At 43.9% G+C, this 72089-nt stretch overlaps 1 pseudogene; it reads right to left on the reverse strand.

The window, feature by feature from the left end:
- Nucleotides 1-44418: 44418 nt before the first annotated feature.
- Nucleotides 44419-44538, reverse strand: LOC136650424 (5S ribosomal RNA; annotated as a pseudogene).
- Nucleotides 44539-72089: the final 27551 nt, after the last annotated feature.

The following is a 72089-nucleotide window of genomic DNA, read 5'->3' on the forward strand; positions in this document are numbered from 1 at the left end:
CAGGGCCACATGGCCTCTACTGTACCCAGTACTCATTAGGAACAGGCTGGAGGTCTCCTCAGGGTAAGGGAACATTTGTCCCCTTACCTAGACTAACTCCCCAGCCTGCTCACTGAGGCTACTTGGATCTGTGCCAGCTATTTAGATGGCCCAAGACTGAGTAGCCCCATGTAGGACATCCAGGTCCAGGAGGGAAGATAGTATATCGTGAAGGCACCTTCCTTATGAGGAAAGGCTGCGGTGTTTGGGCCTCTTCAGCCTAGAAAAGAGACGCCTGAGGGGGGACATGATTGAGACATACAAAATTATGCAGGGGATGGACAGAGTGGATAGGGAGATGCTCTTTACACTCTCACATAATACCAGAACCAGGGGACATCCACTAAAAATGAGTGTTGGGCGGGTTAGGACAGACAAAAGAAAATATTTCTTTACTCAGTGTGTGGTCAGTCTGTGGAACTCCTTGCCACAGGATGTGGTGATGGCGTCTAGCCTAGACGCCTTTAAAAGGGGATTGGACAAGTTTCTGGAGGAAAAATCCATTATGGGGTACAAGCCATGATGTGTATGCGCAACCTCCTGATTTTAGAAATGGGTTATGTCAGAATGCCAGATGCAAGGGAGGGCACCAGGATGAGGTCTCTTGTTATCTGGTGTGCTCCCTGGGGCATTTGGTGGGCCGCTGTGAGATACAGGAAGCTGGACTAGATGGGCCTATGGCCTGATCCAGTGGGGCTGTTCTTATGTTCTTATGTTCTTATGTAAGGCCTGTTCTGCCAATCACACCCCCTCCTGGGCTTGACCTGCCCCATTCCTCCCTCCTCCGTCCAGAAATGCACTCTCCCTGCTTCCATTCCACCTTCCCGCTGCCTCTCTGCCATCTGGCGCTTCATTTACCTTTGCTGGCAGCCATTCTTCTGGATGTTACATTAGTGGGATGGCACAGGACTTTCCGCCACCACTGCTTACTCTCTGCGTGCCGCAAACATGCTTTACAGAACATTTGTGGCACCCTTAGCTGGCACAGGGACCAGTGCACCAGCCTAATGGCAGATTTGGATTGAGTTGAGTGTGATGGATAGACTTTGAGGCACATGTAGGCAGGTTTGGTGTATCAATTTTTTCAAATGATCATCCAGGAAAAAACTCGTTGCTGAATAGGGGGTGGACATTAAGCATGAGAAACCTAGGTAGCTATAGTAGTTAGCATGTTGGACTAGGAGTGGGGCGAACAAGATTCAATCATTTACCAACCATGAAGCTCACTGAGTGACCTTGGGCCAATCACACTTTCTCTCAACCTAACCTCTCTCACAAGGTTGTTGTGGGGAAGAAAGGGAGGAAAGAACTGTGAATGCTACCCTGAGTGCCTTAGAACAGTGGTTCGTACACCTTTAGCACCGGGACCCACTTTTTAGAAAGTGATGTCATGACAGGGACCCGCCGGAAGTGATGTCATGACCGGAAGTGACATAATCAAGCAGGAACATTTTTAACAATCCTAGGCTACAATCCTACCCACACTTACCCAGGAGTAATTCCCATTGACTATCATTGTTAAAAGATTACACATAGTAGCCTGTTAAGTGCAGATCTGTAACATTTCCCCAAATGCAGTCACATACCATGGTAGCATCAAGTCTAATATAGTAAAAATAAAATATTGAAATGAATGGGGACCCACCTGAAATTGGCTCGCAACCCTCCTAGTGGGTCCCAACCCACAGTTTGAGAAACACTGCCTTAGAAGAAGAATGGGATCTATGTGTAAATAATAATCACATGCAGGTCCTGGACATTTGGCAAGTCATGGGTCTTCATATTCATTTTTTATCTTTCCAACATCAATAGCTTTCAGCTATTTTTTCTACTTTCCTCCATGTGCTTTTTTAAAATGTAAGTTGGAAAATAGCCCCAGTGTTGGGATGAGAGACCAGAGCTGTGGGGGAAACCGTGACTTTGATCATGAGCCCAGTTCAAGCAGAAGACCCATGCTAGTCATCTGGCCACTGATCAATAAGCAACAGCTTACTTCAGCTTGCAGAGTTAAAACATTCTCCTTCTATGAAAATTGAACACCCTGTAAAACACGTGCTGACTTGATACTACAAACACATTTGGAAAGTGGAAACAGACCTATAGTGCAGCCATTGTTAAATTAATTGTAATGAACCCAGAGACCCATGCTTGAACCCCATCCCTGGCTTCCCTGTTTACAGCAATTCCGTTTTCTCTTCTCCTCCTCCTCCTCCTCCTTTTCTTTTCTTTCTTCCTTTTGCAAAGCAGCAAGGTTCAATGAAATGTAAGAGGAATTAAAACAAGCATCCATTCATTAATCCGTCTTTAAGAGGGAACATTTGAAGATTGTATCTATTTCTGAAGAAAGCGCCTATTATGTATTCCTTCATCTTTGAGTACAAGAGAGAAGAAAGCTATAATAAAAGAGACAAAGTTGCAAACACAGACTAACGCCCGAAATTAGATTCATAAAAGTTTTGCTGTGTGTTGGGGGAAAAAATCTTTTCCATATGAGATGAAGTCGACAGAAATCAAAACTCTGTTCAGCACATTCCAAGCTGAAAGACAAGAAGAGTCTCAGGCTTTCAAAAGAAGACTTTCAAAATGCTAAGGCAATGAACAAATATTTATTCTTGGGCTTTTGTGGGAAGAAAAAGAAAATAAACCAAAATGCTGTCAAAAGAAATTATCTGAGGTTTCCACGGCATCTTCATATTGTCCTTGCAACACACTTGGCTGTGAGCTGTTTGCTAACTGTTGTGTGCAGAAAATTAGGTACTGTAATCCAACACACCACAGGCAGTTGAGAACACAACTTTCCAGTTGTTGCTGTCACATTGTCAACTAACAAGTGGTGATAGCCAATTCTCCAGCATGGAAGAATGACTGGAATCTGCAGTGTGCAGTCCGGAAACCTGTGCATCTCAAAGGGTTCTGGGAAAGTCCTGAATTTGTGTGGTGCTGAATAGTTCAATATTCACTTTCATTATTAACACATTGCACCCATCTGAACGAATTACCGAAAGAAAGAAAAAAGCATTTTACCCCATCAAATATGCTCTGCTTTTGATGCTGTTTGGTAGCCTTTTGTCCACTGGCTTCCTGGTACCATTTTTTTCATTTCCATTCTTTATCCTCACTCTTTTTGCATCACTTGTTCACACTGTCTCTTAATCCAGTTGGCTGTGGTAATCCATATGACTTTGTCAATGAGTAGCTGTAGCGTTATCAGGTCAGCAACAGCACTACAATGTCACAAGCAGTGTGGGTATATGAGGGCAAGGCTGAGGACAGTGAGGGAAAATAAGAAAAATAGCACTAAGGAAAAAGAGCATTGAAAGAATATGGACAGGTTTGTGGTGAGTACCAAATATTCCCAAGGCTAGGAGATGTTTTTTGACACTCATGAAAACGAATATGAGGCAGCACATTTCAGTTCAGTCTTACTTGGAATGCAGTAACTTCCTTTACTCTTGGCTAATAAACACCAACTTTGAGGGATCTTGTGCAGCAGAATGTTATGTCTATTCAAACTGTTTATCAGCTACAATTTCCACAAAAGAATCCTGGCAATAGTCCTTATCCAGAGAATATTACAGTCCAATCCTAACCTCCCCTCCCCGGTGCTGAAGAGCAATCTGTAAATCCCCTTATCCCTCTGTAAGCTTCCCTCTCAATAATTGGTCTTTTTGGACCAATTGGTCACATTGGACCAATGTACTAGCGATTTTGCTAGTGCAAGGTCAAGGAGAGAAAGGAGGGAAGCTGCCCATGGAGGGGATAGGATCCAGCGTGTGTCACTGCCACTGAATCTGCCCCCTTCCGCAGCTACCACACCCATTTTGCCCCTCACTACTCAGTTTTGCCTCATCCCTGCCCCTGTTCCGCCCTCCTCCACTCACTCCCTGCCTCTCCTGCTGGCTTACCTGCTCTATCAGGTGGCCAGCAGTCTGACAATGTGGGGAGGAGGGAGGCTGTAGCCTTCCTGCCAATGCTCTGGCAGCACACAGCTTACCGCATTGCCTCGGCATGCTTTAAGGCTATCACCGCCAGTGGAAATTGTGTTCTGCTTACAGCTTCAGCCCATAGGATTGGGCTGTTGGTCACACTTAAGTCGCATTGAAGTCAATGTGACAATCACAAATTAATCACAATCATGTAAATGCCATTGATTTCAATGGAAATGACATGTGCCTGTTTCTTTTGTTTTTTCTCGGGCTAAGACCATAGGTTTTGGCTGTCATTTCTCAGGGAAAACCAGAGCATGACATAAGGGGAGGTCAATAGGAAGAGTTGCTATTAATTTTGGAAAGTTGTTATATAATTTTCTGCTTTGGCCTCTGGCATCTTTCTGCTTAAATGTTAGTTATTCTATTGTCAGAAGACACAGAAAGTGCCAGTTTGGCTGTCTGTATACAATTCTTGGGTTTGGCTGTCATGAGTCCTCTTATGTGTTCCCCCATTTGATTGGTTTAAGAAAGACCCTTCTGTATACAGTTATGATTCTATTAATTTAGAACGCAGATTCATCTGGATAATAATTCTAATCTTCTGTTCAATGCATGTTGAACTAAATTTGCTCTTGAAAAAAACCAAAAGGACCCAAGTGAACTTTCAGAATCAATTAGCATGATACAACTTACCCTTTATCTTGGCCGCCAAGCACCTTGGGGCAAGTTGGGCTACTGAAGGGCCTAGTTCACCTGTTGGGGTAGAGTGATTTTTAACCTTTTTATGGCAAGGCACTAAAATGGTTAAGGTACACCATCAATTTTAAGACAAGACACACTGTGCTGCTGGTGAGGGGTTCACATCTCCCAATGGCCCCACCAATAAATGGCCCTCTCCCAAATTCTCGCTGCACACCTGGGGACCATTTGCAGCTCACCAATGTGCCGTGGTACAGTGGTTGAAAATGGCTGGGCTAGACAGATGCCTGCCCCCCCCCCCATGGGATTGATTTGTCTTCAGACATATGAAGGAAGGCCCTTGGATTTTCCTACCAGGCAAATGATCCTGCCCCACTTCACTCCCAGTAGTGTTGAGATCTGGCTCTGGCTGGGGACAGCAAGCCACTAGGCTTCTTTCAGGTATCATTCTGCCTCTCTTTGGCTGTGTGTCATGATGATCTGGTACACCTTCCCTCCCCAGGCCTTTCCCTTTCCTCCAAGTCTTTTCTGTCTTTCAACTTGAGAACCTTCTCTCCTCGTACACTTCCCATGCCATTTCCTTCCTCCTTGATCCTTTTTTTCACCATCTCCCCCACTTGCTTTTCCACCTCCTTTTCCTTCCTTCACCTTGCCTTCGCTTCCCTGCTTTCTCTTCCTTGTTTCCAGCCCTGTTTAAGGACTAATACTAGCTTCCAGCTGTCCTCAGTTCCTGCTGATGAGCAACTGGGGAACTGCAAATCATGGTTGAATTAATGGTACCTGGTGATGATGTTATCACCACATCTCCCAACAGCTGTTTGGGGTTGTGTTTTCTTGCACAAAGCTGGTGCTGTGGCATGGCAAACCTTTTACTTACTTACTTACTTACTTACTTACTTACTTACTTACTAACTAACTAACTAACTAACTAACTAAGACCTTTTACCCAGCACCCATTTGAGGTTCAGTTCTGTTTTCGCTTTCCAAAATGTTTGGTGCTGCCCTCTCATTTTTTAAAATTTATGGTATAGCCATACAGACAGCACAGAACAAAATCTAATGATGGTATCATTTTCTAGGAAATCCCCAAGCTGAAAATCTGACCATGAGATGTTTCTTTTGTGCTACAATGGCCAAACTACATGAGAAATACAGCTGACCTTGAGATGCAAAAAGAGCTAAGGAAAGATCTAATTTCCTACCAAATGTCAGGCCTATGTGCTTGGCTCATTAGAGAAAAGAAAATTCACCTGCAACTTGCATCAAGTTCCAGACATGTCCAAACCAGAGACATGTTGCTTTACATCCAAATTCATAAAGCTCTGGCCCAATCTCCTTCCACTAATCGAATAGTAATAATTATACAGCTGCATATCCAGTTTTCCAGACTCACAAAGAGAGTCTGGTCCAACAAGAAGCTGACGGAACATACCAAGATCCAGTTCTACAGAGCTTGCGTCCTGAGTACACTTCTGTACTGCAGCGAGTCATGGACTCTTCGCTCACAACAGGAGAGGAAACTGAACGCTTTCCACACGCGCTGCCTCTGACGCATTCTCGGCATCACCTGGCAGGACAAAGTTCCAAACAACACAGTCCTGGAACGTGCTGGAATCCCTAGCATGTATGCACTGCTGAAACAGAGACGCCTGCGTTGGCTCGGTCATGTCGTGAGAATGGATGATGGTCGGATCCCAAAGGATCTCCTCTATGGAGAACTCGTGCAAGGAAAGCGCCCTACAGTAGACCACAGCTGCGATACAAGGACATCTGCAAGAGGGATCTGAAGGCCTTAGGAGTGGACCTCAACAGGTGAGAAACCCTGGCCTCTGAGTGGCCTGCTTGGAGGCAGGCTGTGCAGCATGGCCTTTCCCAGTTTGAAGAGACACTTGGCCAACAGTCTGAGGCTAAGAAGCAAAGAAGGAAGGCCCATAGCCAGGGAGACAGACCAGGGACAGACTGCACTTGCTCCCAGTGTGGAAGGGATTGTCACTCCCGAATTGGCCTTTTCAGCCACATTAGACGCTGTTCCAGAACCACCATTCAGAGCGCGATACCATAGTCTTTTGAGACTGAAGGTTGCCAACATAACAATAACATAATATTTTTAAACTCCCCATGACATTCCTTTAGATATTTGGCCTAAGGGCCCTCCAAACTCATTATAAATTTCACTTGAGGTTAAATTTGTTGGCAAATCTAGTGGCATGGGACTGCTGCCACGTCCCATGTACTTTTAAAAAGTACTTTTAAAGACTTTTTAAACGGCCTCTTGAAATATTCACCTGCATTTTAGCTAAGGAGGATCTATTCAGTGGATCTTCAGATAGTGCCTCCCCACACATATAAAAAGATATATAATATCTTATATAATGCAAGTTGGATTTAGACCTGCAAGATCTAGGTTCAAATTCCTGCTCAGCCATGAAACTTCCTGGCTGACCTTGGGCCAGTCACTATCTCTCAGCCTCACCTATTTCACAGGGTTGTTCTGAGGACAAAAGGAGGGGAGGAACTATGTACACCATCCTGAGCTCCTTGGAGAAAGTGTGGTATAAAAATGTGATAGGTAGGTAAGTAAGTAAGTCACTTCTATGCATCTGTAGTATCTGTAACTTCTATACATATGTATCTGTAGAGAAATACACCCCACTTGAACGCAAGCCAATGGAGTTCGCTCCCGAGTAAGCATGCTTAGGATTGGAGCCCTAGTCGCATATATCTTTAAAATGACATCTGATCAGATGCAACCACAGGCCTATTCAAATGTAAGAGCTGGATTGCTGGGATTTATGTTTTTTAAGGCAATGGCTATTTCCTGCCTTGTACTACTTGTGCATACCTGTCCTTCACAACACATAGAGGAATTCATAACATCATTTTGAAGTCTGGTGAAGTGCAGATAGTTAAGTGAGGAACTGGCCCAAGAAATAGTCTGATATCGTACTGGTCTTACCTTTAGTGACCAATGGACCTCAGTGAAAGTGCTGTAACAAAGGGGACTCCACCAAAACACCAAAAGTGGCTGCAGTGAAAGGAAACAGAGGGGCAGCTGTGAACATGAATGTACCACAGAAAATGTATGACTGTAGTTGCATGGTCGAGGTCAAGGAAGCTGGAGCTCTCTCACATGTGCTCCCAATGTTCACTCCAATACGATATCATTCTAGGGCAGCAGGTCATTGGGGGAGTTAAAATGGTGTGTGCAAGCTCTAGTCTCCAAGCACTTGACACTGGGGGGGGAGGGATTTAAATGAGGGCAGGGAATGGGAACCAAGGGTTCAGCAGTGAATCCTCCTGCAGCATAGGCCCTTGCAATTCCCCAAGCGTACAATGTGCTGCTCCTTGGATAGCCCTTCTTTCAAACAGTTTCCTTCTTTAATAATAATGAAACAGGAACTCCATCTTAATTAGGAGTGTGGGTATGTTGTCCTTCATGGAAGATGCAGTTGTCACACTGAGCCATTACATATTCTCCATTCCAGAAGACTGAAGGAAACCAAGAAACAGAGCTTTGCAGATTGTCAACTCTGTGTGCATAAAACTGATAATCGGCATGGAACTTCCACACCATGGCAGTGGGAGGGGGAGAGAAAAAGAAGTGGGTGGAAACACAGAGTGAACTTCTCCATCCTCTACTTAATTCTCTGTTTTCCTGTTTACCTTATTACCGGGTTCCTCCCTCATTCTCTGTGTGTGTGCGCGCAAATGTGTGTGTGTATGTTTAATTAGTAATTGTGTTTGAAATACTTTAGCCCTGTACAGACCGTTGAAGTGCATGCAACAGAGGCTGGGAAGCCATATGGCAATGCAGGCTGGGAACTGTGCCCTAAACTTTCACACTTCATGCACATATATGATCTTTTGGCTCCTTGCTCTTTGCTCCCATCTGTTCTAATGGCAAGGAGCCAAATTCAGAGCTAATCACCAGACCCTTTGCCCCCTAGCCGGGATGCTGAACATGACTGTGTTTCAATGGGTTACATTTTTAAATAGTACAGGGTGGGGGGCAGGAACCTTCATTTTTGCCAGAAGTCTTTTTTCTGTCCTAATATTAAGAGCTGATTGTCTGATGGCACCTTGTACTTATTTTTATAGGGCTTTCACACACAGAAAAGTATGTGCAGAAAAATGCATACAATGAATATGTGGTATTCACAAGGCTTTCTACCCTTGGATGTCCTTGTATTATATGTTGTAGAGGGAATAAACCAATCAAGGGCTTTGGAGTGACAACACAGGCAAACTGCGTAGGGTTCTTAACACTGTGTCAGAAATCTGGCTTCATAAAGTACGCTAGAGAAAAAAAAAATGCCCCACCCTCCGAAAGAAAAAGACAACAGTCCTCAAGCCAGAGATGACATATTTTGAAAAATGCAACTTTTAAAAGATAAGCCTGCAGTTTTGTTCAAAGTCATTGCGCTCTGCCTTTCCATCAAGTGGCCGGCAAGGTGACTCTATCTCTAGATAAGAACAAACTCGTACAACAGTACAGGCACTGCTCAGAATAAGTTATAAAACATTAGCACCAGCGAGCAAAATGAAAACAGATCAATCCATGCATCTCCCCGTCTTCTTGCTGTGTGAAGGTGGGGTTTTTCTATGTCTGAGATGAAAAACTCTCCCCACCCCACTCATGTTGATTGCTTTATATTTATTTTTGTTTTAAACTCTGTAAGCTGCCTTAAGCTTCTTTTTCAGGATTTTTAAATAAATCAAGAATGAAAGAATGGTTACTTGGTCAATATTTTATTTTCCTGTATTTCCTTTTCATTCAAGGCCTGCACAAGACATGCACATGTGTACACGGAGAGAAACAGGCCAGACCAGTAGTGTGGCTATTTGCAGGACTGATGGTGAGATACAGTAGATCCGTAGGCCAGGAAGCCCGCACTTTTTTTTTCCCCATGAACCAAATCACATGTCCCCTTCTTAATGGATCCACAGTGTCCAAATTTGAACAGACTTATTTACGACTTAGATACCAATTGATTTTTCATGCCTCCAAAATTCAGATGACACATTCCAGCTCCAGAACAGAATTTTTGGTGTCTTGTGACCCCACTTCCTTCCCTTCTGTGCCCAGTTATGTCCTCAGTCTTCCCACTCCTTCCCCCTCCCTGTCCACAGCCTGTCTGTCCTGCTGACTTATGAGCACTGGGGGCTCCAGGCAGGCTGCTGCATGGCTGGCACCATTTCTTGCCATGGCCCGGTCACTTTCCTAGTCTAGCAGCACAGCCTGATCACAGGATTGGGCTGTTTGTCTTTAGCCTGGTCATTTTTATAGGGAGGGGCAGACATTTGGAGAACCGAATAATAGCTAGGTGGGAAACTGGGACCAGTGCTTTTTTTGTAAAAGAAAAGGTGCAGGAACTCACAACTTGCTAATCATTTATTTATTTATTTATTTATTTATTTATTTATTTATTTTTAAACCATTTTTTATTGGAGAAATAAAATATTTTTTATGTGCTTCCCCCCTAAAGATGAACTTACTTCTGAGTAGACATGCATAGGATTGGGCTGCCAATCTCCACATCCCCTTCCCCCTAGCTTCTTTTTCTATACATGGGGAAAAATACTGTACAGGTGCACTTGTAGCATGTAGTGTGGCACTACTCTGAGGAGAGGAAGCAGTGAATGGATTCCAAAAAATGGCTTACATGAGTTCCATGTAGTAAAATTACTCTAAGCAACTGTGGGAGTAAAAACAAAAAAGGAATTCTTACACGAGAGGGGTCCTTAGGTGCACACAGAAACAGCTACGTTTGCAAATAAGCGATTAAATATGGTTTAATTCAGGTATCAGAATACTCTGTGTCTTTGGGAAGGCACTTGGCATGCAATTGTATGTTCTCTGCTGCCCTGAGCAGCTGCTGTGCATTGCTGGAGAGGAGCTGCAAACGCTGGCTGTCGGAGGGCATGCTTGTGGGGGAAGGATGAGGAGGACCTCTGGCAAGGCTGGACAGCATGTTGTACACATGTAGAATCCCTTTTCACCTGCCCTTAGCATGTGAAAACGGGTGCAGATATATATCTCTGCCAGGATTAAGAGCCCAATCCTAGGTATGTCTACTCTGAAGTAAGTCTTGTTCTAGTCAATGGAGCTTACTCCCAGGAAAGTGCCTAGGATTGCAGCCTAAGAGCCCAATCCTATGCATGTCTACTCAGAAGTCCACTTTAGTGAATGGGGCTTACCGTGGATAGGATGGCAGCCTTAGAGTCCAATCCTGTGCATGTCTACTCAGAAGTAAGTTCCATTATAGTGAATGGGGCTTACTGTGGATAGGATGGCAGCCTTAGGGCCCAATCCTGTGCCTGTCTACTCAGAAGTCAGTCCCATTAGAGGCAGTGGGGCTTCCTCCCAGGAAAGTGTGGAGAGGACTGCAGCCTCAGAGCCCCTCCTCTGCCTGTCTCCTCAGAAGTCAGTCCCACTAGAGGCAGTGGGGCTTCCTCCCAGGAAGGTGTGGAGAGGACTGCAGCCTCAGAGCCCCTCCTCTGCCTGTCTACTCAGGCTGCAAGGCTATGCACTCTTTCCCAGGAGCAAGCCCCATTGAGCACAATGAGACTTACTTCTGAGTAGACATGTCTAGACTCATGCTGCAGATTGGCACGGGGGCTGCACCAGCCAGCTTCCTTCCCCTCCTCCTCCACCAAGCCAGTACCTGGGCATTCCGTGGGTGCCGCAGCCCGTCTCCCTGGCTGGCTGGCTGTCCGTCCTCCTCCTCGGTGTCAGCGCATGTCCCCCGCACCCTCCACCAGCTTGGGAGCTGCGCGGGGAAGCAGAGCGCGGGGGGGAAGGGAGGCGGGCTGGGCTCAGGCGAGAGCTTGGAGATGGAGGCAGGAGGGGGTCGTTGTGCGGTCAGGCAGGGGCAAGGCGCCCGCCCACCCTGCACCCCCCAGCACCCACCCAGCAAATGTCTCTGTTTTGCTCCCCCTCCTCCTGGAATGCCTCCAAAGGGGAGGGGCCACTGCAAAAAGGTGCCGGAACTCCATCCCCCCGCGTTCCATTAGAAAAAAAGCCCTGACTGGGACAGTATTAGGTTTTGTGCCCATGAGAGGTTTTGATCTGGCGGCCTCAGTATCATGATGCAGGGAATCGCCCTCTGTGTCACTACCCTTCTCTGGCCGAAAAAGAGACAATTGCATTGGGGCCATCCATCTTGTTCAGATTTGTATCCCGCTCTTCTTCCACGGAACCCAGAGCAGCACATATGGTTACACCTCCCCTTTATTCTAAAAACAATCCTGCTAGGTGGATAGTTGTTCACTCCAACACAGATTCTGGCAATGTTTGCACTAGTGCAAAGGGTACATAGCTACACTGAGTGAGCATGGAAAAGGACTGCATCTTTCGAAAACAATGAAAAGCCAACCTGTGCTCCCCCCAAATAAGTGCCATTCTATTCAGATGAATTGCTCTGAGTTTCGATAGGTGGTTTTTTTTTTTTTAGTTTCACCTATGTAATAGATGAAAAGTAGTCATTTCTTAAATTGGAAATCCCCTACATGTGACTGCCAAGCTATGTTTCTTTTGTCTGCCTCCCTGCCCATCTCCCATCCTCTCTAGCAAACTCCACACTTTTATTTCCAGCACTCAGGGAGATTAGAATACATGCCCTAATCTTTTCCTCTGTGCTCTCAAAAGGCCGGGGGGGGGGGGGTGAGGGGGAAGAGGAAAAGAGATCTACTTTCTCCATCTTCATCAATGTCTCTGAAGAGAGCATAGTTCCCATTGGTTGCCTACCCCATCCATGCTGCCTTTGTCTCCTGGTGGATTAACCCCCTCCCTTTTCTCACTATATAAGTGTCCACAATGCTAACCTAGTTTGATCTGACAAGCCACATCATGCAGTCCAGACTCACAGACTTGGACAGGGGTCAGATCCAATCCAGCTCAGAGACAGTTGAGCAGTACTGACTAGCTGCCAAAGGACACCCTTTCTTGCCAACACTGAGTTTGCTCCACATCGGGGAAGAGTCGGAGAGTTGGAGTGTGAACAATCCTAAAACCTTTTGTCCAGTCCTCTGTAGGTGTTCATAAACAGGCAAGGCATCCAATATTCTAGTCATGTCTCAGAGCTGTTTCTTCAAGCAGAAAGTGGGAAGAAATGTATTGAATGATTGATTTTTTAAAAATGTATGTGCCACCTTTCCAAAGCTCAAAGCAGCTAACAACTCAAAATAACAGAGCAAAACAGAGAAATATAGTGATAAAAGTCAAACAATTACTCCATAAATCCTTCTAAATCAGCACACAAACCCCACTGCAGATTTCAAATTAACAGCAGTTATAATTAGAACAGCAGTAATTTTCAACAACTAAAACCAAAAGAACAGGTATATGGGGCGAACTTAAGTCTACCACCTATTACTGTGAACAATTACTAATAAATTGTAGTGTTCAAGAGTTCACACCTGAGGTATTACATTATTATATATATTTATCATTATGATTATTACTGACTTTGGGACAGTCACTATCTCTCAGCCTCACCTACTTCACAAGATTGTTGTGAGGGCCAAAGGAGGGGGAGAACTATGTATGCTGGAGGGAGTGTCAAAGGGAGAGGCTACACTCACATGCTTCAGTTTCTCTGCCAGACATGCTGCTACTAGGAAGGAGTATGTGTGTTGGCTATGGTGAGCACTACTGGCTGTCCTGCCAAGGCTGGGCAGGAGTGATGCTGGCACCCTCTTAGAGCCCTCTTCTTGCTGGTACCCAGGTTGTCCACACCTATCACCCCCCGCATTCTTACATCACTGGGGTGTGGCAGGGCCTTAACATGCGAAGGTCTTATTAAGAGTGTCAGGAAAAGTCTAACGTCATATCTTTTGCACATAACTGGTCTGTCTTTGTTCTAATTAAGAAGCTGAATTGTGCTTTCATTTCCTAACTAAATTTCATTTCCTAGTCATATTTTTCCAAGACCCCTTCAGCATGTAAATACATTTGCTGGCTGTTGTACTGTTTTTCTTTATCTTATCTTATTCACATATTACTAGACATGGTTCATGTGGATATGAAGTGATTTTTGGAACCGTGAGATGTTGCTGAACAGATATTATCTACAGTGATGCTGAGGTAAATAAAGAGTGAATCTAGCTCTCACTCTGTGCCTAATAAGAGGACAACTCAATGCAAGGCCCTTCGCAGTAGAACCTGAATTTTATCCCCCAGACACCAATGAAAATCTGAAAACAATTGTGGCTTTTTTGGATTTCCAATTCTTGATTGAAATATTTCTTATCCCCTAGCAGACCCAGAGAGTGGGTTCAGAATGGCCATCATGGCAGGTCATGGACAGAGCTTGGACAAATCTGGTAATTCCAGTTGGGAGGAGGAAGGGGGAGAGTCCACAGTAAAATCTTGCTGTCATTTAATGGCTCTTCCAGACACAGTACCTGCTTGGATGCTATTCTACAAACCGAATCAATACAATATTGGTCAACTGACAATCCTTTGTAGGCAGAGCTCAAAACACTTAAATATTCACACCCAGTCCTAGGTCCCAATCCTGTCCAACTTTCCAGCACCGATGCAGCCTCAATGCAGTCCCAAGGTAAGAGAGCAAATGTTCCCATACTTTGAGGAGGCCTCTGTGACTGCCTCCCCACCACAGGATGCAGTGCATACCCCATGGGCACAGCTGCACTGGCACTGGAATATTGGATAGGATTGGGCCCCTAGTTATTAAGCTCTGAAGTTGTGCCTGATATTTACATGATTTTCCACCAGATATGAAGGTCTGTTTTTGAGGAGGAACAATGAATGCAATGCCTATATTACAACCACTTCCAACTCTTGGAGCAGCTGCAAAATTCTTGATTCAAATAACACCAAGGAGCTGCTCATAACCGTTATTATTATTATTTATTTAATTAATGCATGCAAAATTCTTTCTCAGAGAAGCCGTAGGAAAAGTGCACCTCCAGGCTTTTGAGAAGGATTGGATAGGGAAACATGAACTGACATAGAAGAGCGTAAGACAAGCTCCTGCACCACACTTTTCACTGGGGCATATGGTGATATATTGGTCCTCACAAATAGCTGAGACATTCACTTTTCCCTCTGCCTAATATCTTCCTACTTCCACTTCAAAACAAACTTCAGCATTTAATGGACCAAATCTTGCTAAGAATGCCTACTGGAAATGAGGCTTTGGGCCAAGCGATCAGTAGCGTTTTATTGCCGTTGATGGATTGGGTGTCCTGACAGCATTGCATGGTGGACACTGATGGTTGTTGCTAGTAGCTGAGCTCCACCCCTTGAAGATCTACAAAGAGTCAGGCGAAGGCAGGTTTCCATGGAAGCCCTCTCTCTGAAGCACACTGCAGCCAAGGATGAATCAATTGGCAGCACCAGACACTTCACCCTGGTCTTTCTCTGGTTTAATAGAGGAGGTGGGAGACAGATTATTTGCTTTGTAACCGTAGAAACTGAAAACATTTCGGGGAAAAAGCAAACATCTTCAGGAGTGTAATTCAAGATGAGTATTGGAGAGAGAACAATCCTTGTGCATTTGTCAAACCTCTCCTTCGTCTGCCTTCCTTTCTAACTAATTTCAGCATGTAGCCAGGAAAGCGGCCGGCCGTAGAGTCTTTAGAAAGGCGCAGAATAAATCCCATTTACCAAGTGGGTAATCGCTCAAGGTCATCTGTTCGTTGTCTTTGTCTCGATTGTTTGAATTAGTAGCTAATAATGGGGCCAAACTGTGAATGAATTGTTATCCATGGGGGCATATTTTGGGGAGTGTCAGGAAATATTACAGGGTAATTAAGGTTACCCAATAGCAAAGCAGAGTTGCCAGCAGATGTCGAGTAATTACAGTGTTTAAAAAGTGTGGGGGGTTAAACTAAGATTATAGCTTTTATATTGTCTGCCTTTAGAAGTCATATTTGGAATTTATTCAGATGTGGTTCTGTTGCCCTTTTTCCTTTTGTTCTGATTCTGTCACTTGAATTTTGACTTAAACAAAGGCTTTTACTGGCTTGGGGAAAAATAAACATCAGCAGATGGTATGCAGTGTCTGGATATCAAATAGAATTTGGCGTGTTGGAACTTCAAAGGTGATTGCATCTGATAAGTATCCATGGCTATATATTTGTTTGCATTTATCTTTGAAATATCTAGGTCACATTTCTGATACACGGTGCCCAAAGTAGTTTACAAATGATTGCAGGTTAAAAAAAACAACCTTGCAAAAACATTGAAATCAAATACTCCCATTACGAGTATACAGGGATGGGCACTTCAGCCATGAAAACGTTGATTTTTCAAGACTTTTTCAACTCAAGTCAGAGACGTCACTGACTCAGATGTGACTCATGACTTGGGGCCAGTGACGTGGAAATGAGTCATGAGTTGAATTGACTCGAGTGACAATTCGCCTTTAGTGTGTGCTTGCAACTCAGTTTCATGTATGCGGGTGCATGCTTGCTATTTTTTGCCATGCCTAACTCGTTCTACAACTTGTTTCGCTTGTAACCCTGTGTAACCCCTTCCTCTCCTGATTAAAATTTAGATTTAATTTAAGCAGGATATAAATTATTTTTCAAAGTAAATAAATAAATAAATAAAATTGTGCAACTAGTTAGCTATTTCACAGCGCAATCCAATCTTACACTGGAACAGGCAGGCCAGGTGGCCTGTGCTGTATTCATTGCAAGATTGGGGCCTGAAGTGGCTCAGCTGGAGGCAAGGGGATACTCTTCCTCTTGCCCCTGGGTAAGCCACAACAGCCCTAATGGGTGTCCTTGGACTTGTGCTTCCTCCAGAGGTGCCTGCCCACCCACAGGACCTCCTTCCCCCCACCCTCCCCACCCCAAAACGCCTCCTTCTCACCTCCTCCTCCCCACCCTCCCCAGACCCTTGTATCGGCCAAGCTCGGCCGACACAACCCTGGATTCAGCCTCCACGGGTTGTTGCACGTCCCTGCGCTGGTGGAACGGACTCTTGAGGAGGCACAAACATGGGACTGCACTGGCCCAAGGTCCAGTAAGGATTGCGCCCACATTCATATTGTCCTCTTTTATGATGTTTCATGCATTTGGGTTGTTGCACGTCCCTGCGCTGGTAGAACGGACTCTTGAGGAGGCACAAACAAGGGACTGCACCGGCCCAAGGTCCAGTAAGGATTGCGCCCTCATTCATATTGTCCTCTTTTATGATGTTTCATGCGTTTGTCCTTTTGTCTCTGATAGCAGCACCATTGTGGTGATCACATCGCTGCTTTTGCCATCGCCTGGCTCCTTAAGGGGGCAGAGACAGGGCTTCCCTGGTTAGGGCATTGTATTCTAATGGGATGTAGTGGAAGCTGTGAGGGTGCTGCTGCGTTACCATGCAGAATTTAGCTAGGATTGGGCTGTGAGCTAATTGCATTTAGTAAGAGATTGAAGAAGTTATTCATATAATATACAGTACTCTGTTTTGAAAGGAACAACTAGTCTGAGAATTCCATTGCTTTGATGCAAACCCTACTGGGCTCTTCTTTGTCATCTTTTCTTCTCCCTCTTCACAGGCCAGAACGAGGAAGAATCTGAGCAACTTATTTGTTTAGATCCTGAGCCAACAAAATTTGGTTTAGCAGATGGACCAAAAGGAAACAATGTAATGGATAATCATTTCTGGCACCTGGAATGTCTGGAATTCACACAGTTGACTGGTAGTGGGCGTAGCTATTACAAAGAGTGCTTGCAAGGAAGTGATATTGAGTGTTAATATGTAGGCTGTTGATAAAAAAATAGGCCTTGGGGGGAAGGTGACCAGGTGGTCCAAAGGGCAATAAGTAGATGAAGTCCAACAGCCATGAAATACATGTAAGGAGCAAGAAAAGTAAGATGCAGGTGCCTGAAATGGGAGAGCGGTGGGAAGGAACCAGAGTTGAGCCCACACAGAGAAGTCTGTGTGATCTACTGAATTTAGTTTCCGAGGCTTCAGCACTTCAGAGGTTCTGAAATCGATAATTTCAGTTTTGAATGTTAAATGCTTTAAATGTCAGCCGTGGAAAGCGCATTAAATGAGGTTAGTAAAATCTCTCTTCTTTCATGCTTCAAATAAATTTCTAGGCATAACACTCAGGCCTGTGCTTTTCAAGTGTTATAACACTCGGCTTTAATTCTAGTTGTTGAGATACGTTCTTAATCAGAATGTCAAACTCTGAAAAGTTTCACAAACGGCTCACCTGAACTGTTCAGCACAATCCCAGGCTTTTGTACTGTGAAGTAATACAATAGCTACCACTGTCTTCACTGGCGTTCACTCCCTAGCAAGCGTGTAAGACTTTTGACTGGCAAACGTTGGATTTGAAATGCGTTGTCAGACATGTATCTTGAATGGCACAGGAGGGGCAGGCAGTTCAGGCAAAAGTTGAGGGAGGGTGCTGGGTACGACATGCAGATGGGGTGATACAGTGAAGATGAAGGTGTGCATCGCTTGATGATGGGGATGTGAAAACACATCCCCATCGTCTAGTGACATCATCATTAAACGACATCACCTGTGCAAAGCCTCCAGAGCCAAGGGATGTTGTGCTCCCCTCATCTCCGGAGGCTCTTCAGAGCCCCACAGAGGCTTCAGGCATCCGGGGGGGGGCTCGGAATGGCCGAAAAGACGGCAAAATGGTTTCCGGAGGGACTGCCACTCTCCCACAGTATGCAGCAGTAACCATTTTGGCATTGCTGCATTGGCGAGGGGGAAACTATAGGAATGGGCTATTACAGTCTAATCCTAGTCTTTCCACCGCCACCACCATCCCTTCCCTCTGTTGATGCAGCAGTGCCAAAATGGCTTCCATGACTTTGGTTTTGAAAAGTTGGTTGGCAACCTTCAGTCTCGAAAGACTATGGTATAAGCCTACAACACCTGGTATTCCCAGGTGGTCTCCCATCCAAGTACTAACCAGGCCTGACCCTGCTTAGGTTGCAAGATCAGACAAGATCAGGCATGGGCAGGGTAACCGTTGCTAAAAGTGAACTTATCTAATTGTTACTAGTGGCAATGCTGATTGTAATTGTCAGAGCATGGAAACAAAAATCAGTACCAACAGTATGAAACTGGCTTGACAGTGGATGGGAAAACTTAATATAAGACAAACTCTCATCTTTAATTAAATCAATTTTGACAGTAAATGCAGACCTTATTTTTTGATGGATACCTTTATTATGGATTATATAGATTCTTTTAAAACTTTGTACTTGAGACCAGAAAGATTAAAGTCTGTTTTTGTTTTGTAACTGGCAATGCAAATACATTAAGTCATCAAATATACTACTTTGAAATTTTGCCATCTAAAGGTTAGAAAATCCTGGATTTAATCATTGTGTTTTTAATGTTAGTATATTTTAAAAATGTTTTGATCTTTGTCTTTTCTTCCAAATAATCGGTATTTGTTCTGCATTTGTTTGGTGATTCGTTCTGTATGTGAAAAACAAAAATAAAGATTTTTTCCTTCCTGAACACTTTTCTGTGATCCCAATCCTATGCAGGTCTACTCAGACGTAAGTCTCATTTTAATCAATGGAGAGTACTCCCAGAAGTGTGGATAGGATTGCAGCCTGAGTTATAGTAGCTCTTACCCCTGGGGTTTCCTTTCCATGAGCTGGGACTGACAAATAATTTGTGTTGGCCAATAAAGGACATAGCTTCATGGTGAAACTAGCAAACTGCTTTTCCCGGTTTATGTACCAGCACGGGCTCCTTGTTCAGATGTTGACCTCAGACAGACAAGATGCTTACAAAGAAAATGGAGCAAGTTTAGACAAACCACCAAACAGTCTGAGGATTTAGAAGTTGCATTAAAATACTGGAGTCATCAGAGTTTAAAAATAGCCACGTGGCCCTGCTCAGTGAAAATATAGAGCAATGTATCTATAAGCAGAAAGACAAACCCTCAATTGACTGGTTCCTTTGTGCTGTACACACCTCTTAAAGTTTAAGAAAAATACACAGTAGACTAAAAAAGAAAAGCCACACCACTTTGGCCCTAACTTTTTATTATGTGAGATGAAGGAGTATCCTCTTATTCATGAAATTCAGACTTGTATCTTTAAAAGAAGTGGTTTTAACCAAACACACATTTCATACCTCATCTACTCCCTCCCCCCCCCCCCAAATCATGAGAGTAACTACTATTGAGCAAATGATATATTCCAGATTCTTGGCATAGATCAGTTACTTCTCAGATACGATATTTATTACTCAACTACACTGATAGTACTATAATTATTTGTACTCGGGTGTTTGTCCATTCAAATGGGTGTGAAGGATTGTAGACTTTTTTCTTTTCAAGTTTTGGAATTAAGGGCAGTCGATTACCTTGACCAACTGAACTCTCTTGTCATGGTCTAGTAAAGGATGCCAGATCATGTAAAAACAATATGGTTTGTTAGGCCTGGCCAAAGGCTTTTCAGAGCGGAGGGAAGATGGGGGAGGATGGAACTTGGTGGAGGGAGGGTGGACTGAGGGGAGTATCAGCTCAGGTGTCTGCTGCTGAATCCTATGCCCACTCCTGAGCCTGAAAGGCTGACATGGGCTTCCTCGGTTCTGTACCCACTAAATGGTTTCGTACAGAACTATCATGTATGCTCCCTACATTATTTCTGAACGTTCCATTGAATTCCCTAAAATTTCATGGACAATGAAAAGTTCAGAAATTGTGAACCAATGGCACTCACAAATCACTTTGTCAACTTGTTCAACCAGATTGTCTGCCGCCACAGTTGCAGGGGAGTAGCAAGTATGTTGTAAGGAGCATACATGATGGTTCTGTATGAAACTGTGACTAAGAAACTAGGCTATCACAAATTTTTTGCAAGGTGGGTGCCCTGAAACCTCACAGACATTCACAGAAAGCAGTGAATGGGGTCCTCGTTAATGTTCTTTGATTAGGGCATGCAAAAAAGCTTGTGCCTGCTATGATAAGTGCCTCAATTCAATTGGTGATTACGTTGTGTTGTATGATTAAGTTGTGATTAAGGTGATTAAGTTGTGTTGTATGGCAAGTAACTTTTGTGCATAATGGAATTGTTTCCCTTCATTTTTTTTAACAGCCTACTGGAGGTTACTTTCTGAATATGCCTCATATCTGCATCAGCAGATAGCTGAATGAACCAGTCGCGCACAGTGCATTGCAGAATTACCTACACCCATTGAAAGCTGATTGAATGGAAGCCAGGCTAGAACAGTGGATTATCTAGAGATACAGCAGACAACCTCTTTGCGGGTGAATACTTTGGACTCTTAAGACCTCTCAACACTTGATTCATTTCTCATAACACAACCAGAGTTCTTTGACAGCTCAACTGTGTGCTTGAGTGTACATGATTTGGAAATTAATAAAATTCTTGATTTCCAAATTAATGGAATAGAAATGTCTTTCTTTGCCTTTCCCATATGCCATCCTGGTTTTGTTGCAAGTTCTGCTTTGCTAATCATTTTTTTGGGGGGGGATTGCTTCCTCAATCCCTAAAACCTCGTAATAGGATATCAGCCAAGAGTGATAACATCAAAGAGTCTTTATTGAGCATGATCAAGGAGCCCTCCAGTGTCAATACAAGGGGGCGGGCTCTCTGCTGTGGGTTGGCAGCAAGCCAGTTAGCTGAGAGCGAAGGGGAGCCTTTAATGCTGAAATGGCTTTTAAAAGGGATATGAAAAAGATTGATGGATACCCAGAGTGTAGAGAGAAGAGACCATTTTGAGATGAAAAGAATGCATTTTTTTTTTATCCTTCACTTCCTTTTTTGTGGGGGGAGGGGTTCCATGTCTATTCTGCTGCTTGTTTTTATAAGTTGTGTGTGCCAAGCTGGTGACTATTACAGTTGCCTGTTATGGTTAATAAAAAATGTACCAATGGACATGTAATGAGGAAATGGGTGAAGATATAGATCCGAACTGTGCATGCAAAAATTCCCCAACGGAGTCTGCAAACAGAGAAATCCAGTGCAATAGCAACAGGTGGTGATGGTATCCAGCCCTCTGGAATGGCCCCTGGTTTCAAAAATATCTCCGTCCTGCTTTAGAGTTATGAGCAGTGGCATAGTTAAGGGGGTGCAGGGAGTGGCAGATGTACCGGGCATCAAGCTTTAGGGGGGCAACAAGCTGAGCTTGACACCAGTGACCAAATTTATGAAAATCTTAGTATGTATGAATAATACCATCATGTTATATATCATTGGAAAGGTTATTTAATGCAGAGTGCAACAAAACAAACTGCACTGGAATAGCTGTATTCTATCAAAAGTTATGGCCAATTAACCAGAAAATGAAAACAACTGTCTTGTGGAACAAAAAGTGGATTTGCTTAACTCCAAACCGACCTGTGAGACTGTTTGGAGTGCCAATGAGATGTTATTATGATATAGCATAGAACCAATAAGTTTTTATTTATTTCCTTAATTAAATTTGATTTTATCATTCCGGGGGGGGGGGGGGGATGACGACAAAATCTTCTTTGACCGCAGGTAGCAGATAGGTGCCTTAGCTATGCCACTGACTGGGGGGAGGCAGCAGAGAAAGTGGGTGGTGAGCTGCTGGGGGGAGGAGGTGGGTTCCTCCCAATTTTTACTTTTTAAAAAGCCTGGGCGTAATGTCCCTTCCAGTTGTGACATCACATTTCGGTGCAACATTTTGAGCTTTGCACTGGGCTATATTAGATATGCCTCCGTTTATGAGTAGCCTTGTCTAATCTGTGCATAAAGCTGTGCTCTATCTTTTCAGTGCCTCTAGTTTACTGCAGATTCCATGACTGCAAGTGGGAGGGCCATCATCCCATGTAATTTATCCAACCTTCTAAAACTGCTTACACCTTGAATAGCTACAGATGTTTCAGCTGAGCAGCACTCTCTGCATTTGCCTCAAGTTTCGCTTGAGGTGAAATTTGGTGTCCCCCTGATGGAACAGTCTACTTGCCAAATGGGTCACTGTTGTGCTTTCCTGGATTGCAGTCTATAAGACTGGGGTTACAATCTTATCCACACTTACCTGAAAGGAAGACCCATTGACTATAATGGGACTTACTTCTTGAGTGCATAGTCTGGGCTCTTAAGTGTCCAGCCCACCTCAGTGGAATGGCTCTGTGTGCAGCTGATTTTCTTCCCTGTTGCCAGCACTTGCAGCTGTCTCCTATCACTCTCTAACAGCTCAGATTTAGAAGCTGTTGCTATGCATGTTGACACAAGTAGTCCTACCAAGGACCCTCCACATGGGGAGAGATCCTAGATGCGATAAAGCAGCTGCGCTGCATGCAGAACTTTCTATATGCCAATGAAAACTTCTCTTCTGGAGCTCTCCCTCCCTGCTTTGGGGAGGGAGCAGTCTGCTCAAGAACCAGGGCTGGCCCAAGACCTCCTGATGTCTGAGGTGGCATTATTAATGCTGCCCGCCATTACCCAATGATGCGTCAGCCTCTACTCCTCCCACTCTGCCAGTGTTCTCCCAATACCCCTCCCACTCTCCCAGTGTTCTAGCACAGCAGTCTCCTCCTCTGTACAACCACAGACATCTGGAATAGATCAGAGGTTCTCAAACTTTGAGGGAGCTTTAGGAAGTTCTTGCAGGGGAAGGGCTAGGGCAGTGATGCAATCCCCAGGATTGCATCGCTAAGGGGGGTGAGGAGGGGATGCTTTGCACTCATGCTATTTTGGCAGGGCTGCAGCAGGCTGCAGGAGGTGCGGTGAGCCCTGCGCAGCCCTGCACAGCGCTCCCTGAGGCTTGGAACGTTCACTAAAAGTGGGCGCAAAGCACCTCCTGCAGCCTGCTGCAGCCCTGCCTTCTTGAAGTAAGTGCAAAGCACCCCCAATTGCCCCCCTTGGCAACATGATCCCGGGGATCGCGTCGCTGCCTCCCTCCCCTTCCCCTGCTCCTTAAAGGGACGGGGGATGCGTTACACAAACTGGCGGGTCATGTCCCACCAGTTTGAGAACCACTGGAATAGATAGTATGATAATAAATGGACCAAACCACCTGACTGTAAAAGGTCAGCTTCCTATGTTGCTTCCAAGCATGCACAGGTATTCAGACTCAGTGTTATACATCTGATATTTTGAAGTTGTATCTATGGAAAAACAGTCTGATCAAGTCTGGGGCTTCAGATTACTGCTTAAGGATCTGACAAAAAGTACAGTGGCCACTTTTTTTTTTTCTATTATGCCTCCAAAAACTGCACAACAAGCAAAACCAAATAAGTGACACTTTTTCCAGCACAGTGTTGCTATACTATGACAAAGAAGCTTTGCCTGTTGAATTTCTGTACTAAGAGCACCAGCAGCCCATGACCAGAAAAATGATGGTAACCCTAGACAAAAGAAAGGTTTGAAGTATGTTTGCATTTGTTTTCAATATATGAGTTTTATCTATATATAAAATAAGTTTAAGAGAAACTCTGTGCTTTAATTTACAAATCCAGCCAAATTCGAATTTGTTCGTGTAATGGAAAAATTGAAGGTATTGGGCTAGAAATCACAAGAGTCTCTCTCTGTGGCCAGAAAAGGCTGCAATCCAGATTACTTATCGTTTCAGTGCAAAAGAAATGGGAATAGTTTCAAATAATCACCGGTGATGCTTTTTGTTAGTTTGATTTGGAGTTTGCCCCTCATAAATTTCTGTCTCAGATGTGCCATAAAGTCAGATATTAACTGAACATTTTAATACTTTTAACAAAAATGGCTGAATGCACTTCCTAAAATTCTTCTCTAATTTGTTCCACTTTCTGTTATATAAAGTTCCACTTATATATTATATTTTAAGCACTTTATATATTTTATATTCCACTATATAAAGTACTTTTATTTTAAGCTGGTGTGCTAGTTGTGGCCATCGACAGAGTCGATTGACTTGAGTCAATTGGATCTGACTTGAGTTGATTGGATCTGACCATGGTGGTCCATGCCCTAGTGACTTCAAGACTGGATTACTATAATGCACTCTATGTGAGGCTGCCCTTGAAGACAGTTTGGAAGCTGCAATTAGTACAGAATACGGCAGCCAGGTTGGTTACTGGAGCTACGTGGTTTGATTCCATTGGACCGCTGCTTCAGCGGCTGCACTGGCTGCCCATTCATTTCTGGGCCAAATTCAAGGTGCTGGTACTGATCTTTAAAGCTCGTCACTGTTTGGGGCCAGGTTATCTGAGGGACCATGTCTCCCATATACTCTGGCCCGCCCTTTAAGGTAATCTGAGGGGGCTTTCCTGCAAGTACCCCCTTTCACCCAAGTTCAGGGGGTAGCAACATGGGAATGAGCCTTCTCGGTATTGGTGCAACAATTATAGAACTCCCTACTGGGGGAGAAGATTTACCCCCTCCCTTATGGCATTTTGGCAAGGGTTCAAAATGTTTTTGTTCCGTCTGGCATTTGGGTGATGAGTTGTCTGCCCCCTGTCACTCTGTAACAGTACCTAGGTTGTAAATAGTTTGCCCTCCTCCAATTGTTTTGTTGTTATTTTATCTATTGTTTTTATATAATGTATTTTTAGCTGGTAATTGAAAGCTGCCTTGGGCTTCTGCTCTGGCAGAGGAAAGGTGGGGTAAAAATCTTATAAATAAATAAATAAATAAATAAATATTTTAGAGGGTCTTATTGATCTCCAAGTTTCATATTGTTCTCTTTGGTCAGGAGCAAAGAGCCAAAAAGAAAAAAAAAATGCAGTTGGGAAACCATCTGAAGGTGGAAACTTGACAGTTTTCTTTTTTTAAAAAGCAACTTTGCTTCAAGGGCCTCAGGTGCCACCTGTGTGTTATTACAAGACCCCGGGCAGTTAGACAAAACAACCCAATGTCCTGGAGATATAAATGTACATGGATTTACCAGAAGCACATACTTTGCCTGTGCTCAGACATCAACACCTTAATCCAAAACATTTGCCCTGGTGTTCTCTGTCAGGGATGCCGAACGACAATTTTGTGGTGATGATGTCCAGTGCAATTCGAAGCATTTCTAACTTCCTTGGAAGTCAGTTCCACAGCTGGTGAGCAACTGCCCCCTTTCAAGTGCTTTGGTCATGCAACCCTTAAGGCCGTACTTTCCACAGAAAATCTTTGCTCTCTGATTACTTGAAGGGGTTTCTTACTCTCCTCTGGAGAATGAAGCTAAGATTCAGATTGTCTGGATTCAGAGTGGATAGCTGAATCATGTCCTCAGTTTGTAACAATGCGCAAAAGGACTCTTTAGTGTCTGCATCCCATTTGATTCTTTTAATTGTGTCAAAGTGGCTTTCTTCCACCTGTGTGTAGGAATTATGATGGCGATCTGAGGAGTAGGCCACATCACATATTAAAGATAAGTGATCACTAGACTGTGGGTAACCCACTCTAAAATTCACTATCTGTGAGAGGAAATGAGTAGGAACCAGAATGTAATCTATAACGCTCATACCTCTAGTTGAAATATGGGTATATTCGCCTTTATCCCCCAATAAATTTAGGCCATTTAGCCAGGTAAGGCCATTGATAATACAAAATTTAGCCAGTAGAAGCCCGGCAGCATTAATTGTTCCATCTTTGGACTGCCTTTCAAAGAGACAGAACTCTGGTAAGGTCATATCAATAGGCAGATCTAAAAATTGATGGAAAATATCATTATTGTGTCCCACCCTAGAGTTAAAATCTGCAGAGATTATTGGTATAAGAGCAGGATATTTACCAGTCAGTTCATTAATTATGCCACTGAAATATTCCCATTGCTTTTCCTCTGGAGAATGAAGCTAAGAGTAATGTAGCATAAATTCTAGACTGACAGCCCAATCCTATTCAACTTTCCAGCGCCAGTACAGCCGCAGTGCAGCCATGTGGTAAGGGAGCAAACATTCCTTTGCTTTGAGGAGGCCTCCATGACTGCTCCCTCACCCCAGGATGCAGTGCACACCCCATCGGCACAGCTGCATCAGCGCTGCAAGGTTCCTCTTTTCGCGACAAAACCAGAAATGGTTGTTTCCCACTATTTTCAGCAGTTTGGAGGTGTAGGGAGCCCTGCAGAAGGGTTCACACTCTTCCCAGATCCTCCAGAGGGCTGGAGCTGCCACTGGTGTAAATGGAATGTGTGTTCTGCAGGCAGCAACTGCTGCTAAGGCCCATAAAGTGTGCTCTGGCAATGTGCTGAGTAGCTTGCCGCCTGAGCACCAGTGGGAAGGCTGGAGCCTTCCTGCACATTTTGGGAGATTGCTGGACAGCCGCCAGAGCAGGAGGCAGGCCGCCAGAGCAGTGGAGGAGACAGGAGGCATGAGGGAGGATGGAACGGGGCAGGGAGAGGGTAGAACAGGGGACAGGGGAGTCTGTGGGAAGGGTAGATTTGGCACACACTGGATCTCATCCCCTCTGTGGGCAGTCTCCCTGCCCCCTTTCTCACCTTGGACTTGCACCAGTGAAATTGCTGGTGCAGGTCTGGAGAGATCCATTGTGGAGTGGTAGGCTTATGGAGGAGTAAGGGGATTTAAATCTGGCTTCCCCTCTAAAGCCTCTCAATCTGCCTCCTCCTTCTCTGGATACAGAATGCCCAGTCTACAGTGAGTGCATCGGGGGGAGGGGGGAATAGGATTAGGCTGTCAGGCTTACGTTGCACTAGACATCTATTTGATTCTAATGAGAGAGTAGACTGTATCCTCACTGTGACTTAAAAGTGATTAATATAGTTGATTATGTCTAGAATGGAAGGTAGAATTGAAACTTTTTTTAAAGGCATTGATTATGTATTACGTTGATGTTCAAAATTTACTCCAGAAAACGTCCCCTGTAATTAAGAATATTGATCTGTGTGTATTTTGCACCTGTTAGTACAGAACAGGCAAAATACAACTCAATTAAACATAAGTAATTTTAAGTCCTTTTAATCTGAATGAGGGAATGAATAAAGTACTGCACATGTTTAACTTTTCTCTACAGGCTTCAGAGAACTTAACCGTGGTTGGATTATGCCCAGAATTTTAGATATTACCCTTTTCTAATTTGTGCTATTGCCAGTGAATGAAACATCCTTCATTATAGCAGCTGCATGGGTGGAAAAAGCAACAAAAAAACATGTTACACGAAACATTTTTTTTGGTCTCATCTTGCTGCCTGCACGTGTTTAAGATGTGTTTCGTAGATCTAAATTGAAAGTCCCTGGAGATGCTATCAACTGGCTCAACAGCCTAGAAACTAAATATTTGTAAACCTCCTTCCAAATTAAGCGTTGTTGAGTCAAGTGGAAGTGGTAAGAAGCCGTTAAATCAGTGGTTAGGAAGGTAGGTCTCTGTGGGTACTGATGGGAAAGAGTCGTTAGGGCAAGGCTACATCACCACACAGGAAGAAACATAAAATTCTTGAAAGCATTTTCTCCAGCTGTGGCGGAAGAAGAATTTGCATAGTAGAGCCTGAGAACCACACAGATCTTGTGCGCTGATCCTAACGGAGGGTATCATTCCAGACAAAGCAGCATCGTCATGTGCTTTCTGAAAGCTATAATTAATCATGTGAGCGTCGCTGTGAAAGCAGAGGTGTAAAACCAATGGAACAATATGTATAAGCATATCGCAAGGGGGAAAATGCTAATTATAGCTTATACAGCACTTTGTGCAGCGCTTTAGCAGGTTTACTCAGAAGTCTTACTATTCAGTAGGTCTTGTTTCCTGGTAAATGTGTTTGGGATAGCAGTTTGAATTTGCAGTCTTTACAGGCTTTTGTTGTATATGCTGCTTTACAAGCATATTAATTGCTTGTTAAATGCTAACAAAAATGACATGTCCCTGCCCCAAGAAGCATACAATTTAATTTTTGACAGTGGAGAAAATAGCCATAGAGAGAGGGCCAAGACAAGTTAGACCAGAGGTGTAGTGGGGAGGGGGTGGAATGTAGTGCAGGGACTTCTGCCACAGCTGGACTTCTCCCTTCTCAAAGTCATCAGCAGGAGTGCTCAGATGCTGTCTCTGAAACGTTTCTCAAAATATTCTAGTTGAAAATAAGCTTTCAACTGAGCAGGGGGCAAACTGAGAAACTTGCCAAGGGACATATGTTAACATCTAGGGCTACATCATTGCTTTCCCAAGGCCTTGGGAGACATTATGTAGCTCCTTTTAGATTAAGGACCCAATCCTATCCAACTTTCCAGCACCGGTGCAGCCGCAGTGCAGCCTCGAGGTATGGGAACAAATGTCCCCAGACCTTGAGGAGGCCTCTGTGATTGCCTCCCCACCACAGGAAGCAGTGCATACCCCATTGGCACAGCAGCACCGGCGTTAGAAAATTGGATAGGATTGGGCCCTTAGGCTACAATCCTATGCAAATTGACCTGGAAGCAGATTATACTGAACACTGTCTATCTTTTATATTTATTTGGGGTACTTTTTATCCTTTTCTTCAATTTGTATACACTTGTTTTAAACTACTGAAATCTGCTTCATGAGTCTGGGATGAAATGAGCCACATCAGTAAGGCTGCAATCTTTCCTGGGAGTAGGCAGCATTGAACATAATGGGATTTATTTCTGAGTAAACATGCATAGGATCATGCTGTTAATGTAATACAGTAAGCAGAAATAAATGACAGGAGAAGAAAATATTCTAATGCAGGGTTTTTCTTTTTCAAGTAGTATATGTTTAGTGACTATGGGGGGGTAATCGGGTCAAGCTCCTTCAGTTCCAAATTTAAAGAGAAAGACTACAAGAAGGCGGACTAAGGTGAATCACTTATTGAAGGCAGATGATATATTTCTTCATTCTGTTTTGCAGCCAAGAAATTACAATATAATTGTTTTGGGCGCAACCTACTGGACTCTGCCACTGCAAGAATGTGTTACCAAAAGGTGAGTGAGAAGTGGTGTTGAATGAGGGCTACAAGAGGACATTCTCCTGCCTTCTGAGCAGTAGATGGACCTGGTAGCTCCTACCGTCATCTCATGGCTTCTTGTCGCACAGAAACTTTAGGTAAGGTTGGGCCTTGGATTTTTCTTGTTCTGGAACATTCTGCTGGAACATATTTTGGTGCTCTTCACCTACGTGTATGGTATCCATCACAAATGGGAGGTGTTCTCCTTAGCTTCATCTCATGACAATATGCCAATTCAAGGCTTGCTTAAAGCCATGAAATCGGATCTTTCTCATGGAACTGGTTTTCTCCCTTCTGATCAGTAATGCACATGAAGCTGCAGTCTTAAAATAGTTTCCTAGCACCATAAGTTCAACCCACAGAAGTGCCTTGTGGAAGACACTTTAAAGGGTACCTTTTGAGAGGCTTCATTTGCACAAGCCAGAAATACTGTATGCTTTTGCCCAGGCTTTCTAATTGCCCATCCTCAACAAATTGACCCTTTCTACAATGTGCGTTGGACCATCGCTCATTGCACGGCTCATTGAAGGCTAAATATAGCTCTTGTTTTTAAATAGTACTAATGTGGATAAGATGGTGCTGTGAGGATATGTCCCTGCTGAATGTGAAGGTCTATCTCTCTGCAGTTTCCCAAGACTTGAAAAGCCAGGAATCTTTTGAAACTCTTCCAACAATAATGTCTCGTTTGAGCCAAACTCTATTCAGAATGCAGTTACCAGATGGAATTCCACATCTTTTTCTCAGCGCTAGTAAATCTGACTGAACAAAGGCAGTCATTGCAGCCTATATCATTGAGGAAAAAAATGAAATTGATGAATGGTTCTGATATCTGGGGAAGACGGTAATGGAAAGCCTTGTGAATGTGCTGAGAGCATTTGAACAGGCCACTAGCAACCCAAGTGCTGAAAACAGCATGGCTGTGCCAAGTCAGAACACCAGTTCCTATTTTCTGATGATTGATGGATAACTTTGTGCAAAAAAAAGGGAAAAAGGTCTCACTCCTTTCCAAAAATACTTGTTGGAAGAAAAAACTATAAAAGCGATTAGGATTAGAAATACATTTTTTGTTCCCCAGGCATCATGCTTCAAGATGCCTGTCTGTTTCTATAATGGACGCACACATCAGAACTGGCCCAAGAGTTTCAGATGGCCAGAGAGAACCTATGGAGGAGTAAGGTGATATTATTGTTACTTCTTGAAAGCTCAGTATATGCCACAACTGCACTGTGAGGCTGATATGTTTGTGAAAATGACTTCAAAATGTGAATTATAAAATGGAATATGCCTATGATCACCATGACTGGGTAAGTCCAGAAGGAGGAAACCAATGAAATTTAGTGTTAAATAGTTTACCTTCTCCTAGCAGTGTTCTCTTCAGCCAAGCTATAATATTGGAAGTAGGATTATCTGGGAGAAAAGTACATGGAAAGAAGGGCTGGAGGAAGGTGATTTGTGGGTGGGAGGGAGATTGCATTGGTTTCTTTTGTGTTCCTTTTTGCTGTCATGTTCAGCCCATCTTATGCCCTATTCAAGTGAGGGTGAGGGCAGAGGTGGCACAAATCTGCTGATATCATGCCTAGTTTGGCCCTTGAACTGAGGAGCTAGGCCAAAGACTTTACAGCAGGGGTACCCAAACCCTGGCCCTGGGGCCACTTGCGGCCCTCGAGGACTCCCAATTCGGCCCTCAGGGAGCCCCCAGTCTCCAATGAGCCTCTGGCCCTCTGGAGACTTGCTGGAGCCTGCGCTGGCCTGATGCAACTGCTCTCAGCGTGACGGCCAACTGTTCAACCTCTCGTGTGAGCTGTGGGACGAGAGCTCCCTCTACTGCTTGCTGTTTCATGTCTGTGATGCAGCAGCAGCAGCAAAGGAAAGGCTGACCTTGCTTTGTGCAAGGTCTTTTATAGGGCTTGAGCTATTGCAAGACCTTCATTCATTCATATAAGTTCCACCTCTAATATATTCATTTATGTAAATTTATTCAAATTTGAAATGTAAATTAATTATTTTTTTCCCGGCCCCCAACACAGTGTCAGAGAGATGATGTGGCCCTCCTGTCAAAAAGTTTGGATACCCCTGCTTTAGAGCAATGGTTCTCAAACTTACTGGGGATACAACCCATCTCGGCCTCTGGTGCTGGCGTCACAACCCGAAACAGGCCTTAGAAATGCCTCCAGATGCAACTGGAAGTTTTGTTTGTGAAAACAGAAGTGACTCAGAAGTTACTTTCATGGGCGTTCTGAGGCCCACAGAGGCCTCTGAAGGTTGTCCTGGGCCTAGTGCTATGCAGGAGCACCTTTTAGTGGTGGGTCACAACCAGGAAGTGGCCTCCAGTTGCATCTGTTTGGCTCCAATTCGGAGACAGATGGAGGCAAGGCTGGGTAGGTGGGCCAAATTTGCGACCTACCTGGCCTTGAGTCATGACCTCACAACTGGGTTGCAACCCACAGTTTGAGAAATGCTGTTTTAGAGGGACAGGTGGAACCCCATTAGTCACTGAAGTCATATGACCCCTTTTATCAGAAGTGCCAGTTGTAGGAGAGCCGTTGGGCAGCTTCCTCTATAGGCAAGCTCCCATGGTGGTGTGAGAGTAAAGTGCTTGAGCCTGGCAGATAGTTGCTGATTTGAGACCCATGGTACCTTTTGCATACTCCTGTAGGTACCACATGGAAAGTGCAGCATTGGTTAGACAGGGGTTTGCATGGTGCATAGATTTAGCAGTTGACTCTCTTGCTGTGGAAAAAAAGCTTGGTAGTTGGAACCACTGAGCTATGAGTCTTTAGAATAATGTTTTTTAAGAAGTAGTTGAGACTTTTGAAAACAGTCTCGTCCCGAGATGTGTTGTTGCACAGTCCCACCACATGCCAGCTGTTTCTAATTGCTGAATAATATGCTGCGGGTTCAAACATCAAGACCCTGGGAAAACTTCCAGCAGGCACAGATGAGTTGAAAGTTGATAGCTTATAAAGAAATACAGCATTCCATTTTATCAATCAGTTTTACCCGCATCACTGCCTTGGGATTCTTGGTGGTGTTTCCAGTTTCTTTGTTTGGTAGACACTGACAACGTTGAAGAAAGACAGGACTATGCCTGGGTTTGTATGGCTAAGTGCATCTATGCTTGGGGTGATGCGTATTAAGGTCTATGCTTCTGAGTCCTAAGGGAAATTCCTACATCTCACAGAGTTCACTTTAGGGCATGCCTCAGATAAATCTTTCTCTAGGGTTCCCGATCTCTGCTTGAAGGCAATAAGAGATTTCCCTGGACCAAGAAAAGTGGAAGGATCACTGGAATCCAACCTACATATAATTGCTATGGAGACTGCAGCTATTTCTGATTTCTTGAAGCTATTTCGAATGCAGACTACGTGGTTGTGATCTTGTGCCAGTGACGAAAGGATGCTAGTTTGTGTATGTTAAACAAATACCTTGAGCCAGTCCTGTTTCCTGTTTCTTTCTGTCTCAATCTCTCTAGCTGATTGGTTGTAGGATGAAGCCTCAGGACTAAACTGCAAGCTAGGTTAAACACATTGTTTTCCCCTTCTAGCTTTGTTTTTTTAAATAGAAGACATTGGGGTATGTGTGATCAGGATTAGGAGTATGGGATGGGATGTTTTCACTCTTTCCCTTGCACCTCAGTCCCAAGATTGGTAGATAGAGGAAATCTTTGTCAGGGACATGGAATTCAGGGAAAAGGGTTAAACCCTTCCTTCCAAATCATGTTCTTGATCCTGATTGGATTCACCCACTGCAGTTTGTTTGTTTGTTTTTAAAGGGGCAAACAATGAGTTGAACATAATTTGTATATTGGACCTAAAATGCCTAGTGGCCCAATCCTATCTGGGTCAGTGGCCAGAGGCATATACATTCCACCTGCTGCAACTGCATTAAGGCAGTAATAAAAGATGCTCCAGCAGCACACAAATGTATGTGCTGCAGAAGCACTAGTGGAGAGCCCAGAACAGCCTCTCACGCATGGGTGGATTACAGTGGGCTTGCCAACAACGGTAGGCTGGCAGGAGAAGTGGGATGGGATGGGAAGAGGTCAGGGGGAGGGTGGAACAGACAGGGTGGGCAGTGATGGGGTAGTGATGGGGTGGATCAGGTCTGGGAAGGGGGTGGGTTTGGCAGCAGCAGCGGCTACCAAATTCTAACCCCATTCATAGACTAGATGCAGGTCCATGCAGACCTGTACCAGCAATTTTGGTGGCACAGTTCTGAGTAGACTCCTCTGTGCCATGGAGGCTTACGCCCATGCAAAGGAACATTTGTTCCCAGAGAAGACCATTACTCCCCCTGCCCCACACAAGATGCAGTGGTAGTCTTTTACCACCAATGCATTGGCAGGGAGGGGGAGGCTGTTATTCTAGTTCTCTTCTTGTATTAGCAGACCCACTTGACCAACAGATGGACAGAGAGACATACATGCACACAGCAGAATGAGCTACATAGTTATGACCATGTGCAAGCGTTCTGTGAATTTACCTGTCAAACAGGTGACTGTTAATGGGTTGGAGACCTTGAAAAGTAAATTTAGAAGATGGGTATTGCTCACAAAGATTGTGGAAACATTATTTATAATGCATATTTACATTATAATTGACAGAACAGGCAGAAAGAAGTTTTAAATACTGATGAATTCTTCTATGTTAACAAGGGCTTTTTGCTATAGCAAAGGCAAGAAGCAATGTAAATTGATGAACAGCAAAGAAAATTACAAGGGACAGGAGATTTATGAAGCCACCCAACAGACTGGAAGGACTTATCATTTTCAAGGCTCCTGCAGCAGGAATTGACCTCAGAGCAACACACACGAGCTGCCTCATATTCCAGCATAGAAAGTATGCGTGCCTGGCCTAGTTACTCAGGAAGCCATCTGTGGCAAAGGAGTCAATGTGTAGTCCACCATGTACCTAAGACAATATGTAACTGGGGAGCTCCACACTGATGTCCTTTTGGGTGACACCTTGACTTGTGCGATATTGTGAGGGCAAGGAATTGTGCAATCAGGTTGTTGTATATATGGGTCTCTATGCAGTGTAGCTACATTACAGGTCTGTCCCATGATGCAATCCAGGCATGTGTCTAACTCAGGTCTACATCTTTAAGGATGCTACAGGATTCATTGCCACCTTGGCTATACAGTAACCAATGCAGAAATTTCTAGCCAAAATGCACGTTTTTTTTTGTTAGTGTATCATCTTTTTAGTGAAGTAAAGGTCAAGCTGCTTCCTTTTCCTTTGCTTCCAAGCTACTTGCAATAGAGAACTATGAGGCTCAAGCTTGGTTCTGTCTGCTTCTTCGTTTATAGAATGTGCTGGAAAGTGATTCACTGTTGGCCCAATCCTATTAGTCTCTAACACCCCCAGAGCAGGTGTTTGGTGGTGTTAAGCATTTAACGGCTGTTGCAAAAGCTGACATGCTAGAGCTTGCAGCCTGGCTGCTATTGCAAGCAGTAGGTAGCCAGCTGCATGCTCCAGTAGACAATGGATGACACTGGTTGCTTGCTGCTGGTGAGTACTCACAGAGGGTGGGCAGGAGGTGGGTATGGGTGGAACAACAGGGTAGTGACAGTGTGGGAGGGGGCAGATTGGGACTGGAATGGGAGTGGTTTTGGAAGTGGCAGCATACCCTAACCCAGGGGTGTCAAACCCGTTTCATACAGAGGGCCAAAGTTAGCATTCAGGGCTCCAGCTGAGGGCTGGAAGTGATGTCATTAAGCAGAAAGTGACGTCATTAAGCAGCTCAATGACGTCATTAAGCAGCTCAATGATGTCATTAAGCATTAAGAGGGCCAGAAATCAGACCCTTTTCTCATATAGAAACTCATTAACTACAAATGACAGAAGAGAAAGTACACAAATCTTGATCACATTTCAAGATTTGGGAAAGCCCAGTTTTCATGTGGGCTGCCATTTCAGCTGTAACAGCAGCTGAGAGCCTGAGGGCCGGGTAAAAAGCTTCTGGGGGCCACATCCAGCCCCCGGGCCTTATGTTTAACACCCCTGCCCTAACCCCTTTCCTGGCCTCAATCTGCCTTCCTGGGGCCACATGGTCTTGTACCAGTGATAGCCCCAGTGGTACGGCAGGGGCTTACCCTGGGGGCAGGAGAACAAATGTTTCCTTGCTCTGAGGAGGCCTCCAGAGACTGAAACTACCCTGTGGATTTAGTGGACGCCATGTTGGTGCTGCTGCATAGCTGCACGGGGAGTTGCACTGGATTGGGCTGCCCATTTTACACTCTTCATGGAGATTAGGGGCTCTTATGTTTAATTGATCACAATATTATTTATTGAATTATTTTGTTTAAGTTTTCAATCACCTCATTTTATGGATACCATACATGAAATCAAGTTGATGCAAGAGTGAATATCTCCCTTTTATACCAACATAGTTACATGAGTGTATACATATAAATTTCGATGAAGCTATACTCCCTGCATCTATTCAGGTCTTAGCTAAAAATGTAGGCACCTATTCTAAACAATGGAAGAGGCTGGTATAAAGCAATGCGTGGTTGCTGGTATCTATCCATGTATAGATTTAATACACCAGAATGGAAAATATACGACTTTTCAACAGTCAACTAATCTCAACTTTTCAACTGATCTCCCATGATGAAGTTTATATTATAAATCCTTCAGGAATTTTGTGAAGGTGATTAAATCTCTCGCAGTGATTGGCTGAGTTACTGTGACCCCACAGAGGGGCAGGGCAGGCAGAACATCTGGTTGAGGAAGGATAGAAGAAGCAGGGGATCCATGAAAGGGATAAGGAAAGAGAAAGAGGCGGAGGCCAGAGGAAGGAGTTTCAGGAGAATGGACAAATAGGAGATATGAACCTAAGGCAGGCTGATATTACAGTACTCCAAACTTCTGCTCTCAGTACAAAGCTGCGTCTCTCCTCCGCCTCCAGGCAATAGAAATATAAGGAGAAGAGAATTAGCTGCATAATAAAACGCTTTCAAGTATATTGGCAGTCAAATTAAATGCTGGACCAGTAAGGATTCTTCAGTGTTGTTCTTTTTTAGCATACCATATTCTGCAATGGAATTCAATGAAGAAAGCATTGTCTGGCTTCCAGTTTGTCTGGATTTCATTTAAACTCATCATTTTAAAGCTATGGATAAAAGCTTGTTTTCCTCTATTCCAGATACAAATGAAATCATTTGTAGATAAAGTTATGGAATCAATGAATCCAATTGGAAAAGATTTTTGTGTAGAGATACCATGTTTTTTTTTTCATATGCCCAAAAGTAGATATAGCTTACAATGCTTTGTTTTGGGGTGTGTGTGTGTGTGTGTGTGTGTGTGTGTGTGTGTGTGTGAGAGAGAGAGAGAGAGAGAGAGAGAGCATAATTTGAACACACAATAAATTAAAGTCTCTGTTAAAACAATGTAGGATATACAATTCTGCTAGAGCTGTTTGTCCGATACAATTTTCTTCCTTGCCAGAATCTCCTAACTCCAGTAATGTGATTGTCTTTACAGGAAAAGGGAGTTCTCTTGATCACAGCAGAACCCCTGGAAGGGGTTTCCAAGGATTTTGTTTTTGGTTCCAAGGCTGTCTTGCTGTGTAAAGCCAATTGGCCATGGAAAATTAAGTGTGAGTTGAAAAAATGATTAGGTAGCATCCTGTCTTCTGATAGAGCTTTGTGTTTCATATTGGGGCAGCCACACTTCCTAATGAAATGGATCTAGCACACAAAATAAATGACATAAACAAAAAATAGGGGGGGGGGAATAAATTCAAGGGGAGAATAATTTTTCTGCTGTAAAGGTAGTGGGCTTACCCTGAATTAATTTATTTTCATTTAAATAGACATAGTTATAGAGATGTTTATCACATCTCGCCATGATCCCTAAAATATCAAATAAAACCTCCAGGTTTTTAGCAATAGTTCATTTGCATTTCCTAGGATTTATTAAACTGATTATTTAGTGAATGAATGGTATTGGTGGGAGGTAGGGAGCTTTTCTGAATGCCTATACTTTGGGCTGAAAGGCGGAATATCAATCTTTTAAATAAATAATAAATATTGCATGACCAGTAAATATTTAGGTGTCTTGCTCAGAATGCTAAAATTCTATTACAATGCAGCCCAGTAGCATAGGAGAAAGTAACTTCCAGCAGAATACTCACACCCAAGTTAGTTCAATTACAATTTGCCCCATCCTTCGGGTGGGTGGTTGGGTAAGAGCAGTTACATGTGATACATATAATAAAAACAAAATGCCCAGTTAAATTCAAGTCACATCACATATACTCAGGACTGCCCATTGAATTCCACTTTACAGAAGAAGGTTTTATAGCTCATCCAGAAAGTATTCAAGCTTCATGTGAAGGAAATTCCACAGTTGTGAGACAGCTAGAACAAAAGCCTCCTCATGCACCCTTGTTTTTCAAGCAGGGCATATAGATGCCAAATAGGTGCTCCCAGTTGATCTCTGTAGTCATGATAGTACTGGAAGAGAAGGTAACCTGAAGTATGTATGGCCCAAGGCGCCAGAAAGTTTATAAAGTCAAACTGTTATTTTGTATGCTCCGCATTGGTTGCAGTTATCCTGGAATGTGGCATGATTCATAGATTTGATTTTCATATGTAAAACCCACTTTCCTGCAGTTTCTTTCTAAGTCCCTCCACTAACATTTGAAGGCAAAATGATGATGTGTGTTCATGTCACTCAAATGTTGCCTATGATACCAGCTACATGGTTCCTGGATAAAAGTATCAATAGAATATCATAAGCTGAAATGACAGGAAATGGCTTCCCCACCATGTGTGCTCGCGCACATGCGTGTTACCTCTAAGCAGCATTTTACGCATAGAATTCTACCCAGTCATTACTTCTGTCTAGAAATTGTGTGAATCCCAGATTTAGATTGGCTCATGTGCCAGTTTTTCATTTATGTAACTTACTGTGACTGAGGATGTAGGTGGAAAAAAAAAAAATTCTGACATGTGACCTGAATTCCATGTTGTGTCTCAGTTATAACTGACAGCGCAATCCTAATCCTGTGCCAGTACAGCCAGGCCACATGGCCTGTACTGTATCCAGTGAAAGGTAGAAGGCTGCTGGACATCACCTTGGGATAAGGGAATATTTTACCCCTTACCCTATATAATAGCTCAGCCTGCCCTATGGGATTACATGAATCTGCACCAGCTATTTAGCTGGCACAAGACTGAGCAGCCCGTGTAGGGCTCTGTGGTTTGAGAACAGGGGTCGGGATACAGAGTGCACTGCCACTGCTGATCGTAACCCTCCTGGGCCCCATCCTCCCCCATTCTGCCCTCTCCTGCCCAGAAATACTCCTCCCTACCCCCGGAATGCCCTCCCACCACCCCTTCCTTCTCTATGCTGCCCAGCATAAACCTTCCTGTGTCAGCCAGCATAGCTGTGGGATGAGGTGCCAACAGGCCAGTGTGCATCCTTGCGCCAGCGCTGCCAGCTCTTGAGTCAGCATAAACAGGCCTTACAGCACGTTTGCAACACCGAAGAGCTAGTGCAGGGAACCTGCGCCAGTACACATCAACATTAGAATTGAGCTGCCCATTGCACATGAAGAGGATATAAAATACTGACTTGTTTCTTTCTGCATGTCTAGATTTTTTCCTGTGGTATTAGATGCAATTAGGGCTGCCACACACATTGCTAATCAGTGGGTGATCACCATGTACCCATGGTGTACTCTGCATGCAACATGTCATGATAAATGGTGTTTTCACTCTGACCTTGTTCTTATTACATATCTTGGCAGATGAACAAGTATACAAGGAGGAGCTGGGTCACTGTGGCAGACCATGACCTCAATCTATGCATGTTTACATGGTGTGTTATGTTTGGGATTCTCAGACCTTGGAAACAAAAGGTTCTGAATGATGGGAAGAAAGCCCTATGTATATGAAAGTTGTATGCACCATGTAGACACTCAAGTGAATACGTGTAGATTAGTGAATGCATGTAGATTATTGTTCCGTCTGCTAATACTGAACCTAAATTGATTTTAAGAACAGGGCTTCTGTATGCACATTGTGAGGTGATGACACTGGCCACAATTCCCTGCCCATATATTCAGTGACATAAACCATACAGGTCTCTCTTCGACCATGATTATAAGTATAGTCATTGGCATTGCTGGAGTGTTCCAGAGTGCCCCCCCCCCCACTCAGGCTGAGTGTTATGAGCAGTGGCGAGTCCAGGTCTGCTGGCACCTGGTGAACAAGTGTGACTGCACAGCTTCTTCTCCCTGCCCGTAATGGAAGGAGTGTTGAATGAGATATTCAGATTCTAATTATTCACTATATTTGAAGTTCTTTGATCAGGAAAATGATGACTTTTTTATTTTTTTTGCCTTTTGTGGTGTATTGAGTTGCTTGGCCCTTCTGGATTTGCGGTGCCTAACTCTGTGGCATTCCAGGCTGTGTGCGACCAAAGTAACTTGTAATGGTCCCACAATCAAGGCAAGTTACATTTCTTTTTCCCCTTGGATCAACAGAGCACTTCTTTTGTTTTTTTGTTTTTTTGCTGAGCACACTTCAGAGAAGTGCTGCAGGAAAATGTTGAACATATCAACTTATCATAAAATAATGATTTTCTTTGTTGGTTTAAAATTGCAATATTTGCATTCTTTAAAAAAAAAATAAGAAATCTGATCTCTAATTGGAAAACAAGCACTCCAGAAAGTTGTTTGATGGTAACATAAGAAGCAAAATGCATAATAAAACTAAATTAAAATGGTTGTAAATGTTCCTTCTACTCCAACAGTAGTTTGCATTCAAATTGATAATAAATTTCCCATGCATACAACTTAGTACACAGGAAGGATTCCTATATGGCTCACTATGGAGGCCTTTAACTCCCCCAGTTAATCCCACCCTGAGGCACATAGTGCTTAATGTAAGTCCTGAACATACTTCCTATAGTACAGGACAACCAAATCACCATTTTTCTGCATGCAGCCTACCTACACAGGTTCTCCAAATATGAGTAACCTATACATACAAAGCCACTAGATTGCTCTGTGGGAAATGCATATGTGCCTCCCACTCCAGATACTGTCCAGATGCACACTGCATCATGTGCACCCATGTGCACTGAGTCTTGTGGAGAGTCATTCATACCGAAAGCACATGTGTAAAGGAACAATAATGGCCCTTTGCTTTCAGTGGTACAAGTAGACATCTAATTGTACAATATGGACTTGAATTTTCCTCCGAAACAGAGTTATACTGCGTCCTAGGCTAGCCAGTCTTGACTGTGCGAATGTGCTATTCAGTACATGCTTCCCAAGTATGCAACAGTTCCTTTAGAAATGTTCCATTATATGGAGCATCACAGCTCGGGAACAAAGTTCAGATTGAATCTTTTCTAATGGCGCTGCACAAATTGAATTCATCTGGTGGCTATATTGCTCAGTGAATGGTTGCATAGTTTTATTATAAAGCGAACGGCTATTTGAATTTTATTAAGCAAATAATCTATCTGAGACAGAAATACATGCATCTAAAGACCTAGGACTAATGTGATGGATGTGGCTCTTAGGGTGCAATTAGAATGACAGTATATGCATCTCAGATCAAGATAATCGTTCTGCCTGCTTCACAATTGAATGGGAATGTTCGACAGTTTCTCCATGATGACAAGAAAGCTGAATGGGAGCATAGAGCTGGCTGAGTGTGGTGCTTTTCAGAAGAGGGCCTACATGTTAGTCTGCAGGAGCAAGAATATAAAAAGCATTGTTGCCCTAGAAGACAACTGACTTGTGGAATGAGATTTACTGGCTGCTGGGGTGATACCCAGTGCTATAAACTGCTGCCACTACCATTGAGAGTAGTGGAAATTGTATGTTTCTAGTGGTCTTCTTGCATCACTGACATAATCAGTCTATGTTAGCAATGGCCTTTAGAAAACACTGCCAGTGCACAGCTTGACTGCACCTGAACAGTGCTCTCTTTACCAACTTGCTTGCTTTCAACCGCAGGTATGCTGTCCCTCCTCTCTTTGGCTGCTGCTTGATACTGGTGGAGAACACAAACCCCTTTTCCCCTATTGCAAAGTAATTTCTCCCCAATCACTCCATGGTGAATCCAACAATTGTATTAAGAAGCCAACATGTATTCTGCACACCATGAGTGGGACAATTTCTGTTTTTGAGGCTTTTCAAAGTTGTTGGGTTCGATAAGTACCATGAATTTGGGATCCTTCCAATGGTCTGTTATAAGGAGGGCAGGAGGTCTGGTCTAGAGGGTAGAGCCTCCGTCTGCCTGAAGATAACATCCACAAGGTCGCCAGTTCGAGGCCACCGGCACCTTGCGACCTTGAAGCAGCTGACAAGCTGAAGCCGAGCTATTCCATGTGCTCTGAGCATGGGAGGATGGAGGCCAGAATATGAAGCCAGATCGGAATGAAACACCTGAATGTAGTGGTTCTTGAAAGAAAGAACCTTCTTTCAATTGTAAAAATCCCTATTTAATAAGGGATTTAAATAAAGCCTGCCTATGTAAACCGTCTTGAATAAAGACCAAGAAAGGCAGTATATAAATACCTGTTGTTGTTGTTTTTGTTGTTGTTATTATTATTATTATTATAACATTTTATATCTTTGTGGGAACTTCAGGGGGGAAAAACATCATCCAGTTGGACAATGATCTCATAGTTCCCTGCTAATGGATAACTGTGCTTTTATCATGCATAGAAACAATCTATTTGACATATATAATAACCTAATGTAACAAGGACTCATCCCCAAGAATGGTTCAGGCATTCTAAACAAGAGGGACGTAGAACAATTAGGTTGGTCACACTTGTTGAGTAAAGCATCCATAGACATTTGAATTGGGTTCTCTATGCCAATAAAGGTCTTATGTATGTATGTATGAATTGAGTTCTCTATAATTTGCAGTTTACATCCCAATCCTATTCCTATCTATTCAGAAGTAAGTTCCATTATAATCAACAATGGAACAAAATGTGAATAAGATTGCAGCCTCAATCTCAGTTATTAATGAAGGGTTTTTCAATCTTTTTTTTTTTTTTTTTTTTTGCAAGTTCCATTTTTGCTTGTACCACCTTTTGGGGTCACCACTTTTGCAAGTTTCACTGCCACTAGAAATGAAAATACCATTACACTAAAAAAAAAAGGGCACAGAACTGGTCCTATAGCTGGAACTTCATTCTAACCGAGCTATCCCAACTCTCAGCAAAGGTTATGTATTTAAAAATATCTTACCCCACCTTCCCCACACCAATTACTGGGGTTAGACCACCCAACCAATTTGGTCACCATTACAATGGGGTCAAGTACTACTTGACATCCTTTGAAGTGTGACTAGTGTAGTATGGCTGATAGTGTCAGTGGCATTTGAAAATGCCAATAATAAAAAACCAGAATATTATTATTTGCTAAATTGAATTCTAGCAAGCCACCTTCATATTTCACAGTAATTCTTAAGTTCAGTAATACTTAAGTGATGGAACCTCCCTGGAACTAGCTTCAGTGCTTGGGAGATTCTGCATCTATCTTATTTTCAGTTGTCCACAGTAGGGTGGCAGTGAAATCATGGCACATTCAAACATTGACTGTGAAAGATCTGCTTTGGAATGATCGTTGGGCAGGCCAATCCCCAAATCCTTTGCAAGGTATGAGTGTTCCATGATAGACATTTAGGGACCTTATCATACACATATGCTATGGAAAATGTTTGCAGAAAGTCAAAAAGTTAGAAGCCACTGGTCTAAACAAAAAACCAGATATTCTGAAGACTGAGGTGCAAAGCACATTTCTCACCCAAAGAGCCTACACTACGCACAATGTTGTAGCTCAGTCATTTAATGATAAGCAAAACAATTTAAGACTAACACAGTGGGAAATGGCATTGTCAGTGGGTTGGATTAAATTAAGTAACAGCTAGTTTCCATCTTTAATTCTTACTGTCACTTGGTTACATTAAATTATTCACCAGATAGTTTCCATTCTTGATTCCTACTGCTTCTTCGAAATGAGAGTTAGAGAATAAAAATGATATGAAATTCACGACATGTGATCCGAAAGCATTAGGCTGCTTTTTAAAATTGGTTATGTTGAACAGAAATGCACATTCTGATAGAGCAATCCCTTTTACATTTTTGTTATCACATGTAAAGTGTGGCGTGCATCTATGCGGTCTGGTGTGTAAAGTTTGATGTGGGCACACACTTTTATACAGGAGCTTACTGAAGTGGGAGGGGGAGAGGGAGTGGCTTGCTGGCCCTTCTCCGTCACTGCAGTTGCTCCGTGTATCCCTTCCTTAGCTTCCTAATTGTGCCCCTTACATGGCAACATGTGTAGACATGTTAGGTGGGCCATAGTCACATGTTCATTCATTCATTCATTCATGTATTCATTCACAGTACAATCCTATGCATATCTGTTCAAAGTAAGCCCCATTGAGTTCAATGGGACTTACTTCCCATTGTATAGAATTTGTAAATATGTATAGAATTGCAGCCTCAGGGCCAGATCTTCTGCTTCGCATGCCGGCTTACTGCAAACATTTGTGGCCGAGCCTGTGCTTGGACAGCATCAGTGTCCTGGCCAGTGATCCACTGCCAAGCATTCTTTGCAAAATGCCTGGTGGCAGAGAGGTAAGATGGGGGGAGGTGGTAGGAGGGGGCAGGGGAATGTGTGGCAGGGGAGAGAGCGGGGCGGGAGAGGGTGGGACTAGTGGAGCCGAACTCCACTGGATCTGGAGCCCCATGTCAGGCCACATGGCCTGACATGGGACTTCTTGATTCTGCACTGGTTAAAGAGCCGCCACAGAATCGAGTAGCCCCATTGTGGGGCTTCCCTTACCTGGGGGAAGATGACGGAAGGAGCTGCCATTTCTGGTGCTGTGGCAGCCCTGCGCAGTGGGCAACTCAGGACTGGCCTGTTAGTTGTTGTTGGTTGGCAACCTTCAGTCTCGAAAGACTATGGTATAAGCCTACAGCACCCGGTATTCCCAAGCGGTCTCCCATCCAAGTACTAACCAGGCCTGACCCTGCTTAGCTTCCGAGATCAGACAAGATCGGGCATCTGCAGGGTAACAGTTGCTGTTAGTTAGTTAGCTCTTTATTACAGCTTTCCTCTGCTTTTTCTAATCTCAATATTAGATGGTATATTTTACGAGTTGCTAATGGGTGTGTTGCATTGACTTATTTACTTAGCAATTTTTAATATAGCAATTTTTTTTTAATCTGACTGCTCCGAGAACTTTTTTTATTTTTTTTTAGCACAACCAAGAAATAAGCTTCAATGAAAGAGACAGCTTGCCTCCACAGCAACAACAAGGTATATTGTATCTTCTCCTCATGATTTAATAATCTTTTCTGCTAAAATAGGGCTGGCTTGAAATATAGATTTTTAGAAAAACACATAATCTGATAACACTGATTGATCTGATCTACTTTACTTCCCCTGCAATGTAACATTGAATTAGTAAATACCAAGCAAGTGCTCGGAGCTGAGCTCAGCTCTTTTATTTTAATGGCGATTGTACTTTACATAGAAACTGGTACTACAGTTTGTTGCAAAGACCCATCTTAATCTTTTTTTCTTTTTTAAAAATTTGCTGTAAGGTTGAACATTAATGAGAGACAGAATTATCACCTCACCTTTATTAACTGCACCCAAGGAGAATTAACAGAGTACACGGGCAGCTTTTTTTTTTTTTTTAACCTGACATTTTTCATTCCATTTACTTCAGATTTTCTATTAGGTTTGAAATGTACATCATACTGTGAGGATAGTTTTTAATCTGGTCCCCTTCATAATCTTTGACAGAATACATTAATACATGCAGTTGAAATGCAATTCACTGAAAGGGAAAGGAAAACAAAGCATATGATTTCCTGCTTGCTGAAAAATTCTAACAAGCTGTTCAAGAAAGGTTTGGCCTTATAGCACTTTTTCGACACCTCTGGGTGCTGGAGCAAGGGACTTGTGCCAGCCCAAGGGCAATTTTGGATTGTGCCCTAAGCCTGCTAGACATTTATGGTGGTCCATTGGAGGTTTAATAAACCAGGAGGGTTTTTTTTTCTTTTTACCTGTTGGAAACACAAAAACATGGAGCTTGTGAAATGCCTGAGATGCCACAATTCATGACTGGATTGGGTTCAGTTTGGTGGATTATAAACTGTGCAGGACTCAACGACTCATTCTAATATGTCCTCACACAAACGTATATACCTGTGCCCGAGGAAGACCCATGACTGCATACATTTCGTGCCTGCGAGAGAAAACCCAAATGGCATTTCCAGTGATAGCAACATAACAAACCTGGGTGCCAAGTTGATGGGTTTTTGGTTAAATATTTATTATTATTAACAGTATTTATATACCGCTTTCCAACTAGAAGTTCACAAAGCGGTTTACAGAGAAAAATTAAATAACTAAATGGCTCCCTGTCCCAAAAGGGCTCACAATCTAAAAAGATGCAAATGAATACCAGCAGACAGCCACTAGAACAGACAGTGCTGGGGTAAGAATGTTCAGTTTTAGAATTTTGAATAGGCTTTTTTTTTTGGAATGCTGTGCTGTGCTATGAAATGAAATACTATGAAACAAATGAAAAAGACAGGTTTAAGCCAACTGTATGTTCCCTGATTCCCCCCCCCCCCCGATAATTTATGACGCTATTATTGTAGGAGCTTTACTTTATTGTATATGATTTTCCTGTGTATGTCATGGCATCTGTGTGTGTGTGTGTGTGTGTGTGTGTGTGTGTAAATAAGAAAACATGAAAATGTTTAAAAAATGAAATGAAATGAAGTGGCCATTAGGGCCTGAGTTATCAGATATTTTCAAGAAACCTGGCAGAACAAGCAGATTTGCCTCTCCTAGAAAGTTACACGACAAAGGGTGTGTTCATTAAATGGTTTTCTTTTTTACTGTTCTTGACTACAGTGTGCAAATGCAATATCCCTGCTAATTGTCATTCATTAATTAAGGCTGTAATCCTATACACACTTTCCTGGGAGTAAGGCCCACTAAGCACAACAGGACTTACTTTTGAGTCGACATGGTTAGGATTGTGCTGTAAACCAGCTAAACTGGGAAAAAAGAAAAGATGACTGGGATTCAGATGACATTAAACTAGCATTTATTCAAGCTGATGTCAGTCAGAGCAAATATTGGAGACTAGAGTATTAGTGGCATAGATTTGCTCGTTGACCTAGAAACCTCTCTTATTTCTCAACGTGCCCTCTTGCTCTTGTGTGATGCGCATCTGTGATCATTATGTAGACCCTCAGATTGCTTGGGTGTTGCTTGGAACAAACAAAGCCATGCCTCTGTTGTCCCCTTAGATTGTACGCAAACTAGGGCAGCATCCCCTCTTGCAGTGCCTGTTCACAGCTCCTCTCCCGAGGAATGGAACAGCAACAACTTTGAGTCAGTCAATAGGAGCTTCAGGAGCAATTGAGGTCATCATCATGACAATAATGGCATTGGATTTCTGAATGCACAAAAGGAGCTTCATTCCTGCTCCCCTCAATACATACATTGCAATCTGTCTCTAAAATGATTGCCGGGACAGATATCAAGATGCAGTTCCTTCATTCTAGCTGGCCGCTGAATCTTTAGGAGCCATTCCGAACCTAATGTCCTCAACATTACATTCTTTTCCCCTCTATGATTTCCAAGTTCCAGTTTTAACATTCATCTCTGACTTGTATGTGGGCTGAACAGAGTTTGATGCCCGTCTGGGAAATTAGCTTTTTGCTCACACAGGGGATGATTCAAGTGTACAGCTGTCACAAACTGTATTCAGGATCTAGTTCATGAATTAACTGTTTGTTGCTGAATACTCACAACAGCAGCCAATTAGAAGCACAGAAGAGAACTGGCCTTGGAATATGGGACCAAAGGCACAAAGAAAGATATCACACGCACACATCACAGGACATTTTGGGGGGCGGGGGAGTGTAATAATATTTTTACAGTTTCTGATAGCTACACTCAGGTTGAAATCCTATACACACTTTCCTGTGAGTTACCCCCATTGGACACAATGAGACTTACTTCTGTGTAGATACACATAGAATTGTGCTTTCAGATTATTTCATAGATATAGCATCATTCCCAGAGCATTTCAGTGAAAAAATGGCAGATGGCTACCTGGAAGAGCTCCAGAGTTGGGGGGGGGCGGCGCACTAAGTTTTGCAGGGGGCCTCCCTGCAGCATGCAAGCGGCTCCTCTCCCTCCCCTTGGGAGCCATTTGCCTCTGTTCCCCCCCCACCTACATAGCTCCAAAGGGGAGGGGGAGGAGCAGCTTGCATGCTGCAGGGAGGCTCCCTGCAAAACTTAGTGCGCCGCCCCCCTCTAGCTACGCCAGTGAGTCCACCCCCTCCCATACAAAAAAAAACCCCAACACAATAAAAAGAACACACACCTACCAGCAGTGAACAACCATCAAACTGGAGAATTTACCCCCACCCCTGAAATCACCCAGGATTTGCCCTTTCCTTCCAAGAAAGAGAACTTTAGGTTCAGTACTGTTCAGTACTGTTTTGTTTTATTAACTTGCTAAGTTGAAATCTGATCTAGAATTCCCATCTGTTTTTCTTTCCCATCACTTGCCCAGTCAGAGGGGAATCTGAATCAGATTAATGGCCCAATCATATCCAGGCCTTCTGCTGATGGAACTCACACTTCATTCTATTGATGGAAGGCCCAGGCTACTGGTATGGTAGCTACAGCAATGGGGAATGGGAATGGAATGGGGCCACCAGCACAAATGGCTGACGACCACATGTGTACGTCACCAGAGTGCCCAGCCACTGCAGGTGCTGTGATATATTGGTGGCAAGTGGACCATAGGCGGGGTTGGGGAAGCTCAGGGCAGGGATCGGAGTTGGCCAGGGACTTGTCAGGGGATAGCAGAGGTAGATATTGGCAGGAGCGGCAGCAACAGTATCCAGTGCCCTAGTGGCATAGCTAAGAGGGTTCAGGGGATGGCAGTCACACACTGGGCAACAAGCTTTAGGGGGGCAACAAGCTGAGCTTGACACTAGTGGCCACAATTGTGAAAAATTGGTATGTACGAATAATACCATCATGTTATAAATCATTGGAAAGGTAATTTAATGCAGAATGCAATGCAACAAACCTCATTGGAATATCTGTATTCTATGAAAAGTTATGGCCAATTAACCAGAAAATGAAAACACAACTGCCTTAGGGAACAAAAAGTGGATTTTTTAAACTCAAAACTGACATATGAGACATTGTTGTGAGAGCCAATGAGATGTTATTATGACACAGCATGGAACCAATAATGTGTTATTATGAGTCCGCTCTCATTTACATGCATCATAATACAGCTACTCCTGTTAACTGGTAAAGAGGTCCTTTTTCAACTAGGGCTCCTCTTATATTTAGCATGGAGAGAATAACTGTCCCTCTTCACGCCAGCACAGTGTCTTTAACCAATAAGGGGCACACTTTTTATTTATTTACTTAATTAAATTTGATTTTGTCATGGGGGGGCTACAAAATCTTCTTTTACCCCAGGTAGCATATAGATGCTTTAGCTATGCTACTGGCTGGGGGGAGGTGGCAGATCAAGTGGGTGGTGAACTGCTGGGGGGAGGAGACAAGTTTCCCCCAATTTGCACTTTTTAAAAAGCCTAGGTATGATGTCACTTCTGGCTGCGACATCATTTCTGGGGCATCATTTTGAGCTCTGCATGGGGCTACACATTCATTAGCTATACCACTGTAGTGCCCCCTTCCAGGCTTCAACATGCCCCCTTGGATCCTCTCAGCCTTATGCCAGCCAAAAGGCTGGCACAGATCTGAATAGGCTAATTGGAGACATACTACACACATAAAAAGGTAACAAAAGTAGATCAAAATTACACAACTAATTATAGTATTTCATCAAAGATACATTGTCCACATGATATGAACCTATGTGTGCAGTATTTTACATTTGTAGACATTATGGTGCTGTATGGACAGAGACATCAGAGCATGCCAGATGGCTGAGGAAGGATGTGGAGCAGGTATCATCCAAGCCAACCCTGTATTTCAAATGATAGTGGGAGCCCTAAATAAGCTGATTTTGAAGGTTGACTTTGAATGGGAGGGGAAATTCAGCGTCATTTATGATAAGGACTTCTGCACCTATTACATTTTTAAATTTGCACGTGGAACTAGACTGCTTTAAGTGTATATCTGAAAATGAACAGCGTGAACGTGCGAAGCGCATTCACCTGTTTGTTTACCTTTCTGTCATACTTGCATTTAAGATTCTCTACTTAAGTGGATATTCGGTGACAAGCCAGATTTGCGTCTGCTTGAAGCGTGAAAAGCATCAAAGACAACTTTGCATGTATTTTACATGAGTGTTCCAGCGTCAGTGTTTCATGCAGCTTTATGCGTGCAGCTAGATTAGCGCCTTCTGCATTGACGAGCTCCAGTCTAGACCATCATCTAAAAACAGTTGAGATAATCTGCCATTCTCGACACTAGGAAATAACTAAGTGGTCGGCGAGACTCTCAGCTGATGGCTAAACAGTCACAATTCATGCAGGGTGCCATTGTCTTGTCTGGTGTCAGAATGAACCTGCAATTATTTTTATATCCTATTTAACTGCAGGCTGTGGTGCTAAATTCCTTTTCTTTCCTTTTTTAAAAATCACCCATTTTAGAAGAGACCAGCACAAACTGAATTGCACAATGTCGGGTTCTCATTACGATTTGTCCATTCTTCTGACTTGCACTTTCCCATTGTGTCAAGTCCTTCAGAGCAATCACCATCTTGTTAGCATCACATCATGAAACTAGCAAACTGTAAACTTCATGGGCCTGACTTTCAACAATGTATGAATAAAGTCTGTTTTTTTTTATACAAGCAAAGCTGTACCATCCAGTGTTTCACATCTGTACATAACATCACTTCCAATTCAATTGTCTGCATGTGCTAAATTGCTTGAATTATCTTATCTAGCCTTCCCCCCTTTTTTTTTTGCATGCTCGTTCTGACAACTTTGAATAGTGGTGATTTTGTTTTTGTGGAGCAGCCACTCTTTTCAACGCGCGGCAAATAATGAGCCCTTTGTCGATACATTCCAAGTGCAATGAAGTCACTGTTGGTGCCGAGGCTGATTCTGACGCTGCTTTTCAGCTGGGCTGATGACAGCATTTCAAAATGGTAAAAACCCCAGGCTGCTGCTACACTCAGATCTGTGCCTCACATGTGCGGTGGCAGAAAATGGCGTTCAACCTGTTATTTTGTTTAGGTTTTGCATTTTGGACATTTTCCTCTCTTTACTCTCATTCTTTGTCTTTGCCTCGCAGCAGGGCTTGATAATGAAATGCCAACTCAGTTCTAAAAGGCAGATGGCTAAAGTAGTTCCCCATTTAGAACTGTACTTTAATTAAGGTGTAAAATCTGGAAACAATGATGACCTGTATATTTTAAGAATGCTGTTAAAACTTCTTAGAATTTACCAGTTGAGGCTCTTCAAAGGTCACAGCAACTCAGAGTTGTCACGCTAAGTGCTTTGCCTCTTTAAAAAATAATACAGAGGTGATGAGAGTCAACAAGCCCCATGAAAATATTTGTTTTAGAAGTTGTTCAAAGGAATCTTTTTAATGTCATTTTTATTTCAACTTTGCTTGTATTTAATAGTGAAGTAGCATAAATGCAGTAGATACCTGTTGAGGAGGGTTTTTTGGCTTTTGTTTCTCTGTCTTCATTAGGTGATGCAGGTGCAGTATTGTTTCTTTGTGTTTTGATTTCAGGAATAAAGGTGTCATCATGTTGAGATTTTGTATCTTATGATCATTGCTTATATTGTTTGGGGGGAGGGAGGAGGAGTTGATCAGAGTGGATGAAAGAAAGAAGTGCTAAGCAATGAGAACGGAGAAGAGGAAGATGAGTGGTTGATGCTTCTCCTGCTCTATGTATACTCTATATCCTGTTATCTATCTCTCTATATCCTATGTTAAGATACTATAAAGCTTTCATATACGTATATATATATGAAGCTGGGTCAAACCATTGGTCCATCTGATTCAGAACTGCCAACACTGGCAGCAGTCAGTGCTGGCAACCAGGTTGTTGGGGTTACAGCAGAATCCTATCCCCCCCCCCCACCAATAGACATCAGGTGTCTTGGTAGAGGCTTATTTTCCAATAAGCCCCTCAACTGCCAATGGGTCTCCTTGGACTTGTGCCAGCTCTTTAGCCAATGCAAGTCCAAGGAGAGAAAGGGGGTGTGCTGATTGATATTGGAGGGCTTAAGTCTTATGCATCCAGTGCATAAGAACATAAGAACAACCCCACTGAATCAGGCCATAGGCCCATCTAGTCCAGCTTCCTGTATCTCACAGCGGCCCACCAAATGCCCCAGGGAGCACACCAGATAACAAGAGACTTCATCCTGGTGCCTTCCCTTGCATCTGGCCTTCTGACATAGCACATTTCTAAAATCAGGAGGTTGCGCATACACATCATGGCATGTACCCTGTAATGGATTTTTCCTCCAGAAACTTGTCCAATCCCCTTTTAAAGGCGTCCAGGCCAGATGCCATCACCATATCCTGTGGCAAGGAGTTCCACAGACCAACCACACACTGAGTAAAGAAATATTTTCTTTTGTCTGTTCTAACTCTCCCAACACTCAATTTTAGTGGATGTCCCCTGGTTCTGGTGTTATGTGAGAGTGTAAAGAGCATCTCCCTTTCCACTCTGTCCATCCCCTGCATAATTTTGTATGTCTCAATCATGTCCCCCCTTAGGCATCTCTTTTCTAGGCTGAAGAGGCCCAAACGCCGTAGCCTTTCCTCATAAGGAATGTGCCCCAGCCCCGTAATCATCTTAGTCGTTCTCTTTTGCACCTTTTCCATTTCCACTATGTCTTTTTTGAGATGCGGCGACCAGAACTGGACACAATACTCCAGGTGTGGCCTTACCATAGATTTGTACAACGGCATTATAATACTAGCCGTTTTGTTCTCAATACCCTTCCTAATGATCCCAAGCATAGAATTGGCCTTCTTCACTGCTGCCGCACATTGGGTCGACACTTTCATCGACCTGTCTACCACCACCCCAAGATCTCTCTCCTGATCTGTCAGAGACAGCTCAGAACCCATCACCCTATATCTAAAGTTTTGATTTTTTTCCCCAATGTGCATGACCTTACACTTACTGACATTTTGCTGCCCATTCTGCCAGACTGGAGAGATCCTTCTGGAGCTCCTCACAATCATTTCTGGTCTTCACCACTCAGAAAAGTTTGGTGTCGTCTGCAAACTTTGCAACCTCACTGCTCAACCCTGTCTCCAGGTCATTTATGAAGAGGTTTATGAAGAGATTTATGAAGAGTGCATGGCACCTGAACTGGGTGCCACCCCTCCCAGTACACACACCTCCCACCCTCCCCCATTCTGTCCTCCCTCCTGACCTCATCCCACTCATTTCCGCCCTCCCCACTGACCTATCTGTTACAACGGCTGTAAAATGCATTCCGCCGTCAGAATGCTAGTTCCACCAGCAGCCTGTGCTATTATGATTAGGTGATAAGTCTCCCTGCACTTATAAGCAACAGGCCAATCCTATCCTCTACCATCTTATTGCATACAGCCCTGCAAAGAAAAGCATGTGCTGCATGCACATGCAGCCTGCTGCAGGTATTTTACTTAGGCCCTGATAGACTGGGCAATCACTTTTGGATCTCCTTGGACCTTACGTTGGAGTAAGTTTGAGCCTGAGGAGAACAATGGGGCAGGGCAGAAAAATTGGTGTGTGTGCATGACCCTCTCCAGTAGCCCCCAAGTTCATCCTCCAAACTGCCCATTATGCCCAATCCCTTATTGCTCACCCCCACCACCAACTTACCAACTTACTAGCACCTATGGGAGCTTCCTCTCACTGGGTTCTTGGCCACTGTCTGACCTCTCATCTCACCCCTAGAGCAGCTCATCAGGGTTTCCAAGGGAAGTCTTTCCCAGCTCCATTTGGAGATGTGCTGCCAGTGAGTAATGGCCTCAGTCCCCCACACACCTGTGGGGAAGGATAAATGTGGGGTAGATGCAGAGAGCATAGTGTTACTACGGTCCTTTCTCATTGTCTCCATACTGGATGCTCCACTTTGTGGCTTCATCTCTGCTCCAGGAGCCCACAAACAACCTCAGCCTTTTTGCAAATGCAGCTTTCTTACTCCCAGTTCTGGCATAGCATGCCACAAAGCACAAGTTGCTGAATTTCCAACAGAGATAGCAGGGAACGTTGTGTTACTGCCCCTTCCTCCCTCAGCATGGCAGGAGCCTCTGCCCTCTGTGGAGAAAGAGTAGGATTGCATCTTCAAATATTTCCACAAAGCCAACGAACAGTTTTCAGGTGACTCTGTACCCACATCTTCTCAGAAGTGTTTGTTTCAATAGCACGTATGAAAGGATATTAGAGACAACAAAGGTTTGGATCTTTTAGAAGGCAGGAAAAGAAAGAAAAGTCTTTCAGTCCCCCGAGTCCAGAATTTTCCAAAGTGCTTTTTGCTTTAGGCATCAAAGTTTACAAGTTTAATGTTATATTTTTAGCAACATAGCAGACCCCGATGCCAAAAAAGTACAGAGAGCAGTTTCCAAGTGGTTGAAAATAAGTGGCTTTTCCCTTTGATGTTACTTCAGTGCACACCAAATGTACAGATAAAAGACTCCCTTTCTGTTTATTGTTAAATTACTTGGGTAAAATTAGAAACCCTTGGGATATACTCAGATCTTTGCCAAGGTATAGCTCATCAATCCTTTCTTCCTTTACAGTGGCAAGAGCAGCAAGAATCCAAATTGGCAGGTCCCATCATTATGTGCAGAAGATTCCTCTTGAGCAACAGGCCTAAGATTGCCTCTATCCAGGCACCAACTGCAAATACCTGTTGAAAGCTTCACATTAAAATGGAGAGGGGAACCATGAAACTTCTTTAAATGTGCCATTTCTGGCACATTTGCTCCCATGCTGGTTAGAGCACGTCTACCTGGTTTTCTTGTACATCTCGCTCGCAAACATACAGGTGATACCCAACCCTCTCTGGACCTGACTTGGCTATTTTAGGTTGCAGCTATATGTGATACAGTTGATTCATGATCACCAATTTTCCTGGATTTTTTAGGTTAAAGCAGTTGCCAGGGAGGGAGGGGATTGGATTAGAACTCCAGTATGGGAGGATATTCAATCCTTCTAAAATCCTATGCTGTTTTCTCAATTCAGCCTCCCTTCCCGAAGTTTATACTGCACACAGGTAGTATGCAGGTCAGCTAGATCTGGAAGTACCTTTTTCAGCTTCATTTGGTATGCCAAATGTACCACTTTATTGGTGATAAACACGTTGTCTCCATGATGCTTGCTTTGGAAACCTCTCAAGTAGATCACTCACTCTTTTTGAGCCTTGGAAAATTCTGCTGGATCACAACTGAGCAGTCAATCTCCTGACAAACTTCCTGGAGAGACGAAGGTTCCCTTCCTGGTTCCAGGCAGGGAACCAGGCAACCTGGAGGCAGTCCGTGCTGGTTACTAGCTTTGTAGCCTAATCCAATTCACATCTATACTCAAAGTATAGATACTATCTATACTCAAAGTAACTTACTCTCAAGTAAGTGGATAGGATTGCAACCTTACAGCCCAATACTAACTAGGATTGGGTCAGCATACAGGTGGTTTTATGACAGCAGAACAGTGTCCTGCTGTCATAAAATTGCTGCCGGTTGCACGCACAGCATGTCACCGGCAGCCATTTTGTGAACACCATAGCAAGATATGGCAGCACCACAGCCTTGCCACCATAGCCCACTGCTCCCACTGGAGCCCCTTACCATGAGGAGACCCCCATAGTTGCCCCCCCCACAAGTTGCAGCACATGGTGCGGCTACATTGGTGGAGGGGAATTTAATTAGGATTGGGTTGTGCTGGTTTTGGAGTGCTGGTTTTGATCCTTCAAGTCCTATTTGGGCTGGGCCTTCCTTACCTTGAAGGACTCCTCGCTGCAATATAGTCACCTTGTGCTTTGAGATCTCATGAAGAGAGCTTACTGTACATATGCCACTGACTGAAGAACAGTGCATGGCCATGTAACCTAAGGCCATCAAGTGGTGGTACTCCAGTTATGGAACTCCTTGTCTGGGCTCAACTAGTTAGTCCCTTGTTCACCTTAGGAAGTTTGTTTACAATGACTTTGTTTGGCAGAGGCTTGCCCTTTTGGAATCTAGCTTGACAGAGATTTAGTCAATGTGTTAACTGTTGTTTTTGCTGAATGTGGAATTTTTGTTCTGTTTACAGCTCTTACCATGTGATTTTAATTATGTGGTTTTATGATTTGTAATTCTAACCTTTTAATTGAATTGTTTATATGCATTGTTTTAATTTTTATGTATTGTTGAATGCTTCAAGAGTCTGGCTAAGAATGAGCATAAGGAGAAAAAAATCAAAGGAGCATTAAAATGCAATCGGTGACCTTTTACTTTTTTTAGACTTCATGTTTAGTCCTTTTGTATAGCTTTCTGGGAAGTGGTTTATTACAACTGTACTCATGAAACAAGCAGAATTTGTGTGCTACGACATTAAATGCAATATGCATTTGTGGGATTATTTGGAAGGGGCAAGTGCAGGGTGGTCCAAGCATCAGGCATCCTGGGGATCTTGCTACAATGGAAACATTTAAATTTACCTTATGATGCATGACATTTGGACCACCGTGTATATTCTCTGGCACTTAATTGTTTCCTATTCCATGCGCAGGAGAATGAAACATGATTCTTGGTGATCTCCCTGACACCAGACAGCCTGGGTCTGCCGCTCACAGTGGTATAAGTATTTGTCTTTTTGACTGCATGAGAATTTGTTGATACTAGCAAGATCCCCCACACACAGAGCATTAATAACTCACATATATTGCTTGTAGAAAATAAAATCGTTTTTCTTTTGTAACTTAGAATTAATGTTAGCATCATTTGCATTTATAGCTGTATTTTTCACATGCCACAGAAGTGACAATTTGGGAGTTTTCCCCCCTAAACATCTAACTGTATAGTTAGGTTTTCTGTTTTGCCCTATATCTTAGGTCTGTAGCATACAAGTCTGGAAATGGTGCTATCTATTGTATTGTTGATTGAAATATGCCATTTATGGCACCCGGTAAGCAGGGAGTGCTGGCACTGGGCCCAGTGCCGGTCCCAGTGATGGAAGGAAGAAGACATGTGCCCGCTCAGGGTAAGTGCAACTGTTGGCACTCACTGGATGCAGTGGTAGGTACTTTGGCGCTGCTGCTGGGCTGCCCAAGGTCTAGGTAATATGTAAAACTTTGAAAACAATACTAAAACAATTGAAGATTGCAACTGAACATTGCAATAACTCTGGTAGTGATAGTCCAAATTAGTATAAACCAGATGGAGCCATGAGACTCAGAGCCCAATCCTATGCATCTCTGCTCAGAAGTAAGTCCCTTTACAGTCAATGGGGCTTACTCCCAGGAAAGTATCACTGTGAGATGGGCTGTAGGATTGGGCTGCAAGATGTCAACAGCCCCCAAATCTCTGGGTAACAGAGTCCCTGAAGAGCTTCACTGACTAGAATAGTACAGATTGCAGAGAAGGACGATCTCTTTACCATCACCATAGCTGAGGCTCAAGGGTGTTATTTTAGGTTTGGGGAAAGGAAGAGATGTCCATGTGAGTGTTGGGAGAAAGGACATTTTCAGGGAGACTCAAATGCCTGCTTAAGGTGTTCAGTATTAAATTGCTTCAAAACTGCATTTCTTTTATTACTTGTAGGGATGAAGTCATGAAGACTAAAGCATCCAAAAGGGTTTTTTTATTTATGTTCAAAAAAAAAGAGGCAGTTCAAGGAAGTGGTAGGCCTGCTGCATGGAGAAGATGGGGAAGTGATAACAAACAATGGAGAGAAAGCAGAACTGCTCAATTTTTTTTATTTTGCACCTCTCTTCTGCCATAAAGGGAAGATGGTCCAGGACAGGGGTCAGCCAACTTAAACACTCAAAGAGCCATTTGGACCCCTTTTCCGGAGGAAAAAAACACCTCAGGAGCCACAAAACCCTTTTGACATCTAAAATGAAGATAATACTGCATATATAGTTTTTTTTTACCTTTATGCTCTTATAGGTTCCATTTTTATAATGTAGCCCCCTCTTGTAGCTTTTAATTATACATTCTTGTCCTGTGTTTTCAGACACCTGGTCCTCTATGGTGTTTTGCCTGATTCCAAGGCCATTCTCTGCCTGGAGAATTATGCCCACTTTAAGCAAATTAGCTCCCCTTCTTTCCCCCAACAAATGACCCTGGTTCTGCCCTGCACTCCTGCTGGACCCCACCTCCAGGGTAGCTCGACTGTTCAACCTGCAGAGGTCCTCTCTCCTGCCAGCAGCTTCCCACCACTACAGCAGCCCCTTGGTCCTCAGCAGGTCTTGGGCACAGCAGCCACACTTCAAACTCCAGTGTCTCCAGCAGGTAGTCACAAAGTAAGTCAGAGTATCCAGGGCAGAGTCCAAAGTCAATAAGCCAAGTCACAGTCCAAGATCAGATTCCAAAGTAAGTCAGTCAAATCAGTCAGAGTATCCAAGTCAAAGTCAATAAGCCCAGCTCACCTCCAACCTGCACTCCTTCTACAACCCACACCCCCTTCCTCAGGTGCCAGTTATATCCCTGAGGGCCCTATTGCCTTCAAGTGGCTGCAGCTGTGCAGCACACTCTGCTGGATGCCCAGGCCTTACCCTTAAAGGGGCCACTGCTGACACCACATCTACCTCCTCACCAGATCTTCCAGGATTCCAACACTTATGGCAGTTATGACATCTGCTTATCTTACATGGATACTAAAGAATTCCCCCACCTTCCAGAGGCACCCTGCTGGAAGGAAAAAAGGACAGACTCCAGAGGTGGGGAAGAGAAGAAGGGGGGCAGCCACAGGCCAGCTTCTGCCCTGCCTGCCTGCCCTCCCTCACTCAGGCTGCAACCCTCTCCACACTATCCTGGGAGTAAGCCCCATTGGCTACAATGGGACTTCTGAACAGACAAGTTGGTTGGAGCTCTCAGATTGTAGTCCTCTCCACACTTTCCTGGGAGGAAGCCTCACTGACTACTTGTGAGTAGACCTGCATAGGAGGGGGCTGAGGCTGCAGCCATCCACACCTTCCTGGGAGGAAGCCTCACTGACTACAGCGGGGCTTACTTGTGAGTAGACCTGCACAGGAGGAGGCTGAGCTGCAGCCCTCCACACCTTCCTGGGAGTAGCCCAGGGACTACATTGGGGCTTACTCTTGAACAGACCTGCACGGGCTCCCACTCACCCATCCTTGCGCTTGGCCTTGAGCAGGCTCCAAGGCTGCCATCCCAGGCACCCTTTCCTGGGAGTAAGCTTCATCTGCTGTAATGGGGCTTACTACTGAGTAGACACACAGGATGTCTTCTTAGCTGTGGAGGAAAAGCCTCTCCTTGCACTGAGTGGGGACCTGCTCAAGGAAAGGCGGGCTGCAAGAGCTTGCAATGGCTGAGGAGGAGGGCAGCTCAGGATTGGCTGGTGGTCAGCCAGTGAAGGGCCCTGAGCCATTCCAACAGAAAAAGCCAGGAGCCTGCTGGATGCTGATTGGCTGAGCCTGCTGGAGAGTTGGGGAAGGGAAAAACAGGGAGCTTAAGCCTGCAGAGCGGGGGAAAATTGGAAAGGGAAACCAATGCGGGGCAGGTGGGGGTGAAGGGAGAGGAGGGCAGTGAGCTCAGGGGGCGGAGGGAAGCAGCCTGCCCTCCCAACACAGGTGCCTCCTGTTAACCCCTTTGCCACTTTCACTGGGAGGAGCCGCAGCAGACAGCTGAAAGAGCCACATGCGGCTCTAGAGGCGCAGGTTGCCGACCCCTGGTCCAGGATAATATTTAAGGGCACCACAACTCAGGATAGTTAAGGAGCTGATAAGGGAACACCTAGTTACTTTAAATGAGTTTAAGTCTCAAGGACCAGATAAATTACATCCCAGGGTACTGAAGGAACTGGTGGATGTGATCTCGGAGTTACTATCTGCAATCTTTGAGAACTTGTGAAGAATGGATGAGGTTCTGAAGACTAGAAATGAGTAAATATTGTCCCTATCTTTAAAAAAAGGGTAAAGGGAAGATCAGGGAGATTATAGACAGGTCATCCTGATGTCGATTTCTGGAAAGAGCTTGTAACATTATTAAGCAGAATATTTATAATTACTTGGAAAAAAATCACACCAATCTCTTCTTTGATTGCCTGGCTAGTCTGGTAGGCTGTAAATGTATATTGTGGGTGTAGTATGACTAGATTTCAGTAAAGTATTTGACAAAATCTCTTATGATATCCTTGTGGCTAAAATGTAGTCTAGATGGCACTACCATTAGTTTAAAGGTGTTTGAACAACCTTTCTGAGCAAGTGCAATTAAATGGATCCACCTCAATCAGGAGGGAGGTGCTGAATGAAATACCACAGGGTTCAGAATTGGGTACTGTGTGTTCAACTTTTTTATAAATGATCTGGATGATGGGGAAGAGGGAATGCTTATCAAATTTGCAGGTTAGATCATCACTGGGGAGAAGGGCTAATGCTCTGGAGGAATGAATTAGGATCCGAATTGATCTTGACCATCTCCACCTGTGGGCCTATACTAACAAGATGAAGTTCACTGGAGATCAGTTAGTCTGCATGCAGGAACAAAATATCAGAGGCTCAAGTTCAGGATAGGGAAAACCTGGCATGGCAGCACCAAGTATGAAAAAGATCTAGGTGTCTTAGGGCCCAATCCTATTCAATTTTCCAGGGCCAGTGCAGCTGTGCCAATGTGTGCATGCTGCATCCTTTGGTGGGGAAGCAGTCACAGAGGGCTCCTCAAAGTAAGGAAACATTTGTTCCCTTTCCTCCAGGCTGCATTGCGGCTGCAATGACACTGAAAAGTTGGATAGGATTGGGCCCTGACAGTCCAATCCTATCCTCTCCAGCACTCAGAGGAACAGCAGTGCCAAAATGACCTATGGGCACTGGAATCTCCTCAGAGACTTACCCCGGGTAGAATGCACTGGCAGCCATGGGTTCCCTTAGGTCTGTGCCCGCTATTGAGTGAGCGCAGAATCAAGGAGGCCCATGTTAGGCTTTTCAGGCAGGAGGAGAGCATAGGATACAGTGGTAGAGGCTGCCACCATCTTCACCTCCCTTCCAGGCCCGATCCTCCCCTCCCCTCCCCTGCAAAGTTCCACCTTCCTCCCTTCCTGCCCCAAAAAGCTGCTCTGCTGAACAGTAGCAATACTGCTGGCTGCTCCACACCATCATCTTCCTGGTGCTGAGGCCCAGCACCAGCACTCCTTGCTCCCTGGATGCCGTGAATGTTCTTTACAGCAGTAAGGACCATAGGATTGGGCCCGTAGGCCCCAATCTTATTAGACATTATTTTGCACCAGCACATGGGCATACATTCAAATGGTGTTGGAGAGCACATTAGAGATAATTCCTTGATGCTAGGGGATTTATTTTTGTGGTTACCATTTTTTCAATTTTACTTATGTTTATATTGTGTAGAATCTTAAGTGAACAGAAGCGTTTGTTTAAGGATCTGCTTTACGATTCCCCTGTGTGTATAAACACACTCCTAAAGCTTATGCTTTTAATTGCCGTTGACCATTACTGTTTCCCCAAAACGACATGTCTCTTTTCATTTTTGAAAAATGCATTTCTCATTCGCATCCAGGCTATATAATTCATCCATCCCAAGAATTTTCATCCTTTGCCAAGCCCTTTCCACGCAGCAAGTCTAGCAAAGCTGCATATGTGAGGATGCATACGGTTTCCATACGGTTTCCATTACACCCTGTGCTGTCATCTTCTCTCCCTCACAAAATTCCAAACTGTGGATTCAGTTACAAATATTTTAGTTTTTTTCTTCTTCTTTGACATTTTTATGGTCATTAATTGATCCTTGAATTTTAATTTTTCAAGACTGGAATGTTAACAAGAAATATGAATAGAAGAAGAAGCGAGAAGAAGGGGAGGGTTTATATAATGTACCAGAATTACTTTACAGTACAATTAAGTTGAAATTACTCCATCACAGTCTTTTTTTGTGAATGTCTATCAGTGTCTCAGAACTTTCTGAGACATGTTCGGCTCAGAACATCCTGGCATTTCTTATGAACACATGCAGTTTCTTTCAGGGCCATCCTTCTCCACGCAACTTTCCTTCCTTTTGCCTGAGTGTGCTACTTCCTTGCCCATATTATCACTGCATCCTGTTGGATGTAGCGACCCATGTGCCGTGGCCAATGCTGCAATGTGATGTCTGTGATGATGTCACCCACAGCTAACTGAAATCCAATCAAACAGTGGGCAACTGAAGTTGAGGCACATGTGCAAAAAGATCAAAAAGTGACATTGAGGAACAGCCACAGCAGCCAGGGGAAGGAAAAGCTGGCAAGCAGCAGAAGAGCAACATGAATCTTTGGCAGGATGAGCAATTTTTAAAAACAACTTTTGTTTTTCAATCTATTCAGTTGCATCGCATGTGATATTTTGGAAGCAGGGCTGGCTTTAAATCAGTTGGACCAATTGCTCCCAGTCGAGCCCCATACGTAAGCCCCCCGCTTAGGAAGGAAGGAAATGAAGGAAACTTAGAGATATAAATAAAATTTGTTATAGGCTGTATATCTCTATTGTCGAATGGAAAGCAATCAAAATGTGCACTTAAAAAGTGCATGTGAGTTAATGGAACAAATTGATATAAGGACATTTTAATATAAAATTGCATATACGTAAACCTACAAGTAGACAAACAGCATGTGTAGATTACGTTTGAAAAGTAAGTAGTTACAAAACCACTTGTTTTAGTGAAAAGTGAAAAGTAAGTAGTTACAAAACCACTTGTTTTAGTGACTGTGAGCCCAATCCTATGCCTGTCTTCTCAGAAGTTAAGTCCCATTATAGTCAATGGAGCTTATTCCCAGGAAAGTGTGGATAGGATTACAGCCTGTGACTACACATTTTGCTTGTTTGCCTACAATAAATTTTAATTATAGATTTCTGCAGATTGTAGTTGTGAACCCGGAGCTCTGCCGAAAATGTTTCCAATTGGGCCCCACAGTTCCTAAGGCTGGCCTTAGAAACTGAATATTGACATTGTTGTATTGACAATTCTGCTTTCAGACCATTTTTGTGCAGCCTAATCCTGTGCATGTTTACTCGAAAGCAACTCCCATTGTGTCCTTTTTCTTCTTCCCAGGAAAATGTGTGCAGGATTCATCCTTCTCCCTACCCCATCACCTTCTCACTCTGCCTACCCCCACCCTGTTCTGCCTACCCCACCCCCACTGTTCCACCTCTCCCTGCCTTCCTCCTGACCTCTGCATAGTCTTACCCTCAGCGGCAGGCATCCAGTGTCTGTTGTTGCGTGGACCTGGCCACATGTGTTACTCACCGGCGTTGTTGCATTTGTGACAGCCATAAAGCTGTTTATACCACCAGAATTTTCATTCCTGCAGCATCAATTGTCCATAGGATTTAGCTGTGACTTTCAGATACTACTGATATGTGGCTTCAGTGCTCACCTGTTAACTCAGATGCTAGTGGAGACAGAGCAGCATATCCATTCTCCTGGGTGAAGAAATGGTCAAGGGTTAGTTCAGGGATGGGGTAGACACACAAGTGGGCATCCACCATACATGGGGAAGAATCCCAAATAACATGCATGCACTCAGGCAGTAAGGCAAGAAGGCACACCTTAAAAGAGAAGCAGTGAAAGGGTGTCTTACTGGGAGACAGAGGATCTGGAGATCAAAAGGCTTCTCCCTGCCTCCTCTGGAAGCTGCTCTGAGAAAGATGAAGGGATGGAAGATAAGCTTTGATTGAGATGATGCAGGGCCCCTTGCTCCACCAGGTGCTGTTTTGGATTCTCTGATCCACCAAAGTCCGATGTGATCCCTCTGAAGCTATAATGATTGGCTTTTTCTTAGCCTCCTAAACTGAGTCTCATCAGCTGCAAACATGATATTTTGTTTTTTATTCATGATGAGAGGGGAAGGCATATTCCCAGTCTAGACAGATCTCTCGGTGCCAGCCTTGTGCTTTCTCCTACATCTGTTGTCTCCTGCTGGTGGCTGTTGCTGCTGCTTCCTGCGCCATCCTGTTATTTTACTTTCACTAAACAGGTGTACAGAATGTACAACTAGATCTCTTTTTGAAATGAACACGGCTTAGAAAAAAAAAGTACATATGGCATATGGTTGAGGATTGGGCTTTAAGGGCCCAGTCGTGAGCAGTGCACGCCCGCTCACCACAAGCATGCACTGTCACAAATGTGCCATAAGGCATGTTTGCAAGCCCTTACCATGGGCCCAGTGCCAGAGCTAGCCCAGCAAGAGTCTGCGCTGAGCCTGCTCTGGCGCTGGGCCTGCATTGTGCCACTTGGTGGTTGCCTGGACCACCTGGTGGCGGAGAAGTGAGTGGAGATATGGGGGGAAGTGGGGAGGAGGCGTTCTGGGGCAGGGAGAGGGTGGGAGGGAGGCGTGGCAGGGGAGGGAGTGGGGCAGGAGGAAGGCGGAACTGGTAGAGCTCAGCTCCACTGGATCACGAGCCTCATGTCAGACCGGGCGGTCCAACACATGACTCTCTGATTCTGTGCCGGCTCCAGAGCTGCTGCAGAATCAAGTAGCCCCATTGTGGGGCTACTTCCCTTACCTGGGGGGAAGGGGACAAAAATCCTCTTCTCCCAAGGAGCCGCCATGGGCTACCTGGTTGCGTGTTGGATGCCGGAGCAGCCGTGCCCCACGTTCCGGGCAGCTCAGGATTGGGCTGTAATGGGTTGAGATGAGAAATTATGGGTGGCAACCATTTTTTAAAGATCTGTTCTGTTCACAAGCTCATTAACTGGAAGTATTTTGGCACTAGCAGTGACCCTGCCTAATGGCAGTGTGAGAACAAGCCTTCTCTCCGTAGTAGGACCGCAACTATGTAACTCCCTTCCAGGGGTGTTAAGAACTATCCTGTCACCTTGGCTTTTTGGCAAGGGCTCAAAACATTTTAATTTTGTGTTTTGAGTGATGTGCAGTAGCATAGCAAGGGGCGGGGGCGGTTTGCCCCAGGGCACTCTCTGTCCTTATTGGCTGTGAGGTTCTATTTTGTTCCTTAACAGTAAAATATACAGGGCTGCCTGCATTTATTGCCCGTTAGTCCTTCTTTCATTGAAGGAAGGCAATGTGGGCAGCTTTTCCGCCTTCTTGTTGGCTGCTAGGATGAATAGAATAGCCCCAAATGGAGGAAGGGTAGTTAAAAATAACACCCCCGAAGTCAAATGCACTAGCTATGCCACTGGTGATGTGTGTTTTGTATATGCATTTGGGTGTGCTAGTGGTTGCTCCCTGGTTTCTGTATGATGCTTGCTACAATTCCACCCTCCATTTTTCCTTTTTCTTTTTTAAACCAACCGCCCCCCCCAATTCTTTTGTTTCTAAAATATTTTTCAATTGTTGTACAGTATTTATTGTTTCCATTGTAAGCCTCGTTTTTTTGTGAAACTTGTTGCCAGCCACCTTGCGCATCAGCCTTTGGCAAAGGAAAGGTGGATATAAATTTCTTAAATAAATAAATAATAAATAATATTCACCTATAATTTTCAGCCCTCACTTAAGTCCTGTGCAGATGTTCTAAATTAGGGGTGAATCGATGCGTAAAAGAAGGTTGGGATCATTCCCACTTGCCTGACTATCCATGCTTTGAACCAATGATCTGTACAGCTTGTGCGTATATCCACTCTATGCCAGGGTGACCAGATACAATGGAGGACAGAGTGCCTGTACCTTTAACCATTGTACATGAGAGGGAATTTGGCAGGTGCAGCTTTTTAAACCCTTCCACGTTCACTGCACCTGCCAAAATCCCCTCTTCTGTACAATGGTTAAAGGTACAGGAACTCTGACCTCCATTGTATCTCCATTATTATTAAATTATGCAGGGGATGGACAGAGTGGATAGAGAGATGCTCTTTACAGTCTCACATAACACCAGAACCAGGGGACATCTGCTAAAATTGAGTGTTGGGAGAGTTAGAACAAAGAAAATATTTCTTTACTCAGCGTGTGGTTGGTCTGTGGAACTCCTTGCCACAGGATGTGGTGATGGCATCTGGCCTGGACGCCTTTAAAAGGGGATTGAACAAATTTCTGGAGGAAAAATCCATTACGGGTTACAAGCCATGATGTACATGTACAACCTCCTGACTTTAGAAATGGGCCATGTCAGATGCAAGGGAGGGCACCAGGATGAGGTCTCTTGTTATCTGGTGTGCTCCCTGGGGCATTTGGTGGGCTGCTGTGAGATACAGGAAGCTGGACTAGATGGGCCTATGGCCTGATCCAGTGGGGCTGTTCTTATGTTCTTATGTTAGGTCAATGAAATGGAGGTTGACAGCTCAGTCAGTGGGTGCAATGTTGGTCCCATACATGCAGGGATTCTCCTTCAGCTTAGAATGCTGCACAGTGCCTTGCACATACCTAATGGTATGGCTCACTTTGTGAATAGGAAGTTATACAGTCAGGTCACATCTTATGCACATCTTATGTGACTTCAAGTATATGTGCTTAGCAAAATAAATAAATAAATAAAAAGGAGAGGAAAACAATAGTTTAAATAATGTGGGAGATTCTACCCACCATTGACTCATTGGGTATATGCCCCAGAGTGAGATGTGAGAATGAACTGCTGTTTCCTGAGTCATCCCAGTGGATGACCTGCTGTTTCCTCAGTCATTCCTCTGCCTCTTATAATGAGATTTTAGTTTTTAAAGAGACAGTATATATTTTTTCAGGTTTAAGGGTAATTTCAATTTTATGTGGTTTTATGTGGTTTTTGCCTTGCGTGCTGACTCCCATGTAAGATCAGACCTGATTGTATTGCTCATGGATCACTCTATTCCATGCTATATCATACATCTTTCTTCCTATGCCTGGCAGGCTGACCATGCTGGAAACGCAATAGTGGACCACATGGACTTTGGTCTGGTCCAGCAGTGGGGATGAACTCAGGGGGGATATAGCAAGCATGTACAGGCCCTCTATTCCCCATAAAAGCCATATTGGAGAAGGAGGAGGCCCTATGATGCTCTTTAGGATCCCACGACATATGGAAGTCGTGGGCTGGATCAAGCCCTTATAAAGTAAATGTTATGGAGACCACCTGGGAATACCGGGTGCTGTAGGCTTATACCATAGTCTTTCGAGACTGACGGTTGCTAACCATGGATCTGAAACATTAGAGAAATACTGATGCTTGAATTCGTCTTTAACTGAATTCAACTTCAGTGAGTCTCAGATGAAGTTGGTAACCTGGACCCACTTCAGTTTAGCTTTCAGCCAGGTTTGGGATGAGAAGGGCATTGGTCACTCCTAGTCTGATCTACACTGGAAACTAGAGAGGGGAAGTGCATCCTTGCCACAGCTCTCAGTGGTACCTGTCTGGCATGGGGCTTGGGGACAGTGGCTTCAATTCTTCCAATCTCACAGAAGGTGGACCCTATGTGGACCACTTCTTTCCACATGAAACTGGCTGTTACCTGAGTGAATCTGAGTGAGCCTGTCTAAGTATTCAACCACTGGCTGATGTGCACTTGACAGTGATGCCAGAGGAGTTCTTCTCTGTGATGGTACTCAAAGTTGTGGAATTCCCCCCCCCCCCGGAACTCAGTTGTTATTTCAGTGATGGGAAACAATCCTTGTTATTTCAGTGACAATGTTGCGCTCTCTCTCTCTCTCTCTCTCTCTCTCTCTCTCTCTCTCTCTCTCTGGTATTCTGCTGGCACCATGGTTTCTCTGTGCTATTCATTTTGGAGTTTAAAATATTTAATCTATTAAAATATTGCTAAGAGACAATCCAAGAGGTGTGTGGAAAAATATCACATAGGGCCTAGTTACAGAAGGCAACGAGAAATGGGGAAAGGAGAAAAATTAACCACAGTGCATAGGAAGAGAGCTGGACTTCTCCTTCTGATTTTAAATAATCTGCTGAGGCTTTGGCCACACACACCCCCATGTAAAGTCAAGTCAAGTCTAGAAAAGAGGCATCTGAGGGGGGACATGATTGAGAAATACAAAATTATGCAGGGGATGGACAGAGTAGATAGAGAGACACTCTTTTCCCTCTTACTGTATTGGAATTGAGGACGACCTGGCGAGGAGGTAGATGTGGTGTCAGCAGTGGCCCCTTTAAGGGTAAGGGCATCCAGCAGAGTGTGCTGCACAGCTGCAGCCACTGGAAGGCAATAGGGCCCTCAGGAATATAAGGAGCACCTGAGACAGGAAGAGTTTGTGGGTTGCAGAAGGAATGCAGGTTGTAGACTGACTGGCTTGGATACTCTCATTGATTGAATAGGCTGTGGAGAGCTGAGGTGTGCTGCTATACTGGGAAGGACTGCTGCCTTAGGAACTGGGTCCCTGCAGTTTAAACAGGCAAGCTACCCTGGTGGTGGAGTGTAGCAGTGCTGCTGTAGAGAACTGGGGCCATTGTTGGGGAATGAAAGGGGAGTGGGAATCTGGCAGAACACTCACATAATACCACAACCAGGGGACATCCATGAAAGTTAAGGGTTGGAAGAGTTAGGACAGACAGAAGAAAATATTTCTTTATTCAGCATGTAATTCATTTGTGCAGCCCTTTGCCACAGGCAGTAGTGATGGCATCTTGCCTGGATGCCTTTAAGAGGGGATTGGACACATTTCTGGAGGAAAAATCCATTATGGGGTACAAGCCATGATGTGTATGTGTAACCTCCTGATTTTAGAAATGGGCTAGGTCAGAATGCCAGATGCAAGGGAGGGCACCAAGATGAAGTCTCTTGTTATCTGGTGTGCTCCCTGGGGCATTTGGTGGGCCGCTGTGAGATACAGGAAGCTGGACTAGATGGGCCTGTGGCCTGATCAAGCAGGGCTCTTCTTAAGTTCTTATGAAATTAACCTGAAAGAGATTACGGAGATGTTGCTTTTCTACTTGAGTTTTATGAAAGCTTCACTGGGTCAGAATCAAGAATTTGGGTGATTGTTATGTTGCTGTGATTCTCAACTATGCTCATGTATCACCACATCAGAAGTCTGTTCAGGGACAAATTCGACATGTGTTAAACATGTGCTTGCTCTATTCATTAGAAAGCAGTTTTAGGCAGTATACTTTCTATACCAAAAAGAGTGCACAGAGTAGGGGAGTGAAATCCATCCCCCTATATTACTTTCCACCCTCTGCTGTATTAAGCACTTTTCTCCCTGCTCTATTCACTTTCATATCATCTATTTCCACATCATGCCGAAAAACTACTTAGAAGCAGTTAAGCATGATGGGGTAAGGCAGGCATGAGGCAAGGTTAAAACACACACAACTGTCCCAAACTTCTAGTCTGGGCATCAGTCTGCACCCTTCCAGCTGAATGTTTATCTGTATCTTCTTGGAGCTGTAGAGAGCAGCTGACATCAATGGCAAGAAGTAGCTGAGGCCTGTGGCTGACAGATTTTCTAAAGGGATGAGTGACTCATAAGTGTGGAAGATACAACACAAAAAGGCTATAAAAATCATTTTAAAATGTGGAAACAACTGGAGCAACTCTTCAAGGGCTAGTAATTTCCTGAGGATCATAGGATGTCCACCTTCTCTGTTGGGATAATCTCATCAACTAGCCCATAGTTGGAACAGGTTCTGATGTCAGAAAATAACTCCAGTGCAATAATCTAATGAACTCTGAGAACAGCAAAGGATTGTTGTGTGAATGCCAGTAAAGACCAAGTAGCAAAGGTGTAATTTGTTTCCTTTGAAAAGCAGACGTGTGCTGTTCCTTTTGATATACCAGAGAAGAGCCAGGCAGTGAACCTAAAACCATTTATTTTGTGTTTAGATCCTTTATGTCCCACATGTGCCACTATACTGATGGAATGGAATCTTCCAGGGTTTTAGTTTATTTCAGTAAATATATCAACCTTCACTATTCTGGTATTAAATGTTTGGTAATTTTTTCTCCTGAATTTCAACAATAGGTGAATTTCACAAACAATGATCATTGTGTATTGTTGTACATTGTGTGAACAATTGGCTGAACTGTACATTGTTCACCATTTCACAGCTTCGGTCTGGCTTAACTTCACCATGCTTCCATTCAAGAATGGCAGAATTAAGGCCTCGATCCTAACTAAGGTCCCACTGACTCAAGTGCTGGCCTAGTGGTGCACATGCTAGACTATGAATGTGTGCAACAAGACTGCCAGCGCAACTGGCTGTGCATGCAGATCAGCAGAGAGACCTCTTACCAGCAGCACTGGTAAATTGACAGTGGGTGTGGGCTGTGGGAGGTATGGAGCAGGGAGGGGGAGGAATGGGGGAGTGTGGGCAGTGAGGAAGGTAGGTGGGAGAGGGTGGATCCCAGCAACACCAGTGTGTGCCAGGATCCTATCCCTGTTCCCTCTCCTCTTCCCTCTCCCTTACCCTCCTTGGTTCTGCAACAGTAAAATGACTGACACAGATCAAAGGAGACCCATTCAGGCTGTGGAGGCTTGCTCGAGGCTCAGGGAACTTCTGTTCCCTTACCATGAGGAGACCTCAATAACTGTCACCCACCATAGGATGCAGCACATGCTCTGGTAGGGCAGCTGCATTGGCTGGGGGGGAGTAGTTACAAGTGGGCTGTAAATAGTATAATGCCTGTCCAAAGACCTGTGGCATGCAACTAATTACCACTCTTCTTTCCATGCAGATGAGGCAATATCTCTTGAAACCTGATTGCCTCTGTGTCAGTTACTGACATATGTGAATATGCAGTTTTCGCATAAGGAATGGAAAATGAGGAAACTTTGCAACTTCTGGGAGTCACTTTTGGGGTAGATTTTCAGAATTTGTTTACTTAGATCAGGGGTGCCCAAACCCAGGCCCGGGGGCCACTTATGGCCCTCAGGGTCTCCCAATCTGGCCCTCAAGGAGCCCCCAGTCTTCAATGAGCCTCTGGCCCTCCTGAGACTAACTGTAGCCCACACTGGCCCAACGCAACTGCTCTCAGCGTGAGGGTGACTGTTTGACCTCTCGTGTGAGCTGTGAGACGAGGGCTCCTTCCACCACTTGCTGTTTCATGTCTGTGATGCAGCAACAGCAGTGAAGGAAAGTATGGCCTTGCTGTGTGCAAGGCCTTTTATAGGCCTTGAGCTATTGCAAGACTATCATTCATTCATATAAGTTCAATCTCTAATATATTCATTTATGTAAATTCAAATTTGAAATCTAAATTAATTTTTTTCCCCTGGCCCCCGACACAGTGTCAGAGAGATGATGTGGCCCTCGTACCAAAAAGTTTGGACACCCCTGACTTAGATTATGATTCTTCTGGATCTCTGAAAGGCCTTTTCTACTTGACTCAGACAATGGAGTATTGGTGCTGGAGTACAGAGCACATGTGCATCACATCAGTTGTGAAAGAGGCCATTCATTTTTTATTAAGTTCATGCCTGTTCAAGATAGTCCAAAATCGTAATCAGGGAAGGAAGGAAGGATTTTAAATGATCACGCAACTAACCATGCATGAATACACCCTTCATAACTGATGAAGCACTCAAGTATTTTTATACTCTCAGACAAGTATAAAATACTAAGCGGCATGTGCAGAGCTCCCTTGAGAAATATAACTTGTCTTGTAGAAACCTCTCTGGGCTTCCTTTGAAATTTTTCAAATGTTTCTCCTAAGAAGGAACCCTGACATTTGCTTCAAAGTATTGGTGCCAGGCCTAATAAGAATATCAAATGTAAAGTGGCCTTGAGATTATTTTTCTGTGAATCAACATGGAAGAAGAACATTTATAGAATATCCTGTGCTTGGGAGGTGGCCAGGACATAAAGTATACAATAAAATAAGATCTAAAACAGTGTTTCTCAAACTGTGGGTCAGGACCCACTCGGTGGGTCATGAGCCCATTTAAGGTGGGTCCCCATTCATTTCAATATTTTATTTTTAATATATTAGACTTGATGCGACTATGGGATGTGACTGCGTTTGGGAAAATGTTACAGACCTGTATGTTTAACAGGCTACTCTGTATAAGCTTTTAACGATAGTCAATAGAATTTACTCCTGGGTCATTGTGAGTAGAATTGCAGCCTAGAATTGTTAAAATATTTTCCAGCTTGATGATGTCACTTCTTGTCATGTCATCACATTTCTGGTGGGACCTGACAGATTCTCATTCTAAAAAATGGGTCCCAATTCTAAAAGTTGAGAACCACTGATCTAAAAGATACCACGAGCAGCTAACATGGTGCAATACAAGTATGAAAACAGGTAATCTCTTCCCATGTTAATAAGCTGGATAATCAATTTAAACTGAACAATTTAAGCTTTTCCATGGAAAGTTTCTTCCAAGTCCTCTTGCTGTCTTCTCAATGGAGGTCTTGTGGAATTCCCTCCTTCAGAAGGTGCAATTTGCTTCCTCCCTCCTGTTTGGAGAAGGCAGAAAGCACTTCAGTTCCAGTGGGCCTTCTCAGATCTCTTTTAATTTTTATGCTTCTGCATTTTTATTTTCTCTCACTCTTCCCCCCCCCCCTTGATTGTTGGTTTGCCTCTTTGAGCTTTCATAATTTTTATATTCCATTTTATTTA

The sequence above is a fragment of the Tiliqua scincoides genome, chromosome 4 (genome assembly GCF_035046505.1).
Source record: "Tiliqua scincoides isolate rTilSci1 chromosome 4, rTilSci1.hap2, whole genome shotgun sequence".
NCBI lineage: Eukaryota > Metazoa > Chordata > Lepidosauria > Squamata > Scincidae > Tiliqua > Tiliqua scincoides.